The sequence below is a fragment of the Amblyomma americanum genome, chromosome 8 (assembly GCF_052857255.1).
Source record: "Amblyomma americanum isolate KBUSLIRL-KWMA chromosome 8, ASM5285725v1, whole genome shotgun sequence".
Taxonomy (NCBI): domain Eukaryota; kingdom Metazoa; phylum Arthropoda; class Arachnida; order Ixodida; family Ixodidae; genus Amblyomma; species Amblyomma americanum.
The window spans coordinates 67316298-67387403 of record NC_135504.1 but is presented as its reverse complement, the minus strand read 5'-3'; the positions used below and the strand labels follow the sequence as shown (position 1 = coordinate 67387403).

General features: G+C 47.5%; 3 protein-coding genes across 3 annotated transcripts; all 3 read right to left on the bottom strand.

Annotated features, from left to right (window-relative positions):
• Positions 1–15548: 15548 nt before the first annotated feature.
• On the bottom strand, positions 15549–29591 carry LOC144100405 (scoloptoxin SSD976-like). Its single transcript, XM_077633364.1, has 7 exons — positions 29329–29591; positions 28270–28336; positions 27433–27532; positions 26225–26403; positions 23916–24028; positions 21215–21311; positions 15549–15626 (listed from the first exon to the last, which is right to left on the bottom strand). The coding sequence occupies exons 1-7, from the start codon at positions 29589–29591 to the stop codon at positions 15618–15620; spliced, it is 828 nt and encodes a 275-aa protein (XP_077489490.1). The 3' UTR covers positions 15549–15617.
• Positions 29592–37162: 7571 nt separating this feature from the next.
• Positions 37163–44451, bottom strand: LOC144100404 (neprilysin-1-like). The gene is made up of 3 exons (XM_077633363.1): positions 44324–44451; positions 41359–41797; positions 37163–39426 (listed from the first exon to the last, which is right to left on the bottom strand). Exons 1-3 carry the CDS (start codon positions 44440–44442, stop codon positions 39031–39033), a joined length of 954 nt encoding a protein of 317 aa, XP_077489489.1. The 5' UTR covers positions 44443–44451; the 3' UTR covers positions 37163–39030.
• A 1136-nt stretch (positions 44452–45587) lies between these two features.
• Positions 45588–65305, bottom strand: LOC144102462 (uncharacterized). Its single transcript, XM_077635727.1, has 7 exons — positions 64641–65305; positions 63463–63841; positions 61886–62093; positions 60684–60884; positions 58656–58856; positions 45930–46193; positions 45588–45771 (listed from the first exon to the last, which is right to left on the bottom strand). The coding sequence occupies exons 1-7, from the start codon at positions 65100–65102 to the stop codon at positions 45588–45590; spliced, it is 1899 nt and encodes a 632-aa protein (XP_077491853.1). The 5' UTR covers positions 65103–65305.
• Positions 65306–71106: the final 5801 nt, after the last annotated feature.

Here is a 71106-nt window from a genome sequence, read left to right as displayed (position 1 = left end):
GAGCAGCCGATAAGGGCAGAGTGAGTGGTTAGAAAGTCTAGACCAAGGATCACATTGTGAGGGCAGCGTTCGAGGACGGTGGACAAAACTGGGATGTGACGATCGGCAAGAGTGACGCGGGCAGTGCACAGGCCAGTGACGGCAGCAGTGCTGCCATCGGCAACGCCAACGGTGGGCGAAGCGGCAGGGGTCTGAACTTTTTTGAGGCGACGGCAAAAGGATCAGCTAAGAACCGAGACTTGGGCACCAGTGTCAATGAGGGCAGAAACAGGAACACCGTCCACAAAAACGTCGAGCAGATTACAGGGCGAAGGCTGGGTCAGTAGAGGATTTTCAGGTCGGGGCACCAATGCAGCATCACCTCCGGGAGCTGCACTGGCTAGTTTCCCGCGAAGCGGCCTGCAGAGGACGGTGAGTAACTGCGGTGCGGAAGAGGTGAGCGGGAACGGTGGGCTGTCGGGGAGGGAGAGCGGCTGGTTTTACGAGGAGGCGGTGTGAACTCGGCGCTGGGTGGGTCATTCCGAGGCGTGAAGCGACGGGGTCCATAGTCATAACGGCGGTCGACGTAGGGCAAAGGTCGGGGAGGTGCGGACCAACGGCTGCGGCAGTGGCGGGAGATGTGGCCTACGCGCGAGCACGTAAAGCAGATCGGCCGGTCGTCAGGGGTACGCCACTCATCCGGATTGCGATACCTTGTGTAACTTGGGACGAAGGTGTTGCGGGCCGTAGCAGTAGCGACCACGGGAGAGATGGGGCTCGCACTCCGAGGTTCGACGGGACGATGGCTGGAGGGCATGCCCAAGTTGGCGACCTCCTGGCGGACGACAGCTTGAATAAGGGATATTGTGGCCAGGGTGTTGTTCGACAAGGGCGCGTTGGGCGTAACAGGAGCCAGCGCCTCCAGTTCACGGCGCACGATGCGAGTCACGTTGTCGGGGTTGGAAGGCGGCCTTAGTGTCGGCAGATCCTCGCACGTAGAACTGGCAGCTGTGTTAGGCAGGCGGTCGAAGCGGTGTGCAATGCGCCGGTGCTTGGCCTGCTCGAAGCGTCGACACACCTGCAGAACGGAGTCAACCGTAGAGCAGTCCCGGCATAGAAGAAGGTGGAAGGCATCGTCGGCAATGCCTTTAAGAATGTGGCCTACCTTATCGTCTTCGGTCATGTTGGGATCGACCTTTCGGCACAGTGCCAAGACGTCTTGAATGTATGTGATATAGGATTCAGTGGCCATTTGGGCGCGAGCTGCAAGTTCTTTTTTGGCAGCAAGCTGACGGCCAACTGGTTTCCCAAACAGGCCGCGGAGCTTTTGCTTGCAGGCATCCCACGTGGCAATCTCTTCTTCGTGGGTTTCGAACCAGACGCGTGCGGTGCCGGCGAGATAAAATATTACATTGGCCAGCATCAGCGTGGCGTCCCACCTGTTGTGCTGGCTAACACGCTCATAAAGCGAGAGCCAGTCCTCGACGTCCACGCCATCTGTATCGCACAATGTGCCCGGGTCGCGAGGGTGGGCTACGGCGACAGTTGGCGTGGCAGGCGCAGACGGAGGGGCCGGGTCGGTAGTCATCTTACCGGTTCGGCCCGTCGTCTCGTCGGCTCGTCGGGTCGTCGGCATGTCGACTCGAACCCGCGACCTCCACCAAAAGATGTTACGGGGATGTTACGGCGGTAAGTCTATATTGGCGGCTGCTCTGAGATGGCCAGCACTCAGCTCAGAACCGAGCGCCCAGCTACCAACTGTCAACGTCGTCGTCGTTCAGCGCACCGCCACTTCTTCGTTCATGATTCGTCTACTTGTAACAATATCTTCATTGTTTGTAGCTCATAACTGGCCGTAAAAATACGTGCAAATGCCGGCAGGTAGGAATTTTAACAACTTTCCAATGCCGCAAGTACCGCAAGGGCGTGTGATTTTGCTGGTCACTTGGCTGGCGAAGCAGCCACTGACTGACGGCTCCCGGAGGGTTCGACCGGAGGGTTCTCTAGCGACTATGCAGCGATAATCATCTTCTACCGAACATCTAAGATTAATAATAATATGGTTCACGCTTTTAAACTCGGCGAGCCATAGTCAGACTGCCAATTCGCGATTTGCGTTGCATGCACTTTATAAAGAGGATGTTTCCGTATCAACCTGTGCAAGCTCCCCCGTTTTGAGGTAAGATACACGCCGCGGTAGGTGAGCATACACCGAACAGTAAAAAGGTTAAACAACAGTAAATAACACTATGACGCTCTCTGCTAAACCGTCTGGAAGAAGCGTTACAAGCTCAATAAAATTCTTAGCATTAATTATGCTGTCTTTAAACTTTTCAAAACTTAGAAGAAAACTTAGAAGAATTTTGGGTGACATTCCGGTGACGTTGTCGGCGGTTTTCATGAAAGCCCTGACCAAGCCGTGAGTAACAGAACGCTGACATCACAATGAACACCACCAGGAACTCGTCTAGCAGAGGTTCTATGATGACATCAAGACGCAGCAAGCAGACTGAAAGCGCACATGTTAACTTTTCAGAGGCCAGTCACTCACAACTGTAACTTCATTCTAGCTAGACGCTGACCACTAAGGTGAAACTCTCAGCTAGATGTTCAGCTGGTTTCACCTGACACCATCAACTGGGAAAGCGCACAAAAAACACACTGTCTTGTCGGAGACTGTATTCTCACAAAGATAGCGTGTCTAATAATGAAGAGGTCAACATTTAGGCGCCAGGACGACAGGGTTTACAATCAGGAACTCCGTAGTGAAGGAATGCGGATAATTTTCCATCACCAGGATTCCTAACCCACACCAAAACTGGGGACACAGATTTTTCATCAACAAGTGGGCTTCATTTTAATATCCGGACTCGTTTCCTGGTCAAGATTGCTACCGAGCCCTTTACATATATAGGAACTCACTCAAAAAGTGCATTGTAGTCAGTCTGCCTTTCAAGACTGTTCATTCTGCGGAGCTATTGTGGACATGACGAGCTGTCGATGGTTGATTGAAATCGTGGCGAGACACCTGCACTCGTGTGGAATACGCACAAATTTTTAAGGGTTGATTCGGGAAGCTGTTCAAAAACCTCGAATGCTAGCATTCCCTCTTAGGTTCCTTACATGCAGACCGAGTATTTATAAAACATCATGCATATTTTTTCTCAGAGTATTGGCAGCGAAAAATTTTTTGGGCACTTAAGCTGTGTCTTAAGGTTATGGCGCAGTACCGTTAATGGGTTCCTTCAGGGGGCTAGGGTACTCTGTTTACAATACTTTCGCAGACTCACACTGTTATTTTGTTAATTATTTTTAAAACTACTATTATAGTTTTTTTGTTATTTTTCTTTCTCTTGTTTTCTTACTGCAGGACACATAAGGCTTCTCTTTACACAAAACATAACGTCGACATGTTGGAAATGATCCAGCGAAAATTTTTTAGATTCATTTTTAACAAATACCGTTCTACTGACTCACCAACCGCTCTGATGGCGCAACACAACATACAGACACAGCAAACACGAAGAAAAATTCAAAGGTGGAAGCTACTTTTCTTACTCAAAAATAACAAACTTTCCATGAGCCCTGATCCATTGATTAAATCCAGCACGACGCGACTAACAAGAAATCATCACCTAGAATCACTAACACCGTAAAACGCAAGGGTCGATGTTTTTAAATACTCACTCTTTCCTCGCACAATAACACAGTGGAATGAACTCCCGCCTGATCTACTAAACAACATCAATGCCTTTGACAAAATTGCTTGTAAACAGTTGCTGAGCGCTTGTTTCTTGTTCTGTGCCATTATTTATATTTGTTCTGCGATGTTACTTGCTGTATTTCTTATATGCCTTTTTCCCCTCCTGCCAGGACCCATTAAGTGTCTGCAGTATACTCTAAATAAAAATAAACAAATAAATAAAGCCGAACGAACGTTCCTCAGAGGTCGAGGAGTAGCGCTCCCGGCTCACCACCCAAGAGTCTTCGGTTCGAGTTTCAGCTCGAGCAGTTTTCTTTTCGCAACTGCTTTATCTTTTTTTCAGAGGCACTACGTGATGGTAGTGGACTGACGTCAGTGGCCGGTAGACCAACGAAGAATTGTGTAGCGACGTCATCGCTGTTGCACTGTGTGATTGTTGTGGTGTGTTTGAATTAACCGCGCGAGGTCATGTGCTTGTGGCACAACGACTCTCTCGACTAATCCGGATTTTCTCTGCGCAACGCCAAAGCTAGCGGCAGCTACGACGGCGGCTTTTCCATGGAACGGGACCCTTAACGACCTGGCGTACTATCTATGTTTGTCATGCCGCGATGCGCTCAGCTAAAAGTGGCGTCTTGCACAATGGTGGCCCTATTCATAGCATGCAGGGCTGATTCCCGAGATTGGATTGCATGACTACAACCCGTTTACTTCCGTTTGTGGAACATAATGCCAGCGACGTTGAGAGAAAAGCGCAGTGTTTATCTTACTGACCCTTCACCATACACACTCTAAAAAGAGATAAAGGCCAAGGAGTCTTGCGAGATTAAAAATAATAACGTGAACGGACGAAGTTTTATTTCTGTTTATATAAGAGGATGGACACTGACGAAAAGCTACAGAAATGCAGACTAATGAGCGTTTATGGCCCAATACAAATGAAAAAAAAAAAACCCGCTCGCAAGACCGCAAGCTGAAACATGCGCTCCTTAAGGAATCACTCAAAAGATTTTCCATGAAACACGTAGAATACAAGACTCCCAAGTATTTGCAAATCGCAAGAAAAAGAAAGGAAAACATACTGTGTTTGTAAGCGTGCAACAAAACAATTATGAAGGGCATGAAATGTCAAAACTTCTAAATAAAAATGGAAACGTGTAATGAAAGGCTTGAAACGGCAAGACCTTACCGTCCCTGAACTTTGGCTCCAACATCGGAGCTTTCCACTACGGCGTCCGTCACAGTCCATGTGTCGCTTAAGGATCCTGAACCCCACGTACGAATACCTCAGCCGTGCGATTCAACCAAATACATCTTCGTCAAAAACAGGTTTTGGTTTGTCAACACTTGGGAACATTTTGCCGCTGTCCAGTGAAAAAAGATTGTAGACTACTGTCAGCGAGCATAGTGCACTATGGGGCGTGTCCTGCGGAGCAGAGGTTTGTAATTTTAACTTGCTAGCATTACCACCAAATTGTTTTCTTGAAACACTTGGAAAGTTTCAACGCTGCTTTTTCTTTGTTTCCAGTCTGCTTTTTGACTCACAATCCACGCCAAAAAAGATTGTGGTAAACTTGCACCGATAAATTTCGCTTGCATAGCCACGCGCAGCGGCCTGGTATGATTGGTTAGATTAATGTATAGAATGATACTATTTTTATCAGACGCTTCTAAAAACAAGCGTTTGGTCGCAAGAAAAACACTACCTTCAATAGTTCCCTGCTACAGCAGGTGAAATGGCCAGCCGATCGTACCTTCCTTTAACTGCACACTGTGATTTGTGCGAACCTACATAGGCCACTTTTTTAGAATATATTCTGTTCGGTAACGCGTGCACCAAGAACATCCTCAAGTGAGCGTGTATTTGCTAAGTGAAGAAATCACACAAAAATAAGCGATGAAGCGTTCAAACCTGTGATGAAACTGACATAAGATTTTCAGACAGAGCATTGTACTTTACGTGCTGTGCAGGTCGCATTTAGTTATGACGAATATAAAGAAAGGTGTCTCCGACAAACATCTACCATTATGACGAAGTTCCCTCTGCATGACTGTTGGTCCCCATCCTCCAGCTCTGATTGATTCCTGAAGTGAAACCTGGCATTCGTTGTAGGTCATTCTTAACCATGTTCTTACTGAAGTGGAATGCACTTGTCCTCCTCGAATATATAGACACCTTCTTAGAAACAAGATTTGTTCAACTTCTTGTGCAAGAATTCACATCTGAGCCTCTGTTTCCTCACTCCATGAAACAATCTGCCGATGGTTCTTCAGTTTTGAGAAAACTGTGTAGGCACTATAGCAGTTAGGTCTGGTTTATATAACGCACGTTCCAGCAATCGGAGGTAGTCTTTGGGAGCTTAGAACATTACAACTCTCGTCCTACTACTGGGTGTAATGCAGGAATTAAGATTCACCCTGACTACTTTCCAGGGCTTTTCTTCTTTTAAAATTTATTTAGGCCAATATAAGAGGAACTTATTATTGAGGCTCCGCATTGTGCGTAAACATAATGGGATCACTTTTACCACGCGAATAGAATGCGCAGTATAATTTCACCCACTGATTCCCCGGCCTTCATTTTCACAAGGGATTGAAAATCGGGATATTTTTACTCCTTATTTAGCATTTCGGTTTTGGATCGGGCGGTGGAGCGTGCTTCATCCACCGTCATGAAAAATTATTTTCTCCGCGCGAAAGTATCGTGAAACGAAACCATTCCAAATCTCGCCTCTTCGTCATTTTTGTGCAGTTGTTATCATAAAATTTCTTGCCATCATCTTCTCCCTTAATTTTCTCATGTCAGATTATTTTCCCATTATCATATGTGCCGTACGGTGGGAACATCTATTTTCCATAATCAGTTCCTAATGGTCACTTCTCGATATATCGTCAGCATATCACAGATTTTAGGGAAAACTCAATTCCAATAATTTTGCATAATTCGCGACCCAGACACACAGGTGGAAAAGAGAGGCAATATATAACGTAAGCGTAAAAACGACGAGGATGGCGACAAGACTGAAAAATGTGACCACCTTACTCTTGACTGGGGGTATGCACAGAGGCATCGGCGCGCCGCCGCCGACGTTTTCACTCTGCGCGATAGCGCGCCCTCTAAATATGAATATATATTTCCCCGCAAATCTAGCTGCGTTCGAAATTTGGTTTTGTCTTGTTTAGCTCTTTTTCCCTGTCTGAGGCAAATAATCACGTCAAGAAGTCAACATATCAAGTGTGTAGGAACGAATGAACACAAAGAAAACAAAAGCAGCCCTGCTCTCCGCGCGTCTGCACATGCGTATCGTCACCAGGCAACGCAACGTGGCATTCCGAAACTTCTTCAAAAGCGCAACATGGCGCAACGAGAGAAACAACAGTTTTGCAACATCAAAATTACGACTTGGGGGTCGCGGGCACTGTACGTGGCGTCGGGTAGAATCACCGATGTGTACCAAAACGGCATCAACGCATCGTAATATATCTCAGCTAGAAAAATCTTCACCTGGTGCAAAAAAAGTTCTTTATTTCTTTTTATTCCGGAAAAGGCCCCTATAAGAACAGTTAGTTTAAACAAATGGTTATTAATATTCAGAACAAGAGTTGAGTTTCCTCTTCCGGTGGCGATGAGAGGAAACTACTTGATGATGAAATCGGGGTTTCTTGATGACCCGGTGGTTCTAACTCGCAAACATTCACGTTACTCGAAGAAAGGAGAAGGTTAACTATTTATTTACAACATAGGTAAAAAAACGAGAAGAAACAAAGCAAGGAGAAAACTATTTACATGACTAAATCGTGGATCAGACGAATTCAGCCCCGCTCAACCCAGAGCGCTTGGTTTTAAACCCTGTGTCTCCGCCCTTAGCGGGGACAGCAACCAATAAGATAACAAACGACCCATCTCGCCAATCAGTGGTTAGGGAAAGGAAAATAAGGTCCGCCCACTGATCAGAGTTTGGGGAAAAAGTTCTGATTAAAACATTTGGGAAGGAGGTTTCAAATAACCACACAAACAACACAAATGCGACTTCCGTTCCCCACGCCACCCACGGCACCACAGATGCTAGAAACATGTGCCGACGAGGCGATGACTCAGGTTGTTGACAGCAACAAAGAGAACACAGTCGTTAAGGGAATAATCCGTTTCCTGGTCACCCAGCACTCGGTCCCCACCCAGCTGTATCTCTCCCGCATCGCCGAAGTCTCGTCACCCCTTGACGACGCACACATGTCGACAGCTGTATCTGGTTAGCTGCTTTTTCAAGGCGGATTATGCCCGAGGCGGCGCGGTGTAAACGAGGACGTCCGCCGCAAGCAGGGGAGGCCGAGACGGGACGAGTCCCTTTGTTGGCGACTTCCGACCCCACTGGAGCGGCCTACCTTGCGAACACAAGACCAACGAGTTCGCGAAAAGGTCAGCGAACTCCACACCTCCCAACCAAGAATGTCACGCGGACACTTGCTGTCAGTGTGACAAAGTCCGGCCACAAGGCTCCCGGAACAAAATTACACACGCGCGCCCATGTATGCTCGGCTGTTCCATCAGTCCACATACACACACACGCGCACATTGCGCTTAATTCAATCAGCACACACAAGGTTAGGACACCAATCTGCACATTCCAGAACTTGCCATGTCCGGTCTCTGTATGCCGATTGCCAAGCTAGTCCTTAGCCTCCACTTCCCACATTACATCTACTGGTTACTTATACACGCAAACATTGAACATTCGGAGAACTTGCATGCTTTGATCTCTTGAGCCGCGCCCGGCTGGGACGCTGTCTCACTGGCGTCGACCGGTCACAAAAAGGACAACTCCCGCGCCCCCTTTGCAAGTGCCTCTGCGTTCCGGTGATAAACCTACACAGGCCCGGTAGCGTGGTGATTGTCGAACGGTCCTGCCGTACAGACTCTGAAATGAAAGCTCCGTTGCCTGTCAAGCTTTCCCCCCTTGGCAGCAATCGGCAGTCTGGCGCGCCCGATGAATGTTTTTGCTTTCTAATGCGTGGTGCGCGACCAGTTAGCCCTGACTGTCGCCTGCCAGGTACTCTCCGTTTGTGGCGGCGCTCCAGCCTCTTCTGAAATCTTTTATGTCGTGATTTCGCTCGCCTCTCTTTTTCCGCGCACACTGCTGTCCCCACTGAATAACGTGCTACGCCATTTCCCGCCTGCCGCTGCCTATCCACAACGTGAACGCCTCTTGCGGCCGAGAAGAAAGCCTTCACCGTGCCCTTCCGGTTGCTACCGTCTGAGTCACCCGCAGGCGTATTGCGTTTAGGGTACACTCGGCGGCGACGGCTCTTTCTAGGTGTCCGGTGGTTTTCTGCGTGCGCTTCCATTGTTCCAAAATCATGCATGGAAACCGTCGATGAATCCTCACGCAGCTCTTTGCTGTCGCCCGGCGCGCCCAACGCGTCTACCAATACCGCTGTCCGAGTTAGCGCTACCTGCGTTATTTGTATCGACAGCTCGACCGACACGAGCGGCGCGTCCTCAGCTGCCAGTGATGGCCTACAGGCCACCTCGGCGACAACTTCATCAGAACCTGCTGTCACCTTTAAAGTTTGTCGTGCGCTTTCGCAGTTCTGGGGGACTAATCTCCCACGGACAGCGACGTCAGACTCAGAATTAACACTTCTTAATTCCGGCCTCGCTCTCTGTGTTTTCTGCACCTGCACTTTTTCCGTCTCGCTGGCCTGTTCTCGTGCTATACGCTCCGAACGAAGCCGAAACGTTTCGCGCCTCAGTTCCAGCGATTCCCTCTCTACTTCTGCGATCTCCAACCGCAGTTGCAGTGTCGCTAACCGCGTCGATGTCGCCTCTGGTGCGGCGCTCTTCTGACCTCCGCCCGTATGGCCCGCGGGCGTCAATGGGTCATTTTCTGGCATAGGAGCCAGTACCGTTTTCAATTCATTTGCATAATCGCCCAACCGCTCTTGATGTTGTGCATCCGCCAGTGGCGGAAGCTGCATTTGCATTAATTTTATTTTTTTAAGCTCAATTTGGAGCTTCAACTTTTCCATTTCAAATATTTGAGCCCTGCGCTCCTTTTCTTTCCACAAAGCTTGCGTCATGTTTCCTAGTGCCTGCTCGGTTGACACGAGTTGCTCGATAGGCTATAGACCATTCCCCCTCGCGGCATCCATCCCTGCATCAGTCATTTCAATGCTACCGTATAGCGTACGACTATTACACAGACATGGCAAATTCGGAGAAAGCAAGAAGGTGTCCTACCTCTTTCGATGCTCCGACGACCGCAGCACTGTCGATCTCAGCGTGATGACAGCGGGCTCCCGGGAAGGTAGACGCCCACGAGTTGATCCTGGTCCCTCAGCAGCTCATCGCTTCGGACCTCGCTTCACTTGATCGCCTGGTTACTTTTCAGCAGCTCGCTGACTCGAACCCTCGATGACTTGTCGTTGCCCGGCTCCTTCAGCTCCTCGCTGACTTGAGCCTCCGACGTCCTCTCGAACTCGACCCGTGATCCTGAAGCTCTCGACGTCGTCTTTCGACGCAGCTTCACGTTTTCTCCTTTAGGACAAACACCTTGTCCACCGACTTGTTCTTCTCACCTTCCGTCCAATGCCTTGAGCAGAAAGAAGTTGCGATCCTGTGTCGACTGCGCCAGTTGTGATGCTGTGTCGACTGCGCCAGTTGAGTTTCCCCTTCCGGTGGCGATGAGAGGAAACTACTTGATGATGAAATCGGGGTTTCTTGATGATCCGGTGGTTCTACTCGCAAACATTCACATTACTCAAGGAAAGGAGAAGGTTAACTATTTATTTACAACATAGAAAAAAAAACGAGAAGAAACAAAGCAAGGAGAAAACTATTTACATGACTAAATCGTGGATCTGACGAATTCAGCCCCGCTCAAACCAGAGCGCTTGGTTTTAAACCCTGTGTCTCCGCCCTTAGCGGGGGCAGCAACCAATAAGATAACAAACGACCCATCTCGCCAATCAGTGGTTAGGGAAAGGAAAATAAGGTCCACCCACTGATCAGAGATTGGGGAAAAAGTTCTGATTAAAACATTTGGGAAGGAGGTTTCAAATAACCACCCAAACAAACAACACAAATGCGACTTCCGTTCCCCACGCCACACACGGCACCACAGATGCTAGAGCCATGTGCCGACGAGGCGATGACTCAGGTTGTTGACAGCAACAAAGAGAACATAGTCGTTAAGGGAATAATCCGTTTCCTGGTCACCCAGCACTCGGTCCCCACCCAGCTGTATCTCTCCCGCATCGCCGAAGTCTCGTCACCCCTTGACGACGCACACATGTCGACAGCTGTATCTGGTTAGCTGCTTTTTCAAGGCGGATTATGCCCGAGGCGGCGCGGTGTAAACGAGGACGTCCGCCGCAAGCAGGGGAGGCCGAGACGGGACGAGTCCCTTTGTTGGCGACTTCCGACCCCACTGGAGCGGCCTACCTTGCAAACACAAGACCAACGAGTTCGCGAAAAGGTCAGCGAACTCCACAACAAGTGATTTCATAAACTGTCCAGACGGAAATGTTTGTTTTATAGCATCTACTGATTGGTTGACAGGTAAAGGGCTGAACCAAGCAAAAGTTGGTCATAAAAGAGGTCTGTTTCTTTTTACCCAGAGAATAATGTAGAACCACAGTCTCATTTAGAAGTGGAAGTACGATTAACATATCGAGTGTCACGTGCGTCGGTGCCGGCTTAACATTTCCAGACGAATTCACTCACTCTGCGCAATGGAAAAATGCCTGCGTAACCGAAGGATATAAAAAAGAAAACAATTGCGAAACAAGAAAGGTTGTGCACGTTCGTGAGGAAGAAATATATAAACACAATCAATATACGCGCTTGTGATATGTGCCTAATTTTTTTTTTAATACGCCGCCTAAAGAAAACGATTTACAGACCATAATGCATATCTCTCACCCTTCAACACCTCTGTATTCTGTCCTCTCAGCCCTTAGTACGAAAAGCCATAAAAGTTCAACCAGTTTAGCAAAGAAGGCTGTAGCAATACAGCGTTTTAAATTTGTGGTCTAGCTTTCCACGCCGCCGGCGCCGCCGTCGAAAAATGGCCTTGCGCCGCCGCCGATGAATAACCAAGCGCCGCGCCGCCGACGCCGCCGGCTAGAAACGATCGCCACGCCGCCGCCGTTCGAAACCGACACGGCGCACACCTCTACTCGTGACAGGCCTGAGCTCCCATCTGACGGCAGAACAGAGCGACTGTTGCCGCTTCGCATAAGCCACGGTAGATGGCAGGATAGAATTACGGGCGAAGAGGATATCGGATAAGCAGATCCGTAGAGGATACAATGTACAACGATTATCATCGTCAGACTAACTACGCTTACTGCAGGGCAAAGGCCTGTCACGTATTTCTCGAATTAACCCTCCCCTGTGCCAGCTGTGGCCACCCTATGTCCGCAAACTTCTTAATGTCATTCACCAACCTGGCTTTCAGCCGCCCTCTGCTACACTTGGGCTTTCTGCCGCCCTCTGCTACACTTGCCTTCTCTTGGAATCCAAACCGTTATCCTTAACCACTATTTGTTATCTTACCTTCCCATTGCATGCTCTGCTCAAGCCCATTTTTTCCTTTTGATTTCACTTTGGATATATAACCAGCGTTCGTTTCCTGACTCACTCGCCCTCTTCCTAGTCTCCTTATGTAGCACCTATCATTTTCCTTTCCATAGCTCGGAGCTTGTCCTTAACTTAGGCTGAACCGTTTTCGTTAGCCTCCACGTTTCTGCCTCATAGGTGAGTACCGGTAAGATACAGCTGTTATATAATTTTCTCTTGACGGATGTTGGTAAACTGCCATTCGTGATCTCAGAGAATCTTATTCTTCTGGTTATTTCACCCTCGTGATCCGGATAACGGTAACAAGATGCGCTAAGCTCCTCTACCAGTTACCAGTTCCAGCACCTCGCCACCAGTTGTAAACTGCTGTTTCTTTCCGAGACTGTTAAACATTCCTCTGGTGTACATATTCGGAGCTGCCGCATCTCAGCTGGGATTCGTTGTGTTGCGCCGCAGCGGCAATGCATGTTTGCGTTCTGTATTATCTTTTGTGGAGGCGTGTTCATTAGTTGCGCTCGTGCGGAAACTGTTGACATATTGAAAACAAACTTCAAGATTATCCCTGTGCCTAAAATTTCAAACCTGCGCCGCCTTGAAAGATTCCCACGAACAGTTTTGATTAAAATGGTTCAATGTCCCGACAATGCTGTTGTGAAGACAAGCAAACTTTAGAAAAACAGCAAGGGAGTGGTGAAGCCAGGAGAGTATTTGGGTTATATACTACCACTTTATAAGGGAGATGCATACCTTATTCACCGGCAACTATTGAGCAAGACCGGATGAAACAGCGCCTTGCATATTGTGTAGACAGGCGCAGCTGAAATGCTTGTAATTTGCCCAGAGGTAACTTTTTTGCACTTCTCATCACTCACTGGACATTTGGATGGTGTAGCATTGCCGGTTATCTGAAAAATAATTTTGGCTCTTTCGTCTAGCCTAGTCGAGTTGAATTGAATTCAAACGGCGAACTCGGCAGACTATGTTCCCTGGCTAGTCGGTTTTGTCAGACATTATGAAATCGCAGCGCTTGCAGACGAAGACACAAAGAGGGAGCACAGACAACTGCGCTGAGAGCGCAGTAGTGTGTGTGGCGAAAGCTACTCCTCCAGTAAAAGGCTGAAGGTCATGTGGCTATGAAATTTGACCTTCAAACCAGGAGAAGCGGATGCTTGGCTCAGATGTCGTGCCACGTGACTAGCCACGCCTTGCCACAGCGGCGTATACGGAGCCAGCAGCACTTTCGCAACTGCCAGAAATCACGTGACGCGCAGTTCGCTACAGAAAAGCGTGTCGCATGTGCTTACCTTAACAGAGCTTTCGCTTGACTTACTGTCTTACTAAGTTCAGTGGGGTTGAACCACAGCTAATTTTTTTTCGAAGAGAAAAGCTTCACTACGGTAGTCAACACCACGCTTCGCGCGAGCCGGCGTATGTCGGAGCACGAGTGACCTCATGCACGGCGCACGCTGCGGCCGCCGACCGTTTCTCTCTCTTTCTCTCTCGTTCCCTAGTCACAACTGCGCATACGCCACTATTAGCACCAAGCCACAGGTGTTCCACCGCTGCGCAGCGCCGCGCCTTTCCTCAAAATCCAACTTTCAGTTTTCAGCTTTCTCTTTCTTCTTTCCCTCCCTCTTTTATTCCTCCCTTTACAGCGCTCTTCGAGTGTCCGACGAGATATGTGAGACGGTTACTGTGCCATTTACTTTCCTCAAAAACCGAACAAAGCAAGTGAGCCGACGGCGTTCATAGAGTTCATTGACGTCGACAACTTTGCAAAGGCATTTTCACTAAATGAAAGGCCCACAACTGGCTCCGTGGGTCAGTGGAGACCTCAATCTCGCGTTAGCTTTCTATATCCTGGATTAGCTGAGCTAATCCACATTAATTTTTGTGTCCCTGTCCGCAAGCGCCGTGATTCCATGTTGTCTACGAACGCAGTTTTGCCAACGCATGGTGTTGCGCACAGCAGCCGATCAATATTTGCTGCGTTCAGCTTCGTCCACATTCCCAGAAGCCTGAGCTTGTTATCAATAGTTTCGAGGTCGGCAGGCTCTCAGGATGCTGTTAAAGTATGATCACCGTTGTCATCCACTTCAGTGCCAAAAGCACACGATTCATGGGCGTGGCGATGAGACAAAAAGTGCGCTGAGCTTACGGGCTCAGTTTGGGGCTGCAGAAACGCGCTTTTTTTCCCTCGTCGTCTGGGTTTATCTTCATTAACAAATAGGCTTGGAAGTCTGAAAGAAGACTTGGTACGGCGTTGTCTGCCCGCCCCGGTGTGCCCCGAGGAAGTCTCGCCCGCCGCCCGTCGATAAAACGCGCGTAATCCCGTGTCAACAAACATCGACTCAATGCGCTTTTATCTTATTGCTTATGAATGAACAAAACTTATTTATGAGCAAAAAATCGCTGATGGTCTCCTTGGGACTCTTGTAGTTTTAATAGAGGTTATTTTTCTCGCTGCGTAGGTCGGGAATTGCCTTTGGCCTCTAGAAAAAGTGAAAAAATGCAACCTTCCGCAAGGAAAAAGTTGGAATACCGGGTCGTGCACACTTTGCCACTTTTCTTTTTTGCTCTGTATGGCTTAGGCCTGACAGGACGACATCGCGGAGGAGCCCCCAAAAAACCCAACAGTTTTCAGTTGTATGCCTTTGCTATAAACTAACAAACCACTTCGAAGAATCGAGATCAGTGAAGCCGACATGCGATGGCGATGGCGTAGCAACACTCGCTCGGGAATAGGAAACCGCCGTCCCTGTTAGCACCCGAAACTTGCAGCCAAACCTTGCCTATGTGCCGCAGCTGCGGTTCTTTCTACGGCCCCTACCTCCAGTACATTGTTGCAGAGTCTCTCTTCAACTCACCTTTCGCCGCTGGAGTTCGCCGAAGCACTGCAGCGATATATTCCATTAGAGACTCAGATATTAAGGGCAAAGCATTGCAGTATTGCAGTTGGAGGACTTAATACAATAGTCAACAACTCACCTGACTGAAAGAGGTGTACGTGTCATTCGGAAAAGATGAGGGCGTGGCTGTGATGCGGCTAAATATGAATTCTAGCCATTTGATGGGAGATGTGCTGACACAGCAAAAACAACGCCAGAAGGACATTCAAAGCGCAAGATATTTTACTTGAGGTACCTATTCCGGGGGAAGACTACGACTGGAATAGGCCGCTGCTAGCAGCATTTTTTTTTCGGTCGCGCATCCGTACTGTTTCGTCACTACACGACTGTGTAGAAAGAAGAAACGAACGCGAAAAAAGAGCAGTTGTCACGCCTCGTAAAAATGAAGACGACCTTTCACTTCTCTTGGTTGCTTTCATGGTGGTACAGCTGACAGTCTGGAGCACTACGGGATCTGAAAAAAAGGAAAAAAAGATGTCTAACCAGAAATGCACTGAAGTGCAGCAGGATGTGCTCAGCGTTTGAAAGCATCTTTGAATCTTTGAAAGCATGCCTATGTGCGGTTAACTTCATAGGCGCGTCAATGGTGATGCGCAATAAGTACGAGGTGCGCAAAATTTTCAAGCAATGTGAGAGCATGTAGTGTAGAAGGAAGGATCTCAGATATATTCAATTTGATATAGGCCCTTTTTTGGGGAGCATTGAATTCACATTGACGATGATAAGAGATCTTATGTTGCGTCAAGTAAAAAATTACATTCAGGTGTTCCACAAAACAAAAACAGAGCACCCAAGGTGTACAAAAAGCATGTGCTCCTTCACCTTGGCCTCTCATCAGGTGACGTCAGGTGGCCTGTAAGACCGCAAACTGTTCAGACACAAACTGGTCTTTTGTGCTGTCCGATATAATGGTTCTCTACCCTCTTCACAATCAACAATAATGTATACAGATTACAGCAGAGCCGATGATACAAGCATCATTGATACACTCGCACTCAAACTCTCATCCTTCCATCAACTCGCCCACGATACAAACACACACATAGAATCCCTGTAGCATAAATTTAAAACAGTTGTGTCATACTGTGTCGCTAACTACGTGCCATTGAAAACATAACCCCTGGATAACTCGAACCGTAAACCACGCAAAACGAAAAGTTCGACGACTCAGAAAGAGCCAGAAAGACCATCCATCACAACGAGCAGTTCAAAAACTTAGTTCCGCTGTTGATGATTTGAAATAAAAAGTCAAGAGTGCCAAAACATATTATTCTACAGAAACACTTCCTAAATTTCCAAAAAATTCTCCCCAAAAATTCTTGCGTATATAAACCCTAAAAAACAAGGTCAAAGACAGGCATCGCCGGAGGATAACAGAAATGCGGCAACTACTCTGAATACCTACTTCTGCTCCATCTTCACAACGGATAACGGAGAGCTACCAGGAATGAACTCTAGCGCAGGCGTGACAATCGAACCACTGGCGGTAACTGAACCAGGAGTGTTAAACATTTTACTAAATCTGGACACTAAGAAAGCACCATGGTCTGATAACATCTCTAACATATTCCTACATAGATATGCAGAGTGGATAGCTAAATTCCTAGTACTACTTTTTAACAAATCATTATCCACTTGCACCCTCCCTAGGGATTATAAAACCGCCAAGATTACATCGACACACAAATCAGGAAATAAATCCCACACTTCGAACTTTAGACCTATATCACTAACGAGCACAATATGCAAGTTATTAGAGCATATTGTTTTAAAACACATAAGCGCTTATCTTCAAATAAATGGCATTTTAACCCCGTGTCAGCATGGCTTTTGTAAGGGCCTTTCTATTATTACTCAACTAATTGAAATAACACATGACATATCCACTAGCATTGATAACCAGAAACAAATTGACCTCATATTTTTAGAATTCTCGAAAGCATTTGATCGCGTCTCGCATACTAAACTTATTGCGAAACTTCAACTTATTTAGAAACTAACTACTAGGAACTATTCTAAACTGGATTAAATACTCTTATTAATCGCATGCAATTTGCTGAAATTAACAATGAGAAATCAACGACAACTAAAGTTACATCAGGAGTACCCCAAGGAAGTGTGCTAGCACCAGTACTGTTCCTAATATTTATAAATGACCTACGAGCCTGTGTTTCAAAGAATATTAAACTTTTCGCAGATGACTGCGTCCTTTACATAGAAATTAACTCTCATGATGACCATCTAGTTTTAAATAACGCCTTAACAGCAGTGTACCAGTGGTGTATGGACCGGCAGATGGGCATCAATTTAAATAAATCTGTTCTTTTACCTATATGTAGGAAAAAACACACATCGGCTTTTCAGTACACGCTTAATAATATTCATCTTGCATCTGTACTTGAGCTTAAGCACCTCGGTGTGACACTAACCTCTGATTTAAGATGGGATTCGCACGCAAGCATCATCACATCTAATGCACTAAAACAAGTTTTCTTCATTAACAGACGCCTTAAACTAGCACCCCTGAAATAAAATTACTAGCATATAAAAGTATCGTCAGAACAAATCTATAGTACGCCAACAACGTTTGGTTTCCCTTTACTAACAAGCTGATTAAAAAAACTTGAATGGGCGCAGAGAGAGGCACTAAGATATGTATATAATAAACACTACCTTAAAGGCTCGTCAGCACAATTACTGAAGCATGCAGAACTCCTAACCCTAGAGAACTGAGCAAAGTTTGCAAGGCTTAAATTATGTATCAGCTAATACACAAACAACTAAATGTGCCCGCTAAAAATACTTAACGACCACAAAGACGAGATCGACCCGCCACAACCTCACACACAAATTAAACGAGTTTCCATTCCGTACTGACATATACAAAAACTCATTTTTCCACGAGCTACACGCGAATGGAACAATCTAAACACAGATATTACTAACAGCTCATAATTAGATGCGTTTAGTGCCCTGGTTATAGATCACCTGTTTGTTTCCTAGTAGTTATTCTTATCTTCCACTCTTTCCTATTCTGCCCTGTTTTTTACCGTTTTGTTCGTACCTAGACTGAAATTACAGCACTAACTGTAGCCGATTTCCTTTTTTTTGGTATACTTGTCACCATGTTTGCAGCTTACTATTTATACCTCAACTTGTATTCTCTAACCGATTTTGTAACTATTTTTGGCATATGTTATTGTTCAAGTTATATTACTTATCAATATGTGCACTACACTCGGTTGTATCATTCACAGCCCGTCCTGTTACAGTCCCTGATGGGCCTTACATTATCAAATAAAAATAAAATAAAAACTATAACTCTGGTTAGACGAATGTGCCCAGTGTCTCCCCAGCATGCGCACGCCTTCGATGCCAGATGGTACGCGGTGCCATTTTGCAGCGATAGCTACATTACGGTATCATTTTGAGCCTTCAGCGCGGCGCCACGCTGTCAGGTGGTTGGTCACGTGGTGCGGAGCAGCTGCCGGCGGCACGGTGCCGTGGTTCATCACGTGGTTGGTCACGTGACCAAGTTTCACTCGGCCAGCTGTAACTATCGCGTCACTCCAGGTTTAACCAAACCTAAACCATCGCCAATTTTAGCGCTCGCGCGCTCCGATTTACATTTAGCACACATGTACAACAGTAGTCAAAAATGTATCTCATAGTGCTTGTTCTTAAGCCGTGTTGTGGGGCTCCGTAAGAGTCATGAAAGTCCTAAGCGGTGGACAAGTGATAATGAAAGCTCGCCTCACAGACGAGAGATTTGAAAAGCCGACGATTAATAACGAGCCGTGCACACGGCACATAGACAAGCCTGGCAGGCTTTATGTTTTGGACAACGGTTGCGCTTGCAGGTAATTTGGGGAATTTTCGGATGTAATTGTTTCATGCAGAGAACGTTGCGTATTGTGGCCGGGCTGAAAGTCGTCAATCAAGGTCGTGTTACAATTCGTATGACCTGAACCGAGGCTGAAAAATGTGCTGTTCTTTTAGGAAAATAAAGACAGATAGTTAACTCGTACGTTAATTCCGCTTTGAAGCAATCCCACAACTTTGAGCTAGATAGCATCCTTTTTGAGATGTCCGTGATCGCCGTTTGGGCCCCCGAAACAGCGATACTTTATGCCGTGGTTAAAAATAATCTCAATTAAGGCCCAAAATTCTTATTTCTGGCCCCTTTTCTCTGCAGCAGTTTGGCAAAGCCAGAAATTTCGAAAAAAAAACGAGAAACGTTAGGTTTATTTAACATTCTCTGAAAACCCACGAAGATTTCCTTTTTGAAAAAATCACTCCTAAAATTTCCCGAAAAAGTGATAACTGTCTGAATCTTGGTGAGTGTTGCTAGTGCCTTAAATGGAGGCTTAAAAAAATACTAGACAGCTTAGCATGGCTAAGCGCGGAATATCGTGCACTTGTTACGGCGAGCACTTAATGTCTTACGTGCTGCGAATGAGAAAGCATCCTTTGACCTTAAGAGCTTCACACTAAAGGCCTTAGCCATAAACACTTTTGATAAAAAGGCATTTGACCAGAAGGCCTTCGCCATATAGACCTTTGGACTAGAGATATTTGACCTAAAGGCATTTACAGGAAGGCGTTCACCCTAAAGGTTTTTGCAATAAAACTTTTATCCTAAAGGTCTGTGACCTAAAGGCATACTACCTAACCACCTTTCCCCTAGGAGCCTTTGCTCTGAAGACAGTTACCTTGCAGGCCTTCACCCAGGTGTACACCTACACGGCCAGCGGCGGCGACAGCAGCGCCGCCGCACTGCTGATAGTCTGCTGCTGCTGCTATCGCAGCTGCTCGGTTAGGTTTGGTTAAGACGGTACGTACAGTCTTGGTCGAAGTCTGAAGGCCAAATGCTTTTCTCTTCAGCCGCATAACAGAGCCATTACGGCACTATTAAAGACCAAGTGACCTTGAAATGCTAGCAGAAGGTTTCTTCTTGCGGTAGAGAAGCTTCTAGTTTGACTTGTGTTTTGAATGATCCGCTACACGGAGCGTTCTAGAATATTCATTTCGCTGCAACTGAGCACTAGGGTCTTAAGACTTTTGACCTAGGCTTTACGTATACGTATGCCCGAAATCAGAAAATATACCTAGTGGTTCTACTGCAGTAAAATTTATTTTGGCTTTTACTGGTAGAATACCGCATAATAATGGAAAAGGGGCTACCTACGTTTCAATTGGATGTTTTTAAATCAAGAAAAGGTCAGAAAAAATAAATAAAGGGGTCTCCGTCACCAGCTGTTTTTGCAAAACAAGCTGCGGTGCTGTCAGGACAGTTTCCTTGGCGCGGATTCTTGGATCTGGACTACTCAGCCATTCGCTTCGAAATACTGGTCATGGAGTCCTTTCTGTTTTTGGTGACAGATGGATGAACCAAAAAATGTTTACGTCTAGTTTCCGAGCTATATGAGCTATATATGAGTTTCTTGCTGCAAAAAAAAAATGATCAAAGTAGCCATGAAGAGCCGCAGTATCATTTTCGCTAAAAACAAACGTTTGATAAATTGTCCTCAGTGTCCGTTTACGACTGCTGTGTATCAAACATATGGCCGCTGTCAAATAAATCTTTGACAACATGAAGGCTCTAGTCAAAAGAACACATGGAATGTGATCGGTAATCGGAGGTAATTTGTGGGACAGATGCATTGAGCCTTCGGAGGGTGTACTGTACCTATATTATATTGTTTTTAAGGCAATTCGCTTTTGTACGGTTTGACGTACCGAAGAGAGTGAGGCTGGAGTATGTCGTAGTGGATGGCTCCGCATAATTGCGACCAATTAAGGTTCTTTAACGTGCGCAGATATCACTCACTACACGGGCCCCTAGCATTTCACCAACGCCGGCATTCGACCACCGCGACCAAGATTGAGCCCGCGGCTTTCGGGTCAGCAGAAGAGTGACATAATCACTGAGCCACTGCGGCAACTTTAAGGCTATAAAATATACATCTAGGACAAGTCGTCGAATTCTTCATAGCTGAGAGAGAAATGAAGTCACTAGTCTGGTAGAAAAGCTAAACCTACCGCACAGAGACCGCTGAACCTGTCGCAGACGAGTCCTTCCGGGCATGAGCTGCACGGCGGTCCCGCCTGGTAGACGGGCATCGAGAACACATTTCCCCTACATGCAAAAGACGGAGCACAGAGTGTTAAGATCATTACACCGTGACTAGGAAATCATGAGAGCTGTACCGAAAAGTAACAGCCGAAGCTGTGCTTCAGCTGTGAGGGAAGTTGAAGATGAGGTCTCATGATTATTTTTACCAACTAGGCTTCTTCAACGTGTGCTGACATCGCACAACACATGGCCGCCTGTTGAGTTTTGCCTGCGTTGAGACGTGGCCTCCGCGACCGGGATGCCATTCTTTGAACTTAGAGTTAGCATGTGAGATCCTTATGCACTGATCCACAGTGAAAGGTTTTTTTTTATGGGGGTTTAACGTCCCAAAGCGACTCAGGCTATGAGGGAAGCCGTTGTGAAGGGCTCCGGAAATTTCGACCACCTGGGTTCTTTAACGTGCACTGACATCGCACAGTACACGGACCTCCAGAATTTTGCTTTTATCGAAATTCAACTGCCGCGGCCGGGATCGAACCAGCGTCTTTCGGGTCAGCAGCCGAGCGCCATAACCACTGAGCCACCGCGGCGGATACAGTGAAAGGTGATGAGATGACTGCGGAAACAAAAATTATGGGGTGACAAAAACAAAGTTTACACGTTAATCCCTTTGTTTGTTCTGTTGGATTCTAAATGTCTTGCGGTGCTCACGGCAGCTACTGTCATGGCTCGGGTGCAATATGGGTTTTCGCGCACTCAACTTCCATTGTCCCACAACCAAATGGCCATTTAGCCAATTGGTCACTATGCCTGGTGAACCCCCGCCTGACTTTTATTTATTCTCTTTATGCCTCTCTGCTTTTACTATTATATAAAAATATAAGTAACTGAGTGATTCAAAACTGTAATAACAAATGAATGAATCATAAACTAATGTAATGTTATGTGCTTAAGCGGTAACATCAGCACCATGCATATTTGCCACTGTGACGCTTGTTGACAGTATATACAGTCCAATGTACAGTAATGAAAACGTTACGTGCAGATTAGAAAGAAAGCGGAGCATGGTGATGACTTACAAAATAATTCCTTAAATCGGTTAATGAGTTTAAAACAAAGCTGCCATCTGCGCTAAAGCTTAAGAAACCGTTAATAAGCGCTGACCACGATTAAACAAGCAGTGTTAAAAAAAATAATTCCCCTATGTTTTCCTTCGCCTCATCGACTGTTATTTCAAGGTCCATAATTTTAAAGCCGCTCGAAGTTCAAGATTACGAGAATTGATTGACAAGTTTAATAAAATTTATAACGAAGTAAGGCGCAGCTCTATGTTGATGAAGAGGTAACGAGGTTGTAGAAAGACTTGGTGGAATGAGTGCCTGATTGCAAAAATAACTTAAGTCACGGATTGAGGTCTTACAGGCAAGATTTGAAACGGCCGTAAAATTATGTGCACATTGGACGAAGCTGCCCTTGGTATGGCACATTGTGAGGTTAGTACCCTATGACTCTACTTTCAGGTGTGCGTTTGGAACCTGAAGCCACGGAGTTTATGACGCTCTTCTCTGAACTAAAAATATGGCGAATTCCTCCTGGGAGTATTGCGTCGTATATGCTTGGTCTGGTGACGTCACTGTGCTAGCAGTGAAGGACATAATACAAAAATTTGCGCCTTTGTAGAAAGGATCAAGGAACAGGCTGTTCCCCCCATTGCCATGTCGGCGTGAACATCGATGAAAACAATGTATCCGCTTTTAGCCTTGTGCGCATTTTCGGTACACCTGGAAACTTAAATACTATATCAGTGCAAGTAGAGCCTTTGGAAAAATATAGACTTTAACGTATTTTCTTGTCAGCCATTCAGTGTGAATCGCGTTGCATTGCCGCCGTTACATATCTCTTGCTTGAGGCAGAAACTCTCATCTTTACCGCGCTGAATGTTTGGACTTCCAGCGGTGGTATATACCACTGGGTAAACAACACTTTTTTCATCGTGGTAGAAAGTACTTCTACAGGGCTTAAAACCAATACTGTACGTGAGATTAGTATTGCAACGTACTCACTGCGCCGGCGCATGTAACTGAATCTGGAAAGGGGGCTGGATATGTATTACCGAAAGACGGCGTGCCCAAAAAATAACGGGCCAATAAAGGAGTGCGCGAATACCCTTGCAACGAAATCAGTAGCTCAAAACTAGAGCAATGAAGTTAAATCGACCTACACTAATTATAGCAAAAGAAAGAAACCGTAAGCCAGCACGCTGGATTAAACGGAGGTATAGCCACTCCCAGTCTTGAGCAGCGTAGAAAACATGCATGACTGCGCCGATTGCCACAGAGTATGCTAAATGTCGCTTTGCAATCCGGCCTCTGAAGCTGATGCTGTCCTATGCCTGATTTGGACCGGAGCCTTGCTAAAGGGGACTGAAGAAACCAACGGGAAAAGGTAAAGCAGCAAAGAAGGCAGGTTGCCTCCGGTCGCGAAAACGGAACCAGTGGTAACGTGCCATCCCTGCAGGCGCTATATGCTTCTGTGTCGTCACGTCACGTGACCATAGGGCCCGCAGTGGCCCGGGACTGGAACTTCGGTGTTTGCAAAAGGTACGTGGCAATGGGCTGTGATTTGTTCAAGACATGGAACATTGCTGTCAACAGGGGCGATACGTACGTCGGTGCGTAGTTGCACACGTAGAAGCTCTGGTACTTCCGGTCTCCTTCGACGCCATCGAGCGTGTAGTAGGAGTAGCCGCATCCAATGTATTGCGTGTCGGCCCAAACAAGCTGCGGGGTCGCGAGAGAAAATCAGAGCGACGCATGCATACGCTGGCACACACATAAAGTTTAGAAAGAGTGTTGGCCTGTGCTTGCTAAGAAAAAGGCATCAACCATGTCAAACTAAGGTACTGTACTGCATTCAAAAGCTGAAGCAAATGCAGCTTTGTACAGTTGTACGCGCTTCGACTTCTTCAACGGCGATTCTTTCTCTGAAGTGCGTCGCTTGTGCGAAGTGGTGATCAAGTTTTACTCCATGAAATGCAACGAAAGTTTTCACGCTCAAAAGCAAGTTCGAGTATTGTTTTTTCCCGAGGAGCACTTCACTTTTCGATGTGTTCCAAAGCTGAGATGCTCTTCTACCCCCGGCGCGCTTGTCTCTCTATGCCTTCATAGATAAATAACGGTGGTTGAAGGGTTGAAATGTGGGCCAGTTGGTTCATAGTAAATTGAAAAAAAAAACAGTCACAAAAGACAATGGACAAGGCAAGGAGTGTACACGCCACAACGACTAGTTTTTTTTTTCGTTGTGGCGCGTACACTCCTTCTCTTGTCCATTGTCTTTTGTGACTGGTTCTTTTTCAAGTAACGGTGGTTGTTCTACCTTACCCAATTTACAGCCAAGGCCTGGCGGATGCGGAATTCTCGCTGCTTTTTCAAGATCAAGGAGCGTGTAAAGAAAACGCGATAGTTTGGAAGTAGCCACTGCCTATCATAAGATGTTGCATCCTGCTGCCGGTAAACTATTAATACATTAATGACACTAAAACTAACGTACGGTTGGTTTCAGCAACGACTTTGCCAGCGAAGTATGCCAGACGAGGGTCGTCGCAAAGGCTTAATTAGGTTGGCTTCACCGCATGGCAGTAATGTTGATGGGAAAATGAATGTAAGAGACCGAACGTAACGCTCAAATACACATGTTCACCTCGTCGCCCGGTTTCACACCGCCACCACTGCCAGCAGCTGTACAAGGCTGCAGAGTCGATCCGTCTTTGCGCGTGAAAAGGGTTCAGAGCGCTATTAGAAGCGGAACTTCGAGGGCGCGGCGCACAGTTCGATATATCGAATGTTCTGCTGCATGCGAGTTCGATATACGCGAGCAATAGTGCTTTAATTTTGCATGGGACTTTCAATGGGATGTTCTGACTGTTAGGTACAAACAATATTTAGCGATATCCTGGTTCGCTATATTAGGGGTCGACTGTACTACATGCCTTAGAGGCCAACCCTTCGGCTTCTTTATTCTTGGCGAAGACTGTATACTTGAAGCAAATGCACCCAACGAAATCGGCATCCCTAGCATGCCTCCGTTAAAAAATAATTACTCGTGCGGGTACCCGTTCTAGTTACGCAATTGTGACACTGCGTGAAGGCCCTCACTCTGCGCCCCTGGTACCGTCCAAGTGAGGATACATACCGTCACGCTGTGGTGACGGCAGCACCAAGAAGAGATTGAAACGCCTCCAAAATGATTTTTTTTTACTTGCGCCTGCAAATAATATTAACTCGGCGGTCTTCGAAGAACAGAACTACCAGTGCTCTCGGCCGTGCTTAATTTAAAGCTGACAAAGAGCCCTCCAGATAAGACGCCAAAAGCAACTACAACAATCTCGAATAATGCAGAAGCCGCTGTAGGTGGTTGAGATCATTCGATACAAACTTTGTCGCATCTCGAGTCTCAAAAGTGTAAAGCGCGTGGCGTGGGGCTTTGAGCTTGAAGAAAAAAATACATAACAAAGATTTGGAGCGTTACAGTCAGACTCGTTCTAGAACTTCTATGTTAATGGCTGCAGTGATAATTTGACTCTGGTATGTCTTTTATTGCCAATAATTTAGCCTCCTGGCATATTCGCATGGAAGAGACGTACACCCTCCATGTAAAGTATACGACCAAAGAGGTTTGTTTGTAAAGCGTGCTGCATACCTCGTTATGCATCCTCAGAGACCGCAACTTCTCGAAAAAGGAATGGCTCCACTTCAGAGCGGATAAAAGTTTAAGCGGCGCAATACGTTGGAAAATGGTCTCAACATAGTTATCAACACAGTAAAAACCGAGTGAAAGAGGCTGTTGGTTGATCCCAACTCCGCAAGACCCCATTGATGTTGGCAGCTCCGAGCAGTTATTCCCAAGAAGCGACGCAGTTATTCTGGAAAGAAAACCCAGCAGCCTACAGCTATAATCATCAGTGTACGTCAGGTCACCTGAGTGAAGTGGCCAATGCGGGCGCCATCGCCCCTAGCTCGGAAACTGTCGACGGTTTTGACCGGGCAGCTGCGGTGCTCGGCGAACCAGTTGCGCATGTGCACATGCCAGACTCGCTTGCTTTTGTCATAGTTGTTGGCTTCCCACAAAGCGTTCTGGCCCACGGAGTCGAACGTCACTGCAGAGTGCTCGAAAGTGCAAGACAGAAACAGAGGCACAGGATGTGAGCAATGGGGCACGCTGTTGAGAAGAAGCGCCACAGGTAAAAGCACGCTTACTCGTTTATGTTTTAAACTAGAGCAGCAGTTGTACGTGCTGCGTCATCCAGCCATCCCTTACCCCTTACTACCCTCTTATTATCACCTACTCTTGACATCTTATTCTTTCACCAGTGCTGAAAAACCTAAGGCATAACGTTCAACAAATCAGATGCCTGGAGCAGTCACGTGATCTACAAGCGGGGAGTACGCTGGGCCAGTTGCTCCACACCAAATTCTTTTCGCGTGATATGATCTTCTCTGTTCTTGAGAGGGTTTTCACAATCTCCACGCCTTCCCTCTTTGACATTTCCTCCTCATCCTCTTACTGTTAACTCCTACGACAATGCCGCGATACCGAGGCAGTGGCGTCTTTACAGACGCGCAGCACAAGCACGCGTGCCGAGCAAGGGTAGGATGCCCTTTCTACAGGAGCACCTCAGCTGAGGGACTGACGGACGTAGAAAAATGTGCAGAAACGAGGGAAAGCGGACACCAGACGGTCAGACACGGCAGAGTCAAAATGTAACCACATGACGCATTTTATTGTGGGGCATGCGGGCAGCACTTTTTTAAAATCAAGTCGAGTACGAATCGAATAGTGAATGTATTGAATCGAATACAAATGAATCCCCGTTCGAATATTCGATTATACCTGTGGAGTGTGACCAAAAATAGCGAAGGGCTGGCGGCGCCGCTCTAATTTTGTAATTATAGCTATGGGTGCACATAATGTTAAGGTTTCAAATGATGACGTTCCAGACTTCGAAATTGTAATCGGTTTTGGCGCGTTGTCGTAAGATTTCTTATAGTTCTTACACTGTGTTTTTAAATCTAACGGCGAAAAACAAAGGGATAGCGGACAAGCTTCAACAAGGGCGACATGCGCAGAGCTCTGTATAAACGACCAACTAACCCAAAAGATTTTTTTTAGTACGCTGAGTGCCTACCTGTGGTCCTGGCTTGGGCGTGGTCATGTTTGTGGTCCGATTCGGACATGCATTGGTTTGCATGCGCCTGGGCCACGGCGGCAAGTTCAGGGTGCCAGTACTGCGAACGGAATCCAGAGAGATGGAGGCTGACATTCGGAATGTACATCTGCGCGGTAATAAAGGACTAGGCATAACTCTTTGTTTTTCTTTTTTGAAAAGCTATTCCGGCCGAGTACAGTGAAGACGGGGGATTCTGAGTAGTTTTTCAAATCACCAAGGACAGACCGAAGCCGATTGTTACGCAATCTGAGGAAACTTGGCTGCGCTTTCGCTCCCTTCGGCAAACTTGCAGGTTTCCTATAACGTCAAAGCGCCTCTGAAAGGGGTTCTCAATAATGTTACGGGTTGTCTAAGACGTTAAAGGACGCCGCTTCACAAATGTCCTCCACCAAAAACTATTTTTCTGCGTTAAAGAAAACAAAAAGGTCACAGAAACAGGAGAAGTAGGTGCTAGATCAATGAATGAAGAGTTACTGCGATATAATTCTTGCAGTAGATAACTTATATTAGACTACCCGAAACAATTATACCGCCAATCACGTTCATATAACGTCATGCCGGAAAGTAGTGGAGGCTCTTGTTATTTTGCGGTGTAGCCGCTTGTTAGTGAGAGGAGTGCATCAAGATGCCCACATACACGCATGATACTAAGTATAAGACATCCGCATTTAGTTCGACACGAAAGACAGGTACAAAAGAAAGAAATCATCGCACTCCAATATTGTACGCGTAAGGCGAGGGGGTGGGGGTGGGGGGATTGGGACATAAGGAACTTTGATGACGAAGCGATCTCACCAACTTCCTCATATTAGCCGCAGGCGGAAAACCTGGTAGCCGACCAATCGCCACAAGACTGCGCATCCTGCGTCGAGAAAAGCCAGTCAGAGCTGCTCACACATTTGTTTCGTTGCTTTCAGGCGTGGAACGTGGCAAGTGATAGTGGTGGACAGACAGGTTAGCGTCACTTGATACCAAGTACGTCATATTTTGTAACAAAAACAAAAGCTTTGATAAGAAATATATTTACTTAAACGAGAAATACACTTGGCGGAAAATAACCTACAACCCTTCGTCCTTGTTTCATGCGCTGGTCATGTTCCATAGTAATGCAAACCAACTAGCCCAGCTGTCTACCCTTAGTGTAGTACATCATCTATTTCAGCGTCGTGCTTAGTTTGATATTGCCCTTTAGTGTTCTTTTAATTAAAAATCCAGTTGCAACTCATACATAGAGCCTCTTAGCAACACATTTATACATATCATGCATAGAGCGAACGTGTGGAATGAAGGTTCATGAATCAACAAACCACACTTTAGCAATTGCGGCTCCTTTGTCCGGATACAGCAGCGCCAAAAACAAGACCGAACGAAGTAGAATAACAGAGGATAGAGACGCCACGCCAACGGCTCGTAATGTGCTCGCTGTTTGCGGAAAGCAGATACGAGCTCCTAAAGGATTAATAGCCACAAGTAAAAGCACTAAGCCACACGTCTGCTCAACTTTCTATATGAAGCCTTCACTTATGCCCTGTACCTTAGGAGTTCACCGACTTACCTCAAGCGGTCAAATGAACGTGTTGTACGAAATACGTCAACTAGCTTCAGGCTTGCGAATGCTTAATTTTATTCCGTTTAGAGAAACTACCAGTGCCGAACGCTTTTTTCGCAATAAATAGAATATCCAGTGTGGAACTGAGGATAGTTTAGTAGTTTAATTACTCTCAAATAAGTACCCTCCACTTAAGCGCCTTCGAATTTTTAAGATACACACTTAGCACAAGTGACGGCAACAACAAAGAGAGTTAAGGAAGAAGTGCAGCGTGCCACCTTGTCCTTTCAAGCGAGGAGACGCACCTGTTGTGCATGCGCATTATGAGTTGCATTTCGGCCCTGGTGACTCCGCTATCCCGAATGCGGCATTGCGGATTGGGCGGCTTGCAGGCGGTGTGCTGGACTCCCCTAGTCACTCGCACGTACTCGGCCCGGCACGAAGACGTCCCTGGCCTTCGTAGGTGTGGCACCCTCCGGTTTTGTGATGCTGAGGCCTGCGCTGGCTTCGGTGGGTAGCACAGTCCCACAGCGGCAAGGCACAGGACCCATCTTAGCACCACGTTCATTACCGATGATGCTGCATGTCAATAAACAAGTCGATAAATAAAAGCGAAATTTATACGCATATAAATAGCCCCGTGACATGTAAAAAGCCCCAGATTTTGGATAGAAAAATTGAAACAGTGAACCTATGGCAAAGGGAGTGTCCCAAATACCTTTCGGCAGTTTGCAGGGCCTAAATGTGTTTTAAAACGTGAATTTTCTCCCTGCCATTCCGTGTAAACTGTTATCAAAACCTTCACTCAAAAATTTTGTAATTGTATTTATACTGCAGACCACGGTTAGTCTCGGGCGGGAATACTGTTGATTGCTTGAAACTCTTGGGATGTGTGTGCCAAGGTTACACGGTAATAGCTTTTATTTTCAGCGACTAGTGTGCCTCGAAAGCTTTTGAAACCAAGCGATTATTAAGTCCAGCACTCGGAGTGCGCAGCTTTCAACATCTAGGCTGGGTTTTCGAAGGCGAGACGTTGCCCAGAAAAGTTCGAAGTAGTGTACATATGTTGTCGCTTTATGCACGACGGGGAAAAGAAGCTACGTATTTTTATCCAGCGTGAGGGTCTCCAACACGCAGTGCTCGAAGTCATAACCGGTATGCGGAATAATTTAGCGTTCAAAAACGCTCAGGGCGTTGACAGTTTTCGACAAGGATAAGTAAAAGCAGGTGTGAGTATTTCCTGAGGAGAGAAATGCACTTGTTATATACAAAGAGAAGGGAAGTAGTATAAACGTTTCCGAGGAGTAATATTTATTATCACGGTGACAACTGTATCAACAAGTTATGCATTTATATACTGTACCGATACTAGTATTTCTACTTTTGTACTGCGGTGAAGTAATCCTTTCTTGTAACTTAGCAAAATTAGGTTAATTCCTAAATTGTACTTTTAGGTTTGACAAGGAAAAAGCATAGAGCTTGTTAGGAGGCTAGACGGGAACCTGTGTATGGAAAGTGTCAACCGGCCAAACCACCAAAAGACAGACTACATTATTATGGCGCTCTTCCAGCCTGTGAAGAATAACACTGGAATTAATTATTATATTTTTTTCAACATAACAGTCCTGATACGTAACCTGCGGCAACTTCTCAAACTAATGCTGTTCTCAATAACGTGCATACCCAATCCGAGTGAAGACGCCAAGGGCCTGCTGACAGTCATTTGGATTTCTATCCAATTATTCTTACTCCCTCCGATCGGCTTCGCACTGCAAATTTCTCTATATACAGTCTATAAACCTTATTCAGAGAAGTCTATATATAGACAGTCTTTCTAGTCTGTGACAGTGTGACCGTGATGATGACCTCTTCGTTGGACGCAAAGCATCTGCTTTTGATGTCTTCCTTCATGATAGTAGCCAACAGTGATGTGTGTGACGGCGAGAGGGAGAGCTCGCTGGTTTGTGTGGCGCTCATTTTTTCTTTCATCACCATCAGCCTGACTATGCCCATTACAGGGCAAATTCCTCTTCCATGTGTCTCTAATTAACCTGGTCTTTTGACAACTGCGGGCACCGTATCCCCCAAACGTCTTAATCTCATCCGCCCACGTAACCTTCTGCCTCCCCCTGCTGCACTTGCATTCTCTTAAAACCCACTCCGTTACCCTTAGGGACCAGCGGTTACCTTGCATTCGCATTACGTGCCCTACCCAAGCCCCTTTCTTCCTCTTGATTTTTACTAAGATGTCAATAACCCGTGTTTGTTCCCTCACCCACTCCGCCCGCTTCCGGTCTCTTAACATTACACCTATAATTTTCTTTCCATAGCTTGTCCTTAACTTAAGGTGAACCCTTTTCATTAGCCTCCACGTTTCTGCCCCATGGGTGAGTGCCGTTAAGATACAGCAGTTGTATACTTTTCTTTTGACACTCAAGAGACAAGAGTTTCATGGTGCTCGGCACCAACACAGTTGCACGGACAGATCAACCTCCGAGCTTCCGCTGAGGCTACAACAATTCCCTAATCTAGCACTACGACAGCACTGGGCAGGTGAACAGGCAGTGACTTATCATGAATTTTCCGAGAAAAAAATATTGAAATTCCCATAATGTACCCTCTTTTTACCTTACACCCACATAACAAATGTGATGAAACATTAATTAAATCCGAGACTATTGAATATGGTGCACCTCGAGCGCTTCTGCATCACGAAACGTAACCGGTGCAACACAATGCAGCATGCTCAATGCTCCAGAAAATGCAGCCACCTTGTACTGAGCATGTGGCGCTCATATCATCATGCTTATATCCCTGCTTCAAGATCTGCTCTCAATATAAAATTGTTCACATGCTGCAATGAACACGGTACGTTTCTAAACCGTATTAAAAACCCTCGCACGAGCTACACTGTACAAAAAATGTTAGCGAACAGAAGCTGGACTCAAGCCCCGTTCCAACGAGACAGAAAACTCAGCTCGCCCTCTACTTGACTATCAACTTCCTTTCATTTTGCAGCCCCAGGTCACAGTCACGATACTCACATGTCACAATACATACATGTCAGCAGCAACTGACTGTGCCTTTAATGTCAGCACAGCAGCAACTGCCGTTCATGATGTGAGAGAACCTGCCATATGCGCTCTGCCCCATTTTTATTGATGTATAGTTATTCTCCTCTCATGATTTTTGTTTTTTACTGTGGCATTAACAAGGGACTTGGAATGCACCATTGGTGAATTAATACTGAAAAGGGATGTGCTACCGGCGAAAGTGAACTTAGGTGATAAAGAATGAAGAAAAATTATCGAAGGAAAAATTCTAAGTACTTTACGGGGTGACAAATTAGCCTATCTGCATGTACTAATTCACTGAAGCCGAATAGATACCTGTTCTTCTTAATGTTTGTATTGCTTAACTCAGTAAATTCTTTCACGCGCAGGCAATCTCTATAGGCTTAAGATCATCAGCGGGGTTTCTCGCATGTGCGAAAGATTTGCCTAAATACCAGCGGAAATTCACAGCGCCCATAATCCTTTACGTTCCGTGAGTTCCTCCTTAAGTTTCGAGCGCCTCAATTAAGGAAAACGTTAACTAGCCGCGAGGAAGTCAAAAGAGGAAAGCTGCCCTGGGGGTAGAAAGAAGGACCGAAGGAGGCCTCACTCACCTGTAGTTGACGCACGCCTGGACCGTAAACTCTGTCAAAGGGTCGACACCGCGGCGGCGGCACGAGGCGGGGGCCTTGCATGTTCGCGGGTGAGGAGGCTGTGAGAAGGGAGAGTGCTCGTATTTTGAGCCTAAAAAGGTGGTTGCGCGAACTTCCAGGTCACGAAGCGCTACTGCCGAGCACAGCGCCGCTTTCCCCTGACATGAAGTAGAATGCTGAATGGTAGGCAGCGACGTAAAAGCTCTGCGGAAGGCACAAGCCTAAGTTTTTGTGTGCAACTTAAATCGCATGCAACTTAAAACGCATTCTTTCCTTGTAGTACCGTTGTCGCCAAAAAGCGCAACCAGGGTCCTTTGACTACCACCCGCTGCGGTGGCTCAGTGGTTAGGGCGCTCGACTACTGATCTGGAGTTCCCGGGTTCGAACCCGACCGCGGCGGCTGCGTTTTTGTGGAGGAAAAACGCCAAGGCGCCCGTGTGCTGTGCGATGTCAGTGCACGTTAAAGATCCCCAGGTGGTCGAAATTATTCCGGAGACCTCCACTACGGCACCTCTTTCTTCCTTTCTTCTCTCCGCCCTTCCTTTATCCCTTCCTTTACGGCGCGGATCAGGTGTCCGCCGATATGGGAGACAGATACTGCGCCATTTCCTTTCCCCAAAAACCAATTTTCAATTTTTCCCTTGACTGTTCTTAATGTCTGCGAAATTTCCTTCGGGTATTCATCAAGGTGCAGAGGGAACCACTGCGAGAAGCTGCTGTGCAGACTCGAACTAGCTAGCAGGAGGCTCACGTCGAGCCATAAAAAAAATACTTGCAGATTGTGCGAGATTGTTATGTTAGCAGTTCTGTAAAGAAAATTTAAGCTCCATAAGGTTAAGCACTTAGGGAAATATAGTTTGGCAGTACACATAATTCCTTTACTTCTACCGTGAAATGTGTTATAGCTTTGGTTTAGTCATGTTGCCCTGTATTCTACCTGAGAATCCACAGCGCCAGTCATGAGAATTGAACCCTTTAACGGTTAAATTAATTCCCGGATCGTACCGAAATCGCCAAATTCCTTGGGTGACTTTTGGCGAAAACGACTGCTGTCCGCATTATACCCCCGCTAACAACAACAACAACAACAACAACAACAACAACAACAACAACAACAACAACAACAACAACAACAACAACAACAACAACAACAACAACAACAACAACAACAACAACAACAACAACAACAACAACAACAACAACAACAACAACAACAACAACAACAACAACAACAACAACAATAATAATATTAATAATAATAATAATAATAATAATATTAATTGGTTTTAGGGAAAAGGAAATGGCGCAGTATCAGTCTCATATATCGGCGGATACCTGAACACCGCCACATCGAAGGCCAAACTCGTTTCATGGACGACTACCGGCCTGCATGCTGTGCTGAAAACTGAAACCAACGCAATTGCCGACCGTAACTCGTCTTTAACAGTGGGAGCAACACAACATCGGGGCCGACGAGTGTGACTCCTCATTGGCGACATTGGTACAATCTTCCATGACGAGTATAGTTCGGCGTTGGTGTTTAAACGGTTAATTACTTAGTGAATTAATCTAATGTCACTTCAGTAATGGCATATAACTTAACATCAATTAAACTCAGTTCAATCATCACCTGTAAACGGTGGCAGGTGGTGTGTGAACAGATGCGTTCAAATTTTGCATTACCGACTATCGTAATCGCCTCTCAATATTTTTGAGCGGAAAGAGGCGTAATTTAGGCGCAATATCTTAGACTTCCTAGTGCTTCTGCACCTGTTTTACATGGTAATAAAAATCATCCGTTTCCGAAGCTATGATGCGCACACTGTAAGGTGCCGGTTTTCCCTCAAACGCTGTGCCTTCCTGTTGACGAAATGCCGTGGCGCGGCCACTCTAAACGTGGAATATTGCATAATATTACAGGGAACACTGTAAACGAGTTGAATATCGCATTCGCTAGTGTGTCGGGCTATATTTATACTCATTCGCCTTCGATGTGGAAGGCGACAGCAGTTTTAAGGCATGACGCAGTCTAGTAATTAACACCTTAAAAGCAAGCGAGGAACTTGAATATGTTGTATCATTTCGAGGCTCAAAAACTGTGCTTACATCGCGCACGGTAAGTTTAGTCCGAGTCATTAAGCTAAAGGAATAGGCGGCATTCAGGTGCTGCGAACGGTTGCCTCCACCATCCGAATGCGGGGCGTGCGCGCTTAATTTTCTTGTCACAGCTGTAAATGTGCCGTCGCGGCGCAGATGTAGGCACGGGGAAATGAAAACACGAAAGTGCGCCTCCGAAGCGTGTATTTCCTTTCTTTCGCATATTTCGAAGAGCTAGCTGAGTGCATGTTAAACGAAAATGCGCACTTCATTCCTTTTCCAGGTAACTTAAGATGCTCGTACTATTGGAGTAAACGACGCATTTACACCGTCAGTACATTCAGAGAAAGGCGCACTTGTATTTTATTCCAAGGGAGTTTTCATGGCTCCTACGCCACGTTATTTTACGACTACGACTAGAGTGACATTAGAGGCGTTTGCGTGTGTAAACACCCGGCCTCGTTGAGTGCGGCAGCTGGCGATGCTGCCGTATGCCTTCCCTACGCAGTCTTCTAGAAACCCTGCTCGATGAAACGGGAGTTGGTCACGCGTGTAATCATCGACGATGTTCGCTGAAATCGCGACACTTCTTTCTCCGTTTTCACATCGGATACGCCAAGATGCCCGAATGCCGTATTTCGTGGGACCTTGTTAGGCTTTGTCATCCTGAGGAATTGGCACTGAGGAGATTTGCCAAGCCGCCAGCTGTCCAGCGAGATAGACTAGACTAGACTAGACTAGACTAGACTAGACTAGACTAGACAAGACAAGACAGACAGACAGACAGACAGACAGACAGACAGACAGACAGACAGACAGACAGACAGACAGACAGACAGACAGACAGACACAGACACAGACACAGACAGACAGACAGACAGACAGACAGACAGACAGACAGACAGACAGACAGACAGACAGACAGACAGACAGACAGACAGACAGACAGACAGACAGACAGACAGACAGACAGACAGACAGGGAAACGAATAAAAGAAACAAGGAAGCCCTGCGTGCGGCTTTGTGTCATTTGTTTTTTTTCCCCGCTGTGCGGGACGAGATGACTGGAATGCGGCAGTTATACACGTTACTAAATTGTTCACAAATATCCGTTATCAGTTGCGGGCGGTTCGCGACTTTTGAAAATATTCGCGCCTGTTATACAGAATATTCCGAACCATGCTGCCCTTATACTCTCTGATGTCAGTTCGTCTTAATGAACCCTGGGAGGTCGAAATTATTTCGCAGCCATGCACTATGACATTCTTATAACCAACGTGAACCTTCTGACATACAAATTACAGCGTAGCCGCGGTGGTGGCTCAGTGCTTACGCATAACATCGCCTAGTGCTATCGGGCAGCTGCCTGCGAAGGTGACCTGTGCGCGCCGCCGCAGGTGCGAATCCCAGTCGTGGATATTAATTTGTTCTGCCATTTCTCACTTTAGTTAGGCAACTGCACAAAACCCAATGATTAGAAGATTATTGGTGTCGCTATTGCTAGGCAAAGCCATAAGATCAAAAGATGACAAGATTCTTGGTCGATTATAGGTGAGCGTATGAGTATTTTTGCACACACACACACAAAAAACGACGATGGCGCAGTGCTCTAATAAAGTGGTCGCGAAGCTTATCTGTTCGCGCCGGGCTGGATTCGAAACCCTCTTCAGGATAAATTTCTTATAAGAAATGTTATTTTTCACTCTTTCCTGAAGTAAGCACTGCCGAATGCATCATGAGGTCACGTAGGTTTTCGGACCGTCTAGCGTTTGCAACTACACTCTAAACAGAAAGTATTAAAATAGGAATAAGGTACCCTCAAGTACACTCTTTTATAAACGGAGCAGTCTAGAGGACAGCTTACTGCATTTTTACTCCCATATAGGCCTATTCGTGTTAAGAGCGTACGACAGCGCCGCATTTACCACCCAATGTGCCATGCAATGCTTTGACAATAAAAAGAAAGGTTTCTGGTGCAACCGTGCCAGTACGCGGAGAGAACATCTCTCCTGGGCCTTTGATGTAAAAGATGCTGTGTGCTGAAGAACCGTTGCCAAGGTACCCTGCAAGTAACTGTGCGCGATCCGGTACGAAGAGAATCAACTCGCAATGTACTCTCCTTTAGGGTGCAATATAGAAATAGTGTACAAGCTTCCATAGTATTAGAGCACGCCTGTCATTTCTTCGGACGATATTTTATACTGCACTTGAAAACAGCCCTACGGGAAATTAAACAATTGAACGGCATGAGTCGCTGTAACACCGAATGCAATCTTCTTTCTTCAGTCAAATACATATTCTTTCCTGCTCTTAATTACAGTGCTAGCCCACACCGAGGCTGTAACGGGAGACGATCTTAGTCAGTTTTTCAGAGATCTGAAACCCAATGGATGTGATACTATCCGGAATTAGGTGGCCCGAAGCTAGACACTGCCGGTAGTACTCGTACCTATTCTTTTGACAGGCGGTACACCAAAATAGCACTTTTTGTGCACCGTTTTTGAAAAAGGTGGTGCAGTGGGGCAGGTACCTTAGCGTAGCACAAAACGTTTCAAGGAAAGGCGAGCTTTGCAGGGGGAGGCCATTTTCAGTTGGGCGGGTGAGATGAAGTTCGCAGAAGTACAATATCCACTGATGCCGCAGGGTAGGGGGAGCCGAAGGTCAATCAGAGAGGACTTTTGCTTTCTGTAGATCTAGTCAAGCTGGTGGTGATGGTGATGCTGTTGCTTATTCCACAACAATTTTTGTCTTTACAGAATAAAGGATGAGGAGGCCACGAAAAGGCCCGAGGAAGCTGGCCTTTTTGTGGAGCCCATCCGGTTCGTGGCGGGACAAGAAATGGACATAGTCAGCCTCGGCCGTGGGCGAAGCGGTATCGACTGCATGACTGCAAGTGGAAGTGAGCGGGCATGTCAACTTTGACGTGGTACCGGAACCAACTGTCTGACATGTCAAAAAACCGGTCTTGCTTCTTGTTCGCTCCAATGATTGCACTCTGACCGATATCTAAAACAAAAACTCTACAAACAATGTCTAAAAAAATGTCCGCTTTTTTTGTGGCCGCGCACCTCTCTGTAACACACACACGCGCACGTGTCACAGTAATGTTGTCCTATACGCATCACCATTCCCTTAATAACAGCACACACCAAGATTACACTGATGATCCCACAAACGCAGATCACAGGAAGAGCCACACGCTTAGGCCCTTTCAGCGTTCATGGGCGATTGTGCTTAACTTGTTACATTGCGTTCTTTGGCTCCTGCAAGAGCACATCCCCGTGCATTCACAGGACGTGCAGTGAGCAGTCTCAGGTTTGCGCACAATTTTACCGTTACAATATCAATTTGCTCCTATGGTTCAGAATGGCTCATGATTAAACGTCCAACTACATTTGCTAAAAGGTCTGAAAGCACGCTCGAAGACTGCAAAACTCAGCGCGGTACACAAATAAAACACCGAAAGTACAAGACGGCGAACAGACACAAATCTCCAGCAGGAAAGTTGAGCCATTAACAACTGGAGTTAATTCAAGCTTGAGCAATTTAGTAATCCATGAGTAATAGAGCGCGATTTGAAACAAGGACGAGTTAATTACCGCGTTCGTGCGCAATTATCCAAGAAGATTACACAGGTGTCGAAGCTGGTCAAAGCACTAGAACAGCAGGACAGAGCAAACATAGCACGTCTTCGAGACAGTCCTTGAAACTTGCGGCACTTCACACGAGCACCAGCAGATGCTGTCCAGTGTCGAGAGTGCTATAACGCAATGACAGAATTCAAAGTTCTAAGAAACCTGCATGCCAAGGCTGGAGAGGCAGGTGGTTCGCTCTGACAGTTTGCTCAAAGAAAGAAAACCACATTAATCACATCTGCTATTCGCCTATGATATCGTTAGAGCTTGAGCTCTTAACGTTTGTCGAGAACATCCCGGTTCGAAATATTAATAATTACAAAAAGTATTTGTTCCGAGACACACTGATAAAAAGATAAGGTAGCAAATAATTAGCCAGAGTTTCTAAATGCATGATTTCCTTACTTCTATGAACGTCGCGCTCTCGTATACTCAGTGGTGTTTAAATTGAAACGAGAAGTGAAAATAAATCAGCTGAGAAAATGCACAGCATATTTACAATTCTAGTAAAAATTCAATACAAGTCACACCTAGGTGCAAATCTCGTATGCAGGAGGTCCGAAAGTCCTTCACTTTCCAAAAAAGGAGCACTTGGGAGCCGACGTCATCCGCGAGTTTGCGGGGCACCCGAAGGCTTTACCGAAGCGTTCCACCCTCCTGAGGACGTCACCGCAGCCCAGAGTCGAGCCGCATGTGACGCGGCAATAGATCAGGAAGAAGACCATCTCTGACGTGAATGTCTCGCTCTGGAGTGGTAGCGAGTACCGGAGATCCTTCGGTTCTGCACCATTCTCATGGCCCATTTCAGAACCAAAGGCGGCGGCTAGCGCAATCTCCAGCGCCACGATGTGGCTCAATACCCTGTAGTTGCCGCCAGTGCAGGTTAGCTTGCCCTCGTAAGCTGAGCGACTTGCACTGGACATCCAGTTGCGCTTCTTGCGGCTGACGTCCAGCTGGGCTCCCCACTGCAGGAGGTAAAAGGAGATCACAAAAGAAAGGTTTTACTGTGGGAATCCTTTGCGTGGCCTCTGATGACGAATGACAGACGGCAGCTGTCTGTCACAAAAGCGTAAACCAGGACATCAGTTTCGCTTGAGGCTAGACGAAGCTTTTGATGTTTTGAAGTCAATCACTCGAAGACAGAGGACGCGGGAGGCATTGGAAGAAAATAAAAGTAGAATGTGGCACTGCAATATATATAATAAAGAAGAGAGATCATCATGTATCTAAAGATGCGACGTTCAGGGAGGGGTACGCAGCAGCTCCCGTCAAGATTCATGTTGCGGAAGATATATGAATCATTATGTACTCCGAAGGTGGCATTAGAATGGTTTGCAGCATAATATATAGCTCAAGCTGAGCCATTGGGTTATTCTGCTTTAATGATCTTTTGAAAATTATTAACAATTGCATACTTAGATATGTGAAATCTGCTCTGTCATCAACCCTGCATAACTTAAGTGTGTAGAAGTCCTTCGAGAAAATTTTATTGTAAAGTTGTGGGTAGCGCGTTTCGTTGTCCCTTCCTTCTTATAACTCTTAGTGACACGTATATACGTGCGTGTGTACGTGGGGCTGCGTGATGATGATAATATTTATTGTATAGGAACAGGTGTGGGGGTTAGGGGACAGCTTGGTCGGGTACATAGTCCGGGACTCCGCTGGTAAAACCCACTGCCCAGGCTCTTTCGACGAGAGCACATTGTTGCTCGAGGACCGAGCTTGATGGGGCTCCCTGCCATTCTCCCAGATTTGGCTGTTTATAGGCTCCATAGCTGTTTTAGTCTCGAAGTTCCATGCCATGTTCCAGAGATCTGTATTTTGTTCGCAAAATTTATACTGTGCCGAAAAAGATTCTTTATCTAGCATGACCTTTATCTAGCATAGCATGGTGAAGCATGACCGCAATGTTGAAAGACAGGGCCTGAAGACGCCAGAGATGACACTCCTCTTATTTATTGAGCCCCTTAGCGGGACCCAGGAGGGTTTGTCCCGCCGGTCGTAGATGTTGGGGTATGCCCGCACATGTGGTAAGCAGTGAGAGGGATCTCAATCAGCAGGAAATGAGGAGGGGGTACCTTAAGGAAGAAATTCTGGGGCTGCAGCGTGTGCATGCATGTTCATTTCGCTCAACACTCTGGTTATCTGGTACCATAATCAGTTGTTTGCGCGCGGCTCACTGCCATGGTTGATCAGGTATGCTGACGAAAGAAGTGAAGGCGAATGCTCGGGCCGCATGACTGGCACCTACACGACCACCGTCTTACCACGTCGGAACAGAAGAGAGTTCAAAGAAGAGGGGTGAAATAAAAGGCGGAGAGATCGACGCGAACCACAGCTACCGCCTGAGAAATAGTGCCGATGACGGCTGCTTAAAATCCAAATCCCCCTTGTACTCCCCCTGTCCTCATAAACTTCTACTCAAGATAATCGGTGGTATGTTCAGATGTTCACAGCTGAATTAAATGCGCTAAAAAAGTCGTCCATACAGAATGGTAAAGAGAAACAAAAAATGGAGCAGCTGTTGCATTTCTCGATGGACAGCTCAACTGCCACGTGAGGGAAGGGGCGAATGTAGGAGTGAAAGCGGAAAGAGAGAAAGACGTGCCAAAGTGGAGGGGTCTGGAAAAATTTCGGCCTGCTGGTGTTCTTCAACACGCACTGTCATCGCGCAAAACATAGGCACCTATTACACGATGGAAGGAACGGAGGAGGGAGAGAATAGAAAAGGGAGAAAGAGGTGCCGTAGTGGAAACCTCGCGATTGATTTCTATCAAAATGTGACTTTTTATTTAAAAAAACTGTGACGATAAAAGCACACGTCATTAGCGGTTCACCTCCATCAAAACACGGTCACCATGGGACGGATATAGACGCAACCTTTCTACATGCCGCACCTTGAGATCGAAGGCCTTTTCTAGGTGCCAGGCTACCACGAATCCCAGTCCCGCGTAGTTGGCTGACAGCGAGGCTGCATCCAAGAAGAAGAGGGGCTCGGCGAAGGCGCCCATCTGGAGGAACAGCGAGTTCCACCAGTACTCGTAATGGGCGAGCTGGGCGTACGACAGGTGTCGATTCTGGAGCGAGTCATTGACTGGCCAGCCGGGCACCCGGCTCTTGTAGTCTACGGCCGCCTTGATCCAGCGCTCGATGACCGTCGAATTCGACAGCCGGAGCCACTCCCTCTCCGTGGTCTCTATGGCGCGTTTTCCAGACACATTGCCTCCGACATCCACGGGGAGACTAAGGGATGTCTGGCGCCCCATGAAACGTTTTTGATGAACGGTATGTGGGAGCGCCTTTTTGAGTTCCCGGTTGTCGTGGCCCACTCTTTTCCTGCATGTGAAAGTGATATCTATTTTGCGCGCCAAAACAACCAAACATTGAAATATGTTCACAATTTTGCTATAGTATATATAGATGAAGGAATCCAAGTGTCACCGAAACCAGGGTGCATAAGAGATGTTTTTTTTTAATTTGGTGTCGATGAATTGGAAATTATAAGCGAAATTATTTTCAGCAGTCACCGAACCCGAGGAGCATAATCTTCTTATCTTCTCTGACTGTTCGCTTCCGTCACATACACAAGAAAGGAAACAGGCATGGTTAACGAACACTGTACTTGACGTTTCGACCAGAACTTCATGTGAGGAACTACAGCTGCAGGCATTGTCTTGAATGTATATGCTGACTTATCACTAGCTGCAACAATGATGGTGAATATGCAAATAAAAACACGAAGCAAAAATGGGGTCGAAATCACGCCGTCGCAAATGCGCTAAAGATTTGTATTGGACGTAATCAAAATAGCAAGAGAACACAGACATGTGGCGAACTTACAAGGTGCAGAATATCGCAGAGCATGCAGATTCATACAAGGGTTTTCTTTCGTGCGTTCCATGCGTGGACTCGAAGCTGGATTATGTGACTGCCAATTCCAGATTTCGTTCAAACAATGTGGTAATTGGCGCAGCGAAAAATGATGCTTGTAGTCGATCCATGTCAGGAGTGACATAGTGAATGTTCACTATTAGAAGAGTATGAAGTGGTCCCCACATAATGGCATCAGCGATTGATCGGAATGAACGAAATATGCAAGCACTCCTGGACAGATATCTCGGTCGGGTCAGGCGCCGTTCCAGAAGCAGGGGCATTTCGTTCTGTTTATACCTAGTGAAGAAATCTCCCACACGAGAGAGGATAAGTAAAATAAGCCCCGTATCCTCTTTTGCTCAACATTCCCCCCCCCCTCTTTTTTTTGTCAGGCTCAGACAACGTAGAAAAGTTATCGACATCCTTGAAAAGGGAAGTGTGCGATATTGTTATCCTGCCGGGACTCATCTCTGGAGCCACAAACCGAAGTTGCCAAAAGGTTGAAATGCACACTGAGGGAAATCCCAGGTAATCGGAGTACATTACAAATCGACTCTCTGGTTCTCTCTGCCCATGTCAACATCCGTACGGCAGCAAAACACACGTTTATTCGGAAGAAAATTGCGTCTAAAAATATGAACGCTTGTCGATTCAAATTCCTCGTGTCCTTGCTGAAAGGGAAGGATTTCCACCTTTTCAAAATGAGCGGGAGTGTAGCGTAGCCTCCGAGATCCAAGACAGAAAAATGCCGTCGACGCAACAATCTTACTAAGTCGGCCGTTTATGGCGATAGCTGTATTGAGTAGATTTGTGTCCCGCGAAGTGGTTTATTTTGCTAGAACGCTGTGCCATATCAAAATAGGAAAACTTGTATTTGTTCTGGACGTCCCTGCGAGACTTCTGGGATAAAGCAGTTTACATGACGGGGGAAAACATTCGTAAGATTGAAAAGAATAGCGTTGATCAGATAAAGCAAAAGTTTATGGCGCTTTAGCGGTAAGTATGACTATGGAGATGGACATGCGTACGACATGTAGAGCGAAAAGATAGCGGATGGTCTATTGGGTTAAACGAGTCTGTTAGAAAGAAGTGGAAACGTTGTAGGCACCTGCAGGTACATACAAGAGAAATGGACGTGTGCTTGTAGAGGACGCCACTGCCCCAATGCAGGATAACTGCAAATTAATGCGATCGGCCTTCGTCCCGCAATTGGGGTAATCTGGCTGGCTAAGGTGAAGTATGGCTGCGCATGTACTATCCCAAATTTCAAAATTCAGCGAATGCATACCATCATTTAGCATATCGCTAGTCTGGTATTCGAGCGCCTTTCTCATGTCGTTATCACCGATCACCAGCATCACCTCGTTTTCCAATCTATAGTAACGACTTAAATTCAATTCTTGTACACATTTCCAACAATATGCTACGCAAGTCGGGTATGCGCAGAATTTGTCAGACACGAGGGCGTTCAAAAGGTTTCAAAATTCTCTAGAACATTTCAAGGCACATGTCGCAAAAGACGCTGGGGTTCTTAACAATTACAAGCGCAATGAGTACGATGAATAGCGTACAAACATTAAATGAATGTCCAATATATCAAAACGCTTTGCTTTCGCAGGGGTAGAGAAGTAGCAGCCAGAGCTGTATCACTATTTCCCTCGGTGAATAAGCACATGTAATTGTATATCCCGAGTGGTTGTGGGTTACAAAAGGGTCTCAGCCATGTGGGCTTCGCTAAGCGTCTTGTGTAAGGTCCGCTTGCGAGAACTCTAAAATGTGCTTGTGCAGTTATGCAAGCAAGGCATGCAGCTCCCCGGTCCTTGTTCATGGTCGCGGAGTTGAGGCATTATAATGTGTCACTGTTCGTGGCGTCTTTCAGGTCGTAATAACTGGAGATTTCGTCGGTGCCTTAAAATAGTCGCTGTCAAGGAGAGCGAAATACGGCGCGGAGTGTTTTTTTTTTCGTTCTGTTAACATTTCGGGGCTTACTTTTCAAAGATCTGGTCACTGGCCTGGTCACCGGCAGCGTCTGCGACGTCGGACCGCCAAGCTTCGAACCTGGTGGCCGCAACTATAGCAGCGGCTTCACTGCGGGTCTCCTTGTCCATCCAGGCCAGCGACCTACGAGTGACGATAAAGGGTAGCCGTAGTAAAAATCATCGGATTTTCACCATCAATATTGGCAGCAGTTAATGCAGTCGCGGTAGGGGACAAACGCTGAGTAAGATCTGTTTTTTTTTTGCCTGTTAGACAAAAGCAGGCCATCTTGATTGTGCTAGCAAATTTTCCAAGGGAAATGCCCTGCCATAGCATGCAGGGCAGTGGCGCGTCACTTAAGCGCTACACCACTGCACCATGAGTGGTACGGCTCCCAGAGCTTTATAAATGTAAAGTAGAAAAGGACCATTATCGCCATTCGGACAACTGCCTTTCGTGAGCAAGTAGATCTGAACACCGGAACCGATGTGAAAACCGAAATGTTAGCACACTTAATTAGCATTTAAACTACGCAAATCATAGTCAAAAACCACCTATGTTCTTTTTCTTTGCCTCAAACCACGATTTGAGAAATAATTTGTTGATCACTTGTAAAGGAGCAGGACACGTATAAGGCCATTTTGTCGTTAAGGTAATATGAAACTCTGCTGTAATTGAAAACGTTATCAAAACAAGCTTTTGTAACTTGCTCTTTTGGCACAAAAGAAAGGAAGGAAATAGCTATTTTATTCTTATAATCACACCAAGACAATATGAACTGTCAGTGTTCTCTCAGAAGCATTGTATTGTATTGTATTGTATTGGGTTTTATGGCGCATAAGCAACTTAGGCTATCATGCACCAAAAACATGGTATAATTTATTTCAAAAATTGGGTGTCCTCAGCGAAAGTCCTTGTCCGGACAAGGACTCCAAGGAGCCCATCAAATCGAATTCAGACCTCAGCCTTATTCTCAGGAGTGAGAAAATGGATGAGGTGCGTCCTAAAATGCGCGAAAGCACGGGGTAAAAAAAATTTTAAAATTAATTTTCGAGAATGTTTTCCACATGGAACATTCCCACCGCGCCATGCGACTCCCGCGCCCTCTCGAGGAACAGCTGCCGCAGGAAGCGGCTCTCGGCTAAAGCGTAGCAGTCGACGGGCCTTTTGGCCTTAATAAAACAAATAGCGAATAATGCGCAAATTCCACGGGACACTTTTGATAAATCACAACGGAACGTTGTCCACTCAAAAGACGCACAGAGGGGTGAAGATGTCAGTAGATGTAGCAGCGACACGCCGGTACAAGTGTTCGCGCGTACCCAAGCATTGAGATGGTGGTGTTGCGGATGTTTTCGATAGTGTTTTCCACGTGGAACATTCCCACCGCGCCAAGCGACGCCCGCGCCCTCAGCTGCCGCCGGAAGCGGCTCTCGGCTAAAGCGTAGCAGTCGACGGGCCTGTTGGCCTTAAGAAAACAAATAGCGAATAATGCACAAATGCCACGGGACACTTTTGATAAATCACAACGGAACATTGTCCACTCAAAAGACGCACAGAGGGGTGAAGATGTCAGTAGATGTAGCAGCGACACGCCGGTACAAGTGTTCGCGCGTACCCAAGCATTGAGATGGTGGTGTTGCGGATGTTCTCGAGAATGTTTTCCACATGAAACATTCCCACCGCGCCAAGCGACGTCCGCGCCCTCTCGAGGAACAGCTGCCGCAGGAAGCGGCTCTCGGCTAAAGCGTAGCAGTCGACGGGCCGGTTGGCCTGGGCCAGTGCCACGCTGCCATAGGACACGACGCCGCCGTCCAGAGAGGTGACGACCGTGAACTGTTGCGCGAACCACCAGCCCAGCGTGTACAGCATGTCTTCGTTGCTGCGCGGAGAGCAGTTGGAGCGACGCGAGCGTCTTCCCAACAGTGCTTTCGCAGACGTGAAGAGAGCCTGTCCCTACCTGCGAGCCATCACTAGAGTCAGTTCTTGGGCTAGTTGGTATTCTTGATTCACGTTCATAGTATTAAAGAAGACGGAAAAGAAGAAGGACGAACACAGCGCTGTGTTCGCCCTTCTTTTTTTTTTGTCTTCTTTTCTTTGGCTATGTGCCGTTGCGCTGGAATACTATGAACGTGAAGCGAGCCATCACTTTTGCGATTCCTCGGCTCAAAGCTGAACGCTGTTAAAGTTATACGAACAACAACAGACACTTGAGTGCATTGATGTATTTATGAAAACTACTTAGGCCGCTTGTCCTTAGGGTTCCACGGCTCCCAGAGGGATCAGCGCTGTAGTATCCGCATCGCGAAATGATTAACACAATATTGACAGAAAGCATGACTGCCAGTACCACTTAACACTGAACTCCTTTGCCACTGCAACTTAGCCACACTGGGTGGAAAATTCCCGCAGTAGCCTATAAATTCTTGATGGATTCGTGAATAAGGCGAAGTGTAGAATGCATCGCGTTCTACGGTTCTTGGCCTCCAGTTCGTACTCGGTTTCCCAAGTTGGCCTTCGCCGGATGGTTTAGAGTAGGGTGGGGGTTACAAGAGGCAGGTTTGTAGTACATCACATCACCATGCCGTCCCTCTTATTGCTGTGAGTCGTAATAAAAAATAGAGCATACAGATGGGGCGACGAGAAACACGAGAAATAGGGGGGGGGGGGACAGGCTAATACTACTGTAGCTATTGAAGAACGCTCGTACCTTTCCATCCATTGAAAACATGGTCAGTTAACTGAAAGAGATACCTGAACCACACCCCACTCCACTACCCGCCTACTAGATTCCATATGATGACACATTCTTGAGATCCTTTGATCAGCGTTTCACGGAACTTTTAGTGCGCACAAGGACTCTTTCGCAGCGGGGGTATAAGCGAATACATCTACGCACAAGTCTTTGCCGCAACGTAGGCGAATGGTCATCCGGTACACTGCACAGAAAAAGATGCTGAAGCTTTCGCTACCATCGTGCATTATTTTCAGAAAAAAAAAATGGAGTAGTTTGCTCAATGTAGTGATAAAGCCAGTGAACAGCACCGCTGTCCCGAATTCTGATAAGCCTTCAACTTGGGTTACTTACACCACGAACTCTGCAAACAAATGGCAGCTTTTCCAGCTTACCTCGAAACTACGCGTGTCGCCCTTGTTGTTCAGTGCGATCTCTGCTCTTATTACGCATCGGGCATTAAAAGCTGCCCACAGAGTCTATGCTCTCGCGTTCAATTTGTCAGAGGGCCTCTTAGCTTCCTTTGAAAGCTGTATGACGTACTTCCTGCATGGTTGGTGGGCTGCCGTAGGCGTTCTGCTTCAGGAGTATGTGTCCACTTACTCGCAAAGAATATGCTGCTTAATTCAATATCAGCACCCAGCGCTGTTTGATTTGGCTAGCAACGAAGCTCGTCATAGAACCAGTTAATCGAACCATGGCACTCGGACTGGATTTAAACCGGGTGGTTAGCTAACTATCACGCCACATGCGGTATTGAGACGAGCTTTTCAGTGCTGCTACGCACACGAGAAAAAGTGACATTAGCAGGGCGCCACGGACAGTTGGCTGCCCTGCTCTGAGGAAACACCACCGTCTGTTATGTGGTGCATGCAGTTTACCCGCCGGGGTGGCTCAGTGGTTAAGGCGTTCGTCTACTGAGCCGGAGTACCCGGGTTCGAACCCGACTGCAGCGGCCGCGTTTCGATGGAGGCGAAACGCCAAAGGCGCCCGTGTGCTGTGCGATGTCAGTGCACGTTAAAGATCCCCAAGAAGTCGAAATTATTCCGGAGCCCTCCACTACGGCACCTATTTCTTTTCTTCTGTCACTCCCTCCTTTATGCCTTCCCTTACGGCGCGGTTCAGGTGTCCAACGATATATGTGAGACAGTTACTGCGTCATTTACTTTCCTTAAAAACGAATTTCCAATTTTAATTCTGCCCCGCCGTGGTGGCTCAGTGGTTAGGGCGCTGGACTACTGATCCGGAGTTCCCGGGCTCGAACCCGACCGCGGCGGCTGCGTTTTTATGGAGGAAAAACGCTAAGGCGCCCGTGTACTGTGCGACGTCAGTGCACGTTAAAGATCCCGAGGTGGTCGAAATTATTCCGGAGCCCTCCACTACGGCACCTCATTCTTCCTTTCTTCTTTCACTCCCTCGTTATCCCCTCCCTTACGGCGCGGTTCAGGTGTCCAACGTTATATGAGACAGATACTGCGCCATTTCCTTTCCCCCAAAACCAATTATTATTATTATTATTAATTTTCATTCTTTTTATGCGAGGTTTAACGTCTCGAGGCGACATATATGCTATGAGGGCCGCCTTTGGGAGGAGCTTCAGACAAACTGAGACAAGCTGGTGTTCCCTAACGTGCGCTGACATCGCGCAAACACACGGAAGTTGCATTTCGCCTCCATCGAAATAAAGCTGTTTCGGCTATAATATCGACACCACAACCAGCGGAACAGCAGGCGAACCAGACTGCCACCACAGTGGGTAACCATCTGGTGTGTTCCTCGAAGTGCCCACGGGGGATAACCAGGTTTCGAAGCGGAGTTTAACGAATACAGTAAAAAAAAAAGGATTTCGAATCGGTTGCAAGTACAGAAGCTCCTAACAATGACTGTAGTTGCAAACTTTTCAATGTGTATTTACTACTCTATGTTGCAGGTAGAAGCCGACCATGCCACCTTTCACCTCTTTGACCACATTGTTAGTAAATTTTTAACCCTAATAAAACTCTTACGATAGTTGACATATCGGTGCGTGATTAAAATAGTTTCGTACTTAAATGTTTTACAGCGTCATGCGCTTAAATCATTCGGCCATTTGTGCAATCGAAGGTTCATATTTAAGGCGGTACCTTAGCTAAAGAGGAAAAAATCATTGGCTCTAAAGGAGCAGCAGATTTATGGAGTGTATAAGAAAAAAAATCGTTCTGCACAAGCACTAATCAAGCTTGCGGTTTCTTTCTTTAGTGCACCTTTGTGGGAGCTCCACTATAGAATTAAGCAAACCACGCAGCCTGGTTACTTTTGGCCAGGACTGTACCTAAAATTACTAAGAGGATAGTGGTTGATGTGGCAGGGATCTGCATACTATATAGTAAGTTGTGACATTCCGTGTATGCTACGAGGATCCACGTTCGACGGCGCGGCGTAGACGGAGACCCGTGACAGCGGCATCATCAATTACCCAGCCATGCTCTTTGAGTGATGACCAGAAAAACCGGACCCGCCGCCGCCCCGGGGAAACAGGCTTTATCCTCCCCAATTTCCGGGCCACTGGGACAACATTCTTTCCCTCCCCCCCCCCTTTGTCGTGGGCTATCGCCGGGAAGGCACCCACAGCTTCCCAGAAGGGCCGTGACGGACACCTGTCATGGCGGACAGGCAAGACTCGCCAAGAATGTGGAAAGACAGGCGCTAGTGAATTAGCTCCGAAGAGAGAGCCTGTGTACACTCTCACTTGAGAGAGAGTGGTGGCGTTTTTGTTGTTTATTTAGTTTGTATTGTTAACACACTCTGGGTTCGAGGCTAAGCCCCACCCAAGGGGTGGTCCCCATCTCGCATGTTATTTTGGATTGGAGAATTGATGCTTTGGGCGGGCCACTGAAAATGACCGCCCTTAGTCCTTTGTTAATCAAGTGCTTAAAAGCGCATGTAAACGGATGCAGTCCAGTCTGAGCTGGGGCTCCATGCTTAGCATGTAATGTGATGCTACTTAGGCACTAACCTGCCCGGTCGATGAGTAAAGTAGTGCAAAGTTTGTTCTGTTGTAAAATTATGCTCTGCTGTCATCATCTACAAGCTCGCCTCCTGTTCATCTTCCAAGCCGAACGACACTAGAGGAAGGGTTTGTGATCCATCCTCGAAGAAACCGATGACTATTGAAATTCTACTGCATCCACGCTCAGGACGACATCGCTACGAAGAGGGCCTTCAGCGCCGAAGCCCGACGGCGTGCAGCTTCTGCCAGCAACCGCTCGAGCCCAACTCCGGAGCCACTCTATCGCCCCCATGAAGTCGTCGGCACGTAAGCTCGGACGCCCCAGCCTCTGATGTATAACCTTAATCATGTGTAATTATTGAATATACCTGTTTGTTTAAACTGAGCCATACGGTGTCTCTTTGCCTCTCCGTCCCGTGTGGACCTGCGCATTATGGGGGTCATTACACTGGTGTCAGGAGTGGGGTCTCAAAAGCAAATGTCCTCTCAATGCTTTGACATTCATGACTTCAAAATTGTAATCAAAAGGGAATCACGGGACTGATTGTGGGACTTTTACCCCCATTTGAGAGGCTTGAGGCACTGGAGGGCTTGAAAAAAAAAATGACTGTATCTGAGGGAGCTCCCACTCCACAGCCGTCGCTCGGAGAAAGCATGCTGGCATTAGGAAGCGTCATTCCGACGTTTACGGGAGATAAGACAGGGGTTCCAATCTGCGATTTCTTTTCCATGCTAGAAGAGATTGGGAAAATGGGGGGATGGTCCGATGCTCAAATGCTGGGAATGGCGAGGTGTAAGATGGCAGGAGCTGCTCATGATTTTGCATGGCGAGACGAAAAAGTAAAATCAACAAAATCATTTGCGGAATTTAAGAAGCTCGCGTTTGAGCATTTTGACACTGAACCACGTCACGTGCGAGTACAAAGGTTCCGTGACGCCGGACAGATGGTAGGGGAGGACGTGCGAACGTTTGCGTCGCGGCTTCAGCGCTTAGCGCGCGATACGTTAAGCAGGGAGGAGGAAGGAGACCAGCTTAAGAAGAAATACGCGGAGGATATACTTAAAGAGGAAATGACCGCTTTGTTCGTGGCTGGTCTGCAAGACCCCGTGCGCCGGTTCGTGCTCTCGCGCAAGCCGAGCAATTTCGACCAAGCCGTGGAGGCCGCATTGGATGAGGAACAAAATGAGGCGTTAACGACAGCCGCAGCGAGAGTACGCGTCATAGAGAGAGCGGTGCTCAACCCTGAGGTTGCTCTCTTGACAGAGCGGTTAGATCGCTTAGAACAGCTGCTATCTCAGCAGGTAGAATGCCAGGTTGAAGCGCGCGCTCAACAGCGCCCATTCGCTGGAAACCGGAGACCGCCACAAAGCTACAGGCGCGGTATGCGAGATTTTGAAGAAATCGTATGCTTCGCTTGCCAGGGTCGCGGACACATCGCCAGGTTCTGCCAAAACGTGCGCCGTGGGGAGCCACAAAGAGAAGCAGGCGAGACACGCCCTAAGCAAGCCTACAGCGGGGCTCCAGATACCGAGTCAAAAAACTAGTTAGTCCTCCCCAGCCTGAGGAGCGTGGGGAGGGAGCAGTAGATGATGAGGTGGTGGTAGTTTGTGTGGCCGACGAGGCATGCCCTGTTGTGCGTTGCAAGTTAAATGGTTGTTGTATGGAATTGTTGATAGATACGGGGTCAAAGGTGACATTGCTTAAGGAGAGCAGTTTTAACACGCTTCGAAGGAAGGGGGACCGCGAGGTGTGAAGCGTCTGGTGGTATGGCAACCAAATTTGTAGGCATAACGGGGGATCCTCTTGGCATAAGTGGACTCTACCGGTTACACTTCTCTCTCGGCGGAATTGCATTGGAGCACCCCTGCTACGTATGCCCGGACACGGTGTCTCCGCCAAACGGAGTGTCAGGTATATTAGGGCAGGATTTTTTGAGAAAAGGGAAGGTAGTAGTCTCATTCTCTGAGGAAGAGGTTAATGCGGGCGGCTCAAAAGTTCCGTTTTTGAACAGGAGAGGGGCTGAGATTCGCATTACCGATATTGACACCCGTCAAACAGTGGGATCATTGGAGAAGGTATATTCGCGGGTTGCCGTCCGGCTGGTCGAGGAGGCGGTCGTCCTTCCTTGGTCGGAGCACATTTTGTACGCGTTTGTGCCTTCAGATGTAGAGAGCGGCGCCGTGGGAGTGCTTGAGTCGGTCGACTCTCTCAGCAATGGCCTGAAGGCAGCCGCGTGCCTCGTGACAGTTAATGACGCCCACAGAGTGCCCCTACGGGTGGTTAACTGTAGCCAGCAGCCACTGAGCCTTCCCAAGAACAAAACATTGGCTTTCTTCACCTCTGCGATAGAGCAACGTGAGCCCACCGATACGGTACTCGCAACTGTAGAGCATGCTAGTCCTTCGGCTGCTCCAAAGATGTCGTCCGATCTTTCTCACGTAAAATCCAGGGAGAGGGAGGCTCTGGCTGGTTTGCTGAACGACTACTCGGAGGTATTCGCCGCGTCCAACCTGGATTTGGGCTGCTGTGGCGTTATAAAGCACAGGATAGAAACCGGCACTTCATCGCCCGTTTACCAGCGTGCGTACAGGATTCCTTACTCCCAACGTGAGGAGATGGAGCGGCAGGTGCAGGACCTGATTGATCGCGGCATTGTCGAACACTCAAAGTCACCCTGGGGAGCACCAGCACTATTGGTGGAAAAGCCAGATGGCTCGTATCGATTGGTAGTGGACTACCGCAAACTAAATGCCGTAACTCGCATCGATCCATACCCCATCCCCAATATACAGGAGACGCTTTCTCAGCTGGGCTCTGCCAGGTACTTCACGGTAGTGGACATGGCGGCGGGATTCTGGCAGATAGCAATGGATCCGGCAGATGCCGAGAAAACGGCATTCAACACGCCCTCAGGGCACTATGAATGGAAAAGAATGCCGATGGGTCTGGCCAACAGCCCTGCTGTCTGGCAGAGAACCGCTGATGTTATCCTGGCAGGTCTTCTGGGGAGGCTGTGCTTCGTGTATATGGATGACATTATCATATACAGTGGCAGTTTTGATAACCATTTGCGCGATATTGAGCAGGTTTTGGTGCGACTAAGAGCAGCGGGTCTCAAACTGAAGCCCTCTAAGTGCCAATTCCTCAAAAACGAGGTGAAATACCTCGGGCACGTTGTTTCAGCTGACGGCGTGCGACCGGACCCTGAGAAACTAAGGTGTGTCTCGGATTTTCCATCCCCGACTAGCGTCCGCCAGGTCCGGCAGTTTCTCGGCCTGATCGGTTACTACCGAAGGCACATAGAGGAGTTCGCCAAGCTCGCTAAGCCGCTCACCGCCTTAACAGCCAAAAATGTCGCCTTTCGTTGGGACGAAAACGCGGAGAATGCTTTTGGGGCCCTGAAAAGGAAGCTAATGAGTGCACCGCTGTTACGCCACCCGGATTTTAGTTTGCCCTTCGTTATGGCCACAGATGCGTCAAAGTTCGCAGTTGGTGCCGTGCTATCTCAGGTTATCGAGGGCAAAGAACATCCCGTTGCTTTTGCTAGCCGACAGTTGAGCGCCACAGAGCAAAAGTACGGAGCTACGGAAAGGGAGTGCCTCGCCGTTGTCTGGGCAGTAAAGCACTTCAGATGCTACCTTTACGGCCGCAAATTTAAGCTAGTCACAGACTGCCATCCTCTGAAATGGGTGATGAGTGTCAGGGACCCTAGCTCGCGACTCGCTAGATGGAATCTACACCTACAGGAATACTGCTTTGAAGTTGAGCACAAGTCAGGAAAGACACATCTGAATGCTGATGCACTCAGCCGCACAGCTGCCGTGGCAGCTATAGAAGAGTTTGTCCCCGTAGTCGACCCCGCCGAATTACGCACAGAGCAGTGCAAAGATCCTGACCTGAAGCGAATAATCGAAAGCTTAGAGGGCGCACCGTCTCATCCCGAACAGCTAGGTTATTTCATTGACAAAGACGGCACCCTGTGTCGGCGCACGAGGCCAACCAGGAAAGGGAGACCAGAGAAAACCGCTTGGGAGAGAGTCGTCATACCTCGGTCGTGGACAGAAAGGGTTCTTCGCGCGTTTCACGATGCGCCATGCGCCGGTCATTTTGGCGTAGCGAAGACACGCAGGCGTGTGGAGCGTTTGTACTTTTGGAGTGGCATGCGACAGGATGTTAGAGACTACTGTGCGAAGTGTCATTCCTGTCTCGAAAGAAAAACACCCAAGGGACGAAGACCAGCTCCAATTCAGCCGTTCCCTGAGGTTTCGGCTCCCTTCGAGCGGACAGGTATGGACTTAATGGGCCCATTGCCCACGACCACTTCCGGAAACAAGTACATTTTAGTATTTGTCGACCACCTTTCAAAATACGCGGAAGCGGTAGCACTCCCAGATCAGAAGGCAGACACGGTTGCAAGAGCATTTGTCGAACAGATCGTGCTCCGACATGGACCCCCGAGGCAACTCTTGACAGATCGGGGAACGAACTTCGTGTCGCAGCTAATGAGGAGAGTTTGCGAGCTGCTTAAGATCGCTAAGAAGCAGACAACACCGTACCATCCGGCTTGCAACGGCGCGGTGGAGCGACTGAACCAAACCGTGGCCGGGTTCCTGTCGCATTTTGTTTCGCGCGACCAGCGGGACTGGGACTTGTGGCTCCCGTATGCAATGTTTGCCTACAATTCCGCAGCACACGAGAGCACGGGCGAATCGCCATTCTTTCTTCTCTACGGCCGAGACCCGGACCAGCCTAGTGAAGTGCCAGAGGGCCCCCGTCGTGTCCCATACGCTTCACTGGACGACTATAAGGTTGAGCTAGAATCGCGCTTGCAAGTGGCGAGGGACATCGCAAAGGAGTCCTTAAAGAAAGCGGCGAAGCGCAGGAAGGAGGTGCACGATCGCAGTGCTAGAGACGCGCCGTTTGATGTGGGGGACAGCGTGTACATTGAAAACTGCCAAAGGCAGATTGGGCTAGCTCGTAAGTTCCAGACGAAGTGGAGAGGACCGTGCGAGGTTGTCGAGAAGCTTTCTCCGGTAAACTTCAGAGTCCGAGACGTGAACCGGCGTTTGATAAGGATACACGCAAATCGCCTCAAGTCGGCACCGGTTCAGTATTCACGAAATGAGGAAAGGGAAAGCGCGGATTTTGATGGGGACAGAAGTGAAGCGGAGCGCGCAGATAGTTCGCAAGAAACGCCCTCTCCTGCATTTGTTCGGCAGGCGCCCGAGGTGACGGCCGGAATGCCACCGGATTTACTTCATGCATTGCTAGAAGAAGAAGCGCGCGAGGTTGCCGCGCAGATAACGCCAGGAGAGGCTCCTGCCACGAGCCCTCGCGAGTCCCAAAGCAGACAAAGGGGCACAGACTTACTTAGTATGACTCATGAAGGCCGATATCCGCTGCGAAATCGGAAAGCTAAGTCGGACTAATGGCGTAAACAGAGCGGAGTTGTGAACTGGTTAGAATTGTGTAATGCCGCAGCTCATAACATTGCTATGTGCTTATGTGTTAAGTTATCGGAGTTGGTAGTTAAACCTTTCTGTCATTAAGTAACACCTTCACAGGAGAGCATGCGGAGCGCATGCAGAACCTGCCCTACTTCCTTTCGTTATCTATATTTTTGTCTGTGCCGTGATCGTGCTAGAAGTGGGAGCTCCTTTGTAACTGTGGTAAATTTATTTCGTCCAGTTTGGACTAGAAAGGAGAGGCTTGGGTGCTGAGTTTCATGTTTATCTGTAAAAGAAGATCAGTGCTGCCCCTGGAGACGCCAGTATTGACAGCGGAGGCATATGGTGTTGTGCAGTGGTGTTGAGTGCAGCGAAAAGTGTTTTGTCGGACGCACTGTGCGAGGCGATTCAGAAAGACGAGGGGAGCTGCGTGGACTCAAATGTTCGGAGAACATTCTTCTGGAGGGTGAGCGAGTGTGACATTCCGTGTAGGCTACGAGGATCCACGTTCGACGGCGCGGCGTAGACGGAGACCCGTGACAGCGGCATCATCAATTACCCAGCCATGCTCTTTGAGTGACGACCAGAAAAACCGGACCCGCCGCCGCCCCGGGGAAACAGGCTTTATCCTCCCCAATTTCCGGGCCACTGGGACAACATTCTTTCCCTCCCCCCCCTTTGTCGTGGGCTATCGCCGGGAAGGCACCCACAGCTTCCCAGAAGGGCCGTGACGGACACCTGTCATGGCGGACAGGCAAGACTCGCCAAGAATGTGGAAAGACAGGCGCTAGTGAATTAGCTCCGAAGAGAGAGCCTGTGTACACTCTCACTTGAGAGAGAGTGGTGGCGTTTTTGTTGTTTATTTAGTTTGTATTGTTAACAGACTCTGGGTTCGAGGCTAAGCCCCACCCAAGGGGTGGTCCCCATCTCGCATGTTATTTTGGATTGGAGAATTGATGCTTTGGGCGGGCCACTGAAAATGACCGCCCTTAGTCCTTTGTTAATCAAGTGCTTAAAAGCGCATGTAAACGGATGCAGTCCAGTCTGAGCTGGGGCTCCATGCTTAGCATGTAATGTGATGCTACTTAGGCACTAACCTGCCCGGTCGATGAGTAAAGTAGTGCAAAGTTTGTTCTGTTGTAAAATTATGCTCTGCTGTCATCATCTACAAGCTCGCCTCCTGTTCATCTTCCAAGCCGAACGACACTAGAGGAAGGGTTTGTGATCCATCCTCGAAGAAACGGACGACTATTGAAATTCTACTGCATCCACGCTCAGGACGACATCGCTACGAAGAGGGCCTTCAGCGCCGAAGCCCGACGGCGTGCAGCTTCTGCCAGCAACCGCTCGAGCCCAACTCCGGAGCCACTCTATCGCCCCCATGAAGTCGTCGGCACGTAAGCTCGGACGCCCCAGCCTCTGATGTATAACCTTAATCATGTGTAATTATTGAATATACCTGTTTGTTTAAACTGAGCCATACGGTGTCTCTTTGCCTCTCCGTCCCGTGTGGACCTGCGCATTATGGGGATCATTACAAAGTACTTGAATTCTCGTCCTCTTTTCTGATGATTCTACAACGTGAAATTGGGGGCCGCTTGGTGAGAACTCAAATTTCGGTAAAATATTCCGACTTGTTTTGACATGAAAGTTTAATAATGAAAGTGTAATCTTTTTTATTGGAAGCCGGTGAAAAAATGATTTGGCCTGTAATTTTTTCAAAGTTCCGTTTCTGTGTGCCGAAGAGACTAAATTTCCGTAGTTCTCATAGACAGTCTCGGTTTAAGACTTGAATGACTTCGGAATGAATGGTAGGCAAGGCGTTGAAACGTCGATGCCTTTGACAAGTGCGGGAGAACATCTGGAACCTAAAGGTTCTGAAAAACATAAAGCGTTACTTATACATTTATGTATACAAAAATTACAGCCGATTTAGCTTGCTTGGCGAAATGAGGGCTATGTGCGCTAGCATACCGCATTTTATTTCGCTTCGAGGCTAAGGTTTCAGGGCCATGCTTCAGGCAAAGAACCGCGAAATCGGTGATGGGGGAGATTAGTGGTAGCACAGCATAAAATTTTGCGTTCGCTTAATGCACCTTAAGAAAGCATTGCAAGAGATTTGTGTTCTGGACTCTTGTGTATGGATAAAAGTTGATGAAGACGACAACATGCAATACACAACGTGAGAGAGTTGTTCAACGCGTGGGGTGATTGGTTGCGGTGGTAGCAAAGTGTTCTCGTGCAGTGGCCAGCGTAGCCTTTCTGCTGATTAGCGGTGCCAACTTATTCTGACGTCACGCAGCTACCATGGCCGCGTCCTCCCCTCCCGGGGAACTCCTGCACGCGTTGGCAGCCGTCGGAGGGACTGAGTGGGTGGTACCGCAGGGGGAGCGTCGACATTTTTCTGTGCAAAAGTGACAAGAGGAGAGGGAAAAGCGCGAAAACGCGAAAATTCAAAATTTAACTGCCCATAACTCAGCTTCCACACAACGCGTTAAAAATTCTTGCTAGAGGATATTTGTGAACCGGCGTCCTTTAACAACGTAGGAATACCGCGACATTATTGAGAGACCCTTTTAGAGCCCCTTTAAGCGCACTTACCACTCGGCGATTCAGAAAAAATCGAGTCCGGACCAATGATCTGCAATGCACTGCCATCTTTGTTAAACTCATTAGAAACTCCATAGACACGTATCTCTCCTTTTATGAGCTCATTGTGGATTTTTTTTGCTCTGGTATACACTGACGCCATGAATGCTTACCAATTTTCTGTGCTTGTAACTAACTTATTATTTATAGATGTGAATTTGAAGGCTGTATTATTTGCATTATTTTATATTATTCGCTTTCTGTAATATAATTCCTTGCAGCATTCTATCGTTGATTTTTTTTACCCGTATGTATTTCTGTAATACAATGTTGACTAATGCTTTTTTTCTCTCGTTTATCCAGTATTGTATGTTTTTGTTCTCTTTATTGTGCACAGTGCCATTTCTGTAGGGGGTACAGACCCCGTCAACCCGAATTCATTTGGCTTTTTGTCTGTACTCCCGTCATCTGTACATGTATAGATGCAAATAAACTTGAATTGATCATTACTTAATCCTTGATGATTTCACTGGAAATTTAACCATGCGACCAATACACCATCCACGGAGGACATGGCCACCCACCTGAAGCGCAGAAAGAGTGTGTTCATCATTTTCGTCAAACTGAAGTCGTCGATCAAGATGTGGTCACTGGCCTGGAAGTGGTAGGGCCGCAGATGCTCGTTCAGGAAGCTCAGCCACATGTCGGTGGTGATGTTTGGTGTGAAGACGGAGGCAACCCTCAACGGCACTTGAGCAACTGTCGGCACTTGAGCGTCGTTCTCCCTGTGGGGACACAATTAATAGGCATTCATCACGCAAGGTGACTGGTGACAAATAGAAGTGGCGTTTTCATAACAGTGCGGCCTTGTGTTAAGTGATGCCACCTCAGGTCTATGCTGAATCGATGCGCCAAAGAATCGCATGCGCAATATTTTTGGAAAAAAGCATTTTCGAATGGGAAAGCGTTTTTAAGCGCATTTTTTTTTCATACATTGCGATATTTCACTATAACACGCCATATATCCGCAGATCTCTCGTTGGCATGCTGTAATTTTTTTGCTATTAACGTTTTTGCTACCGTCAAAAGCGTTTCTCGTTGGCTTTCTATATGGCAGTATTAACTGCTCGATGCGAGTGATGGGAACACTATAAAGCAAAGATTTTGCTACATATCGGAAGAATGGATAATTACTTTCAATATTACTATACCAGTACCTTACAGTTTTCTAGAACCTAATATGCTTGTCCAAGAACGTTGGACATGCAAAATAACTGTTGCAGACGGGTAAGTACTGGTACAACCTCGTGAAAACAAACCTGTAGACTGTGTGCAGTGCATTGAGAAAAAAATTAAATGGGCCGGTATGGACTGATTACTCCGTTCTAAGGATAATAACGCCACATTCAGCGAAAATGGAACTTAGATCTACAGGACGCTAAAAATACTAACACAGGTATCGCTACCACCAGCTGTTTGCGCACTGTAATGGCTCAGTTATTTTTGGCCTTGACATTGCGAGTCGAACCTTAGTGCAGAAAAATTTTTAAGCACTATTTTCCCCGCAGTGAATGAGCCTTTTTGCACCAGAGTTAAAACGAACATAGCTGGAAAGAGGCACGGAGTAGCCTTTAAGGGCATAGCGGCTCCTAACATGTTCCTGAGGACAATAAGTAAGATTCGCCGACCTGTGTGCAACTTCTATACAATGCCAGCGATAACTGGATAGCTACTGCACGCACCGTTCACCAGAGGAGACCTGTGTGTGGTCCTCTTTTCTTAGTATTTTGCTTCTGGCCACACATTTTCACGCTTTTATAATTTTGTTTTCCTCCATTCTAGACTGTCAAGTTTTCTAGATAATCTGCTTTCTGAACCACTGAAATTATTATCACTCTACAAATCAGACCTTCTACTACTGAGTTCTCAGTCTCAAAGAACGGCGGGTCACTTTCTGGCATTCACCTGTCGCAGGTTGAATGCGTGACCACTTATGGCTGCTCTGCAATGCCAAGAAACGTCAGGACAGGCGTCAAGGCCATCTAGCTTTTACGGACTACAGAGGGCTTGAGTGACCCCTGCACTATTCCAAACAAGAATTTTCACTACATCCGGAGCGAATAATCTCTTCCGACAAGTTACGCAGATGAGGGTTAGAGCATGTGAACTGTAGAGGGGAATGCTGTTTGGAACAGTTTTAGTTCCCCGTGGCATACTGAACACATCACTAACGACTCCTTTCCTTAGGAGCAGGGGCGCGCCTTTTCATGTGTACGTAGCAATGCTACTCTAGCCGTCGGTAGAACAACATGCACAACCGGTGGAAAATGATGTAGCTGCCTAGGAGATTCATTTACGAAGTGCCTCGTCGTGGGGAAAAAGAAACAGAATTTTCTCTGGCGATCCCTCGTGGAAGGTAGCTATTTGTAGGGTGTTCTCTCCGACTCATGGAGCATGTGGACCGGGCACAGAGGCTAGGGAACCGCTGAGGGAAAGAAAGGATAGTAGGAGACTGCTCGTCCGACTGGCACTGAAATCTAGAAGGCGCCGGCATGACAAACCGATAGCGCGTTAACTGCCACAAAATGAGCGTGAGTGACGCTTATACGAACCCTTTTTCAGAGGGTTCGATGATCGCGTGAATTTCTTTCTCTAGGCGCAGCAGCGTCGGGATGCGAGTGCGTGCGGCCTGGCTGGCGTTGAAGATGTCGTAGAACTGCACCGCGTACTGCATTAGACGGCCTTGGTCTGCGGAGATCTGCTGCTGGCGACGCCATTGGTTCATCTTCACGCGGTTGATGTAGAGGCTGTACCTGAGGCCGTAATGAAGAATCACACTTTTTATTTGGAACAAAGCGCATGGCGCCCTAACGGTTGCTTTCACCGGATCTGCGCAGAAACAAATGGTGTTCTCACCTGCTAGACTAGCCTCACTTGACACTGTGGGGCGACGCGTCTACTACTGAAAAAAAAAAAGACTCCCATTGTGCACGAAAACGTTAGCCTGTTCAGATGCCTCCATGCACTAATCAATTGACTGGCATTCACTTCAAGAGAATGTTTTGTGCTAGCTGCGGCAATATATTTCTAGTTTTTTGCCTCATAACCTGTGCAATCTCCTTTTATACGTTCCCATGGAATTGTATCAGTTATGCGATGGGACATAGATTGTGCTTTTCCCGCGGAAAGGGCCTTGCAGATTACCATTTTCATTTCATTTCAGGTGCGATCTCACTAATTGGCGTTGTTCGCTAACTCAGTCTGCTCTTTAACTCAGTCTGTTCTTTATCCCATTCTGTTCTTTAACTCAGTCTGTTTGTATACGTTACTACTCCAACCATTTTCGCGCCCGTAGTTCGCTGTGTCCTATCCTCAAAATATCCGCACGGTAGGCAGTACGTTATGAGTCGTAAACATTCATTTCGACAAATATGTCACGCAGCAGGTTCTGAACTTCCGTGTGTTTCCCCTCAAAGTCATTTAGACTTTACTCCAATCTCAATCAATGGTTTTATTCAAGGACTGTGATAGAGAAGGTATCTTTGTTGAGATTCGGTTGGTATGTATGTTACAGGTGGTTGGGTGGTCATTGCCGGCGTTAACCATTTATTTGCAGAAAGGTGCAGCTTGCATGCTTTAAAATACTTAAAGAAAAGGGGAGGATCCGACTCATGTGCATGAGAACAGATAAGTTTAGTTAGAATATTTTAATTATTCTCGTATCAAAGAGCGCATAGCACTGCAGCCAGGAAGCTTTCGACCGGTCTACCTCGACGAAAACGTGCCGAAAGTGACAGTAGAGTCAGGAACACACCTGGTCTCGTTGGGCAGACACCGCAAGCTCATCTCGAACCAGAATGGCACACCCCAGTTGATGAGCAGGTCCAGCAGCACGTACAGCGCGTGCCTGCCCATCGAGCGGTACTCGGGCCACGACAGGCGGCGTTCCCGCATGAAGGCCTTCAGCTCCGAGACGGAATCCCCGTGCGGGTGCATGCACGCTTCGTACAAGGCGAAGGCAGCTGCGATGGGACCCTGACATTAATATGCAAGGGCATACCTTCATGGAGTAGGACCAGATGCATAACGCCTTCCCGCGGCGGACGGCGCTAACGACAGAGCGGATGGATTGAAAAATTCTCGAAACCACTGTCCTCCTCGTGATGCACTGCCAGGAGCAAGGCAGGTACTCCTCCCCACAACTGCACCAGCACAACGGAAGTGAGCAAGCTACGGCATCTTGCCAACTCCACTGATTTGTTAACAAAAACAGTGCCCCCATCGTAGTAAAAAACATGTCAGTCGATTTCGATAATCAGGCCAAATGCAGATATCCGCGCTAGCATCATGTGTTTCAGGGCTGCGATGCTGTGCGAGGTTGAGGTGGCTGTTGGTGTGTTAGGACACAATCTTCCTAACGGCCAAATCACGTCAATTGTCGATTGGAGCTACGACCTACCTGGTGGTACCGGGTTCCCACCTATTTACCACCCCAACTTTTTCCATTTAGATACTGTGCATGCATAATTCAAATCACGTCGTACTCCTAACCGCATATGCTCATTGCACTTAGCTCGGTGAGTTCAGGGGCGGTGCCGCCTAATTAGCACCGCCGGTCCTCAACAGCAACCACCGGCTATACTTGGTAAGTAAGCCATCGGTGGGCAGGTGAGCAATGGCTCAGCGCCCCTAATTCTCGCCTGGTTGCCATCGGCTGCACCTTGGCAAGTAAGCCACTGGTGGGCAGGTGAGCAGTGGCGCAGTGGCACATGGCAGGGGCTATGGCAGGTGTTGCCATCGGTTGGACTTGGGTTTTCTGGGTTAGGTTGCGACCCAGGTTGGTCTTCCCAAGCAGCCTTTCACGATTAAATGGGTTGCGCCTGACACGGTGGGTAGGTTGCCCACCACCCAATGGGCAGGTGAGCAGCCTGCCACAAAACCAGTTTCATACAGACAGACCGCAAGACAGACGGATGGACGGACGGACAGAAAGACAGACAGACAACACCCGAATGCGGGGGATGGTAACTAGAAGTGCTAGCGCAATAATAAATACCAACTATAGCCCAAATTGCAGTTTTACTCATGCGGCAGCCATGGCTGCCAGGGATCAAAACACTGGATCGGCTTCACGGCGGGTTTAAAATAGATAACTGGCGACCAGAGATAATACTACATAAAAATGACACTAAGCCACTCATTACCGAAGAAATAGGGCGACGTGCACGCACAACGCCACCATGATAACTTTGATATTGGCGCTAACATCCATCGACCGCGGGCGATCGACTTTCTATGGGCATGGTTGAGAAAGAGTTAGCGAATGATCAAGAACGAAGCTATCATGGCAGCACCAGCAGCCCTGTGTGCAAACACGGCTACAAGACGCACCATGCGGCCTCCTCTTGGATTCAAGGTACAGGGCACCACGCTTCTTCCACTGGCGCATCATGTGGGTGGCCGTGTCGGTGACCAGGTCGCTCTCCCACTTGATGGGCCCGCACACGTGCGCCTCGATGTCGTCGCATGGGTCGACGCTGTGGTCCAGGCGGCTGAGGATCTCGGAGGCCACGTGCTGGCAGCCGGGTTTGTCGCAGGCTGGTTTTCGCTGCAGCATCCGCGGTCCAAAGGACCATCTACGTACCAGGAGCGCTGTGACGAAGACGAACACCAGGACCACGACTGCGGAGCACACCGCGACTGCCTGCCAGCGGACGTCGCACTGCAGGATGCCGTTCTTCGGAGTACTGGCGTAGGCACCTTCCTCGGCCTGCATCCCAGAAAGAATAGCTTATTAAGGCTGGAGTGAATGAGCAGATGAACTATGCGCGCTTCCGTACGCCTGAGGCTTTGCTCCGTCGGTGGTGCGCATTGCTGCAGCGGATAGAAGAGCGCGTAATGCTCCTTCACTTGATGTTGAGTTTTCAGTTCAGACCACGTAGTGTATGTCAACGGCATGACAAGGAAGTTGGTCAAGGGCTGTGAAAGCTGGAAGCACTGCAAGTAGCGACCATAGATTGCGCCATAGAAAGCAATAGCAGTAAGATCAAGTTTTGGAAAACCATTGTATGCGTCCATCTTGCACGCGAGTACTAGCCTGTGTTTCTCATGCGAAGTCGCACGGCTGACAGTAATCTGTTGACATTAAAGCCATGATAGTGGAAAAGCCATTTTCCAACACGAGATAGCATTGTAGTAGCAAACGCGCAGGTTTCCAGTGTGTGACAGTGCGTCTCTGGCCATTTATTTCTTGGACGGAGGGAGGCGCTAATGTACCTGGAGAGCTAAGAGGTGGTCCCTACATAAAATGTATTGGGGCCAGAATGCGATCAACTCATGCTTCGCTCGCAGTAATGCGTTCACAATTATTCATGAAATTAAGAAGTTCGCAGGCATAGGGTGGGCGCAGCTGGCAAAGGACAGGGTTAATTGGAGAGACATGGGAGAGGCCTTTGCCCGGCAGTGGGTGTAGTCAAGTTGATGATGATTATATGATGATGAATTATTGAGCTGGAGAATATCAAAGAATGGATGGCCGCTAGCCGCAGCACACGAAAGGAGACACTCACCAGAGAGTGTAGCCGCTCCATGACCATCTCGTCCAAAGCTGTAACTCCAGAAGACTTTGTGTGGGTGATCCCGGTGCCACCTGCAGACTGGCTTCTAGCGGTAGCCAGGCCGCCGACTGGCAGATGCCCGCTCGGCTGTAGCTTGTCATCATGCTCGCTGTTGGTGTCCTCGTTTCCCCTGAGCCCCGCCGAGTGAGGAAGTGGGCTACCAAGGGAAGCGGCGCTGTCCACTGCTGGCACCGGTGAAGCACTGTTTTTAGCCTTCGCTGAATGATTCCGCCGGCTTCTTGGAGGGCTGCCACCCCTTTTGACGGACATCATCGGGACCATGATCTTAGCCACGGGCAAAAGGTGGCGAAGGCTCCGATGACTCCCCCGGTGGCCTGTATCAGAGGACGACACCGAGGAACCTATGTTGTCCTCGATCGACTGGCCGCAGGCAGAAGGAGTCTTGCTAGCCATTGCAAGGCTCACGGTTGCGCTGTTCCGGTACCCGGCACGTGATGGTTCGGGCTGGCCTAGAAAACTTGCTGCCAGGTCGGGCCTTGTTGTTAAGTGGCTTTTTCCTTCGTACGCTTTGTAAGGTCGGGCAGTAGATGAGGCCGTGACGTTCGTCTCTGCCAGTCTTCCTTCTTCTGAACAGGGCGAGACGTGCACGCGATGCTGTCTCGCCTGGACCTGCTCGTGCGAAGGCGCACAGACGATGATGATGATGATGTTGCTGTTGTTCTCTGTCGGAGAGGCACATACCCAGTGGGGAATTGGCCAGGGTGCCTTGTACAGACAAGCAATTGTGAAACGATTACTGATTTAAGGTAGTCAAAGTTGAATTTTGAGCTTGAAAAAAAAAAGTTGTCAATTATAATTAACAAAGGAGTCATCCAGACGCAATGATAACATTATGTAGGTAATCGCAGACTGGTTTTAGGACATATCCCCTGGCGCTTGCCCCAAAGGAAAGAAGAACCGGAATAGAAAGCAGAAGCCCTAATCGAGCAAGGCGATTCTGCAGATAAGCTTTTCGCTGGGAAGCAAACTGTCGACAGGAGAGGAGAAAGTTGTAAGGCCACCGACCTTTCCCAGCTGCGTCCCTTTGCAGGTCGCTGGTACCCGTGGAAGCGGCCTCCCATTACAAGCGAGGGCCCCTGCAAGCGAAGTGCATAAGGGAAATGGATAGGGTCGTTTGACGCACCGCCGCCGTCCTGACGAGACCCGCTTACGACGCAGGCTATCGTCGGAGAGGCAGCGTCCTGAAGTTCCTCGTGGCCAAACAAAGGCGTATTTCAAGGATGGCAATGACGAACACCTGTTAAGGCAAATATGCCATACTCACACTAGGCGTGAGAAAACCGGACCGTTCCATATCTGGTTTGCCGAGGCGGAAAAGAGCACTCAAAAGGACAATTACGGCGTTTTTCTGCCAATGAGCGGCAAATAAGCCCAGTCATTCTTAATAGCCGAGTGTCCCGCCGTCGGTGGTGTGGAGGTTTCGTGGCCCTTTCGCTTCCTCTTCTGTTGCTGACGGGCGACACGGGCTGATGATGGGTGGGAGCACATCAGTGTCAAGAACTTGACGAGCAACGTGAGCGGAAAGGGGTGGGGCGTGGCGGTCTGCCTGAGGGAAGTCAGAAGAATAGCTCTGAAGGAAGAGCGTGAGGATGCTCTTACTTGAGAGAGAGTGGTGGCGTATTTGTTTTTGATTTGGTTTGTGTTGTTAACGTGACCCTGGGTTCGAGGTAAAGCCCAACCCACGAGGTAGCCCCCATCTCGCATGTTATTTTTGACTGGAGAATTGATGCTTAGGACGGGACACTGGAAATGACCGCCCTTACTCCTTTGTTAATTAAGGCTTTAAAAGCGCAAGTGAACGCATGGAGGGCAATTCTGTCGGAGCATGGGCTCCATGCTTAGCATGTAAGGTGTTGCTACTTAGGCTCAAACCCGTCGGGTCGATGAGTAAAGTAATGCAAAGTTTGTTCTTTTGTAAAATCATTTCTGCTTCTTCCGGTTGTATTCTCTGTATATGTATACTGTAAATATGTGCTCAGACGTCATCATCTACAAGCACCCCTCCTGTCCATCTTCCACTCCGAACGACAATAGAGGAAGGATTCGTAAACCTTCCGCGAAGAAACGAACGACCTGAAATTCTACTTAAGCTGTATAGTGTTTCGGTTTCATCACATGTTGCACAAAGGTTCGGCAGAGAGAACCACGATCGGAACAAATATAGATTTAGTCGGGGAATTTGCACCGCGAGACGGTCATAGACACCTCGCATTGCCGGGAACTGCATAAGTGCACACTCCAAAGAAAACCCAAATGTTGAATATCCGCTGCAGGAAACAGAGCTGAGGCTCATGACTCAAGGAATTCAGTTGCAGAAACCGTTGGAAACGGGCTATTTCCAACAGCGCAGTGTTCTCAGGGGCGATTCGCCCTCTCTTCATTTGTCTTTGAGCTTCGTACTCCCCAAATTGAAACGTGAACCAAGCAAAGGTAGAAGAACAGAACTAGAAATTGGTGCTCGTTGAAAGCCAGCAAGCGTACAGTTCCAAGAGGACGAAACATCCAGTAAAAAAATCTGAAGTTATAGAAAAGGTTGACGTGAGTATTCATTTATTTATATATTGATTAATTGCCGCAAAGTTCTCAACGTCGGACATTACGGCTGAAATGATTAGCACGCTACAGTGAGTACAACAATTTCCATCATTTTGATTGGAATAAGAATTTGCTTGGTGCACAACTCTGGAATTTTGTTATAAACAGGATATGGCGTGACATTAAACGAGGGTTACCGATAGACTTTGTAACCCGTTTCAGCTGTGGTTCATACTCCTGTCGGTGTTAATGCCTCTTTTATGGCGCCCTGTTAAGACGTTCTTGCGCGGAAGAAAAAAATCATGGACCATAACAGCATACCAATGGGGATAAGCTAGCGTTTAGACAGTATTCTACCATTAGAAATTTCTTGCGAATGATAGCCATACCTGGTCATGTCACACAAGAATTAGGGTGCAGCTCTGTCAGCTAAGTCGCGGATTCTTTTTAGCTAGTGGACAGTGCGAAAATATGTCCTGAGTGTTTCTGACAGCGTATTCATTTACGACTCGCCTCGTCACCATGGTGCATGGCTTTTATCTTGGCTTGGGTTGCTTGGCTAGACCATGTGAAAGCCGAAAAAATAGTCAAGTCTTCGATGCAGCCAAAGCTGAAAGCTCTCTGGGGCGTTTGGGAAGATGAAATTCCGGAGAATACAGCATGGGTGTGCACAAACAGCATGTACTGCTACTTTTGTGCCCTTGTGCATTGGGTAGCAGAACGTTTGTTCCGGATAGCTATGCATAAAAAATGAGAGACACCACCACAATGCTGCGCGGGTAACCAGTGCACGAAAAAGCCGCCAACATCTAACATAAGAGTAATCCTTTCTACTGTCTCTTCTATTAATACCTGTGGGAAGATGCTCGGTTATTCCGGCAACTGGTTCCGATCGGTATGAAATGCGTAAGAATCATCATAATCAGTCTGGCTACCCTCACTGCCGGGCAAATGCCTCCACGATATATGTGTAATTTATATTATGACCGAATGCTTGGAATCAACCTCCGGTTCCTACAGTCTAAGCCACTCAGCCAGACTGTCCAGCTCGTCTGGGCCCCCGCACACTCCTTCTTTTCACGGAATGAGGCGGTCCACTGACACGCACGAGGCATTACTATCCGGGCGGGGCCCAACCCCTGCCCACTGTCACGGAGCAAGGTCAGCGGGGAGCCAGTTGAAAACTTATCAGGAAATAACCCTAAAATACCGGCTTGAGTGACGCTTTTACTCACCGGCCGAGAGGTCCCTATACCGCGTGCACAAAATCTTTTAGATGTTGTGGCGCAACGAAAAACGCTTTTCATTTAGGATATACTTATCTCCTGTGCTGCAAAGTTCATAAAGATTGAACTAAACAAAAGAATTGCAGTCATGATATTGCTGGGCTCAATACCTTCAAGCCCTTCTAGCGTTACTAAGTCGAACAATGGAGCAGCCTACCCGCTGTGGTTGTTGAGTGCGCAGATGTTACAATTTCGAACGCGCTTTATACTACCTTATCACTTGCAACCCTCTGCTGGATGGGGAGCATTTTCACCGCAATACCTCCAACTAAATGAATCGAGTCGGATGAAGCGATGGCAGCGGTAATACTAGACATGCACAGGTGCTGTTTAAATTGTTTAGCAAAGGTGGTCGTGGTGCACCGTTAGGAATCGCAGACTCGACCAGCGTATCAAAAATCTGAAAACCTAACGGCATAGCCGCCGTATTCCCCGAAGTCTTGAGCCGTCCATTCCCGCGCTGGACCTGAGATGTGCGTGATGATAGTTATGATGGTTGTGTAGTGGCCGCTCTCTTTAGCAAGGATAATGATGAGGAAGATGCGATGGCTAGACCACTTGTAGGGGATGGAAGTTAGGCTGGTGTCGCACGTGGAAAAATAAAGGAAAATGATAAGAGAAAAGGAAGACATTCAGAAATAGAAGAAGCGCACCCAACAGGACGTCATAAAGCAGAGGCACCTGATTTGATGTTTCAAGGACTATACTTTGGTGGTTTAGTATGTAACTCTTCGCGAGTGTCAATTGTTGATCCTCGTGTTTACATGCATGTTTGGTGTCTCCTTTTATAGCGTTCTGGAAGTGAAGTCGCCCATCTCTTGCTCTTTTAGTTTCAGTCACGAGTCATTCCTCTGCGATGGGCACGCGCCACAGCAGAAGAAGAAGATGAAAATGGCCCGGAGGCCCGCCGAGCCCAGGTCCCAAGGCAGCGTCTACTACACCTCTCCGGAGAACCTGCCACGACTTGGAACAGCTGCTGCGGCTCTACAAACTGCCGCGTCAAGGAGCGTCCCAAGAGCACGTCCCAGCCCCAACCGTGTTGAGCAGCGACTGGTATCCAGCGAGGTCTTCCTGACCGCGGTTCCTGCCATTGCTGCTTCAGCCATCCAACGAGCCCGCTCCGTTCCTCAGGGCGCCACCGATCACTTACGCGTACATCCAAGGACAGTTGCTACCACAGGAGTCAATGTTCAGGCGACTGGAACTGGCTCAGGCGAAAACCGAAGTGCTTCAGACTTGTGGATACTATGCATGCTGGCCTACATGGCCGCTATGGTTCTGGCGCTGGTTTCAGCCTTGACGTACATCATAATTTCCATGGATAACGGCGGGCCGCTTTTGACTGACGACGATTTTGAGCACGTGCCAAGTTATGTGCCCCAGAATGTTTCCAAGCTACCCGCGGACTCTGTGGGATTCACCGCAGTTAGTGACCAGGATGTGGCACCATCCAAACACAAGATTAACGTCACAGCCAGGGCTGCGTATGCGGGAGAAATGTTCAGCACAACGTAGAGGTCGGACGCTTGAATTCTGCTGAAGTGTTTGTGGAACCGAGGTGACATGAACAGTGTAGCATTTTTATTGCTTTCCTAGTTTTTTTGTTCTTCAATCCTACCGTTATATCGAATATTAAACACATACGCATAATTGTGAAATTCATGTGAGGCATTTATTAATAATAGCATTGCGCTGTTAACCCTGCATTGCTGGGCCAAGTTGCGCACTGATTACGTTTGATGCGCTGCCTGGAAGTCGGATAGATTATATTACTCCACCTTCGGAAACACTGGCTAACTTGAATTTTTGATGCCGAATGCGAATATATAGGTTCTAAAAAATATGCCTCCTAGTTCAAACTGACGCCTACGATTTTGGGACGTTTAAATGCTGCAGATAGATAACTTGGAGACAGGTTTAACGTAAACTGGGGCGTGTAAGACAAGACACGTAATACTGCTTCCTACAAAAGACCTCGTTGTGTGACACCTAGGCTCAAGTTATTGCCGTTTTCAGGAAATACACGTTTTTGGAACATGAGCAAGCGAAGAGATGACGCAGACCCTGGCCCCGAAACATTTGTTGTAGTTACCATTACTGCCGACCCAGCACAGATGCCAAATATTGATAGTATTACACTGTATGTTTCCGCGTCCAGGAGGCAACTTCAAGGAAGTTCAGGCGAGTCCTTGACCGGAGCTAGCTTTCGTGTTAGAAAGAGGAAATAACGTAAGCCTCGAAATGGACTTCGTGCCTGGTGAGGTTCTGGACAGAAACTAGAGTTCTATAATGCTCACCTCTCGTTTTTGTTTTTTAAGTCATCGTGTGATTTGTACAACAATATGTAAATCATGAAATATCAAGCTACACTAAAGTATGAGTAAAAATATAGACAGTTCATAGAAACCTCTTTCATTTTCTTCATATATTGTTGGTGTCTAAAATTCAGCTCAGATCGTAATAAATAGAGATAACTTAGTTGTTGCAATATTTCAACTAAGTAACAGCAGCAGCGTGAGTTGTTAAAGGTGGAACGGATTGGATATCACAGGCTGTTGTACTGAAGCCATTGACAA

What these genes read in the sequence shown, in the direction of transcription:
- LOC144100405 (XM_077633364.1), bottom strand. Translation starts at nt 29,591, where the DNA reads ATGAACGTGGTGCTAAGATGGGTCCTGTGCCTTGCCGCTGTGGGACTG. An exon ending in GCATTGGCCACTTCACTCAG is followed by an intron (nt 24,029 to 26,224) that starts GTGACCTGACGT and finishes GCGACCCCGCAG; the next exon opens with CTTGTTTGGGCCGACACGCA. An exon ending in GTGTGCAACTACGCACCGAC is followed by an intron (nt 21,312 to 23,915) that starts GTACGTATCGCC and finishes TTTTGCATGTAG; the next exon opens with GGGAAATGTGTTCTCGATGC.
- LOC144100404 (XM_077633363.1), bottom strand. Translation starts at nt 44,442, where the DNA reads ATGGACAAGGAGACCCGCAGTGAAGCCGCTGCTATAGTTGCGGCCACC. An exon ending in AGTGACCAGATCTTTGAAAA is followed by an intron (nt 41,798 to 44,323) that starts GTAAGCCCCGAA and finishes TTTCACATGCAG; the next exon opens with GAAAAGAGTGGGCCACGACA. An exon ending in AAAAGGCCTTCGATCTCAAG is followed by an intron (nt 39,427 to 41,358) that starts GTGCGGCATGTA and finishes TACCTCCTGCAG; the next exon opens with TGGGGAGCCCAGCTGGACGT.
- LOC144102462 (XM_077635727.1), bottom strand. Translation starts at nt 65,102, where the DNA reads ATGGCTAGCAAGACTCCTTCTGCCTGCGGCCAGTCGATCGAGGACAAC. An exon ending in TGGAGCGGCTACACTCTCTG is followed by an intron (nt 63,842 to 64,640) that starts GTGAGTGTCTCC and finishes TCTGGGATGCAG; the next exon opens with GCCGAGGAAGGTGCCTACGC. An exon ending in ATCCAAGAGGAGGCCGCATG is followed by an intron (nt 62,094 to 63,462) that starts GTGCGTCTTGTA and finishes GTCCCATCGCAG; the next exon opens with CTGCCTTCGCCTTGTACGAA.